This window comes from Watersipora subatra, chromosome 6 (genome assembly GCF_963576615.1).
Source record: "Watersipora subatra chromosome 6, tzWatSuba1.1, whole genome shotgun sequence".
In the NCBI taxonomy this organism is placed as follows: domain Eukaryota; kingdom Metazoa; phylum Bryozoa; class Gymnolaemata; order Cheilostomatida; family Watersiporidae; genus Watersipora; species Watersipora subatra.
This window is the reverse complement of record NC_088713.1, coordinates 29,909,735-29,981,823: the sequence shown is the minus strand read 5'-3', so window position 1 is coordinate 29,981,823 and position 72,089 is coordinate 29,909,735. Positions and strand designations below refer to the sequence as shown.

The following is a 72,089-nucleotide window of genomic DNA, read 5'->3' as shown; positions in this document are numbered from 1 at the left end:
TGGTCTGACAAGATGACAGTTGTGGGTTCAAATTTCTTATAATGCATTCTTTTTTCTCAATGTCCAACCATGGTTTTAGACAAACGAACACTGCTTTAATTACACGTATAGTAAAAATTATTAATAATATGTTCAGGGCAATCCCCAACATTTGAGTGTTTCTTTTGTTTTTGACAGGCCCTGCAGGTCATCCACATAGATATACTGTTTATAATTTAGTAGCCTTGTCATCACCAACAACTGCTTGCCTCATAACTGATCATCTCATGAGCATGCTTCCAAGCACCTGCAAACATCTGCCTTCAATATTTAAACAACATGGAATTTGGGCCATCAGGGAGGTTTACTAGCAAGGTGAGTAGTTTATCTTCATTCCTTTTGCATCACTCTTATTCATGCCCATCACATTTTTGTGAGTCATGCGACTATTCTCAATTCAAGACATGTCTTCAAAATGGAAAAAAATATTTAACTGAGAAGGTAGTTTGTATATTTTCATGCCACGACTTGACAATTGGTATAACATAATTTATCACCAATGATCTGCTGTAAATTATTACTATAATAGGATATGTATATGTTCGTGTATCAGTGTGTCCAAAACAAAGGTTAGAACTTGAAGAAAAAGATACTTTTGTACGGGTTTGGACACTAGACATTAAATTTGGCAGCTCGACATTCTAACATCTGCCCCAATAAACCACCTTAAAGAAAATCTGAATAATTATGCAAATAGTTATCCTCTGTACTTTATTGTTACACTTGACAATCTCTCACAATATACTATACACACTGTTTGCATAGACAACCATCAGAAAGATGGTTACAGACTCATGAGTCATTACAAATTTTTCTTGTTAAGGTTACGACTTGATATCAAAAATCTCAGTTGAAGTGGGAAAGAGAATTTGTTTGTGTCGACCCTTGATGATTCAGAGTTTATATATCTATGTTTATAGAAAATCTCACAAATGCTTCTCAGGTGCCCATTCTGATTGTCTCTAACTTCCCATAACAAATATGTTAAAAACACATGCAAGGTTGGTTGAGTATGGTAATGTCAACAATGTTCTGCTGATTTCATTTTGTAGGCCTCAGTAGTAGCTCACTGAATCACTCCATGAAATATCTTGATAGAAATTTATTATTTATATTGAGTTTATTATGGTTTATCATTTTCTTTATTTGGTGAAAATTGGATATTTTGACCTGGTTACTTCTGGAAGTGCAGACATTTAAGTATATTGTCTTTCATGGTTCTCCAATCACTACTCATGGTTGTTTACTGAGAACAGCAATTTCAATGTAATTTTCCAGAATGTATTGTATAGGACAACAACAACAACAACAACAACAACAACAACAACAACAACAACAACAACACCAACAACTTCTGCGTAATTCCTAAAAATGTATTCATTAGACACTCAGTCTATTTCCAGCAACTCATCAACAGCTTTTTTGTATACAAGGAGAGACTGGAGAGTATTAAAAAGTTCTTACTTGTCACCATGTTATGACTCAGGCTCATAACCAGAGCCATCTGTACTGATAGTACTCAACCTACTGTATGTTCTTCATGGCTTTTGTAAAATATGTCAGAGTAGATTCTTCGAATGATTTCCACCAGCTAGACCGTACTGGTTTATTTTGGGAAGACAGTAGTATCGACTGGAAAATTGTGAAATGTGTTTTTATTGTGAGATGTAAGTTTTTTGTACTTTAAGGCCATGTCTTTAAAAGCTAAAATAATAACATTTGTCACTAATTATCTGCCACAAATCGTTATTATAATAAAATATGCGTATGCCTAAAGTCAAGGTTAGAGCTTAGAATAAAATGTTGCTTTGTATGGTTTTTAACATGTGACAATATGCTTGGTGGCCTTCCATTCTAACATCTTCCCAAATCAACCACCTTAAAGTACATAACTGTATTTAATAATTATGTAAATAGCTATCCTATGTACTTTATTGTCACGCTTGATAATCACTCACAATATACTAGACTGTCAGGGTACTAGTAGTGATAAATATATAATAATATCTTATTTATTCATGAACTGCCTTTTGTTTATCATGATTTTTTATTAAATGCATTTGAATAATTGTACAAATAATTATCCTCTGTACTTTATTGTTACACTTGACAATCACTCATAACATACTAGATTGTTGGGGTACTAGTAGTGATAACGATATAATAATATTTTTTTTTATAATTCATGTACTACCTTTTGTTTATTATAGCTTTTTATTAAATAGCTGTAAGATAGTAACAAAATAGCTAAATATTCATATTTAGCGAGGCTATAACTCCAAAACAGTGAAGCAAATGGAAATACTTATCACGCAGAGAGTAGGTTGAGGTTTTCTTTTTGTATTAGTAATGATTCGAAGTTAAGTCTATTACTCTAATAAATGAAACGTGTAAATAGCAAAGATTATAACATTATACTATGTTATAAACCTTTGCCTACATCCCAACTATTTGTCTTGACACTATGCGCAGGTGCTTAAAAAGAGTCACTGATTGATTACTGAAGTTCTGAACCCTTCAATGTTTACAGCAGGAGGAATCATATATCACTAAGTCAGCTATAGACATCTATACCAGTGGTTCCCAACTGGTGGTTCATGGACCCCTAAGGAGTCCACCCCTAGGGGGTCCACAAGAAGTGTTGAGGGGGTCCACAGGCTGGTGCCGGTATTGATTTTTCTAGCTAGTTATTTACAGCTATTTCTGTCTTATAGTGGTTGGATCAATGATATAAAACCCTAAAATGATAGGCCATGTCTGTCATATGGGCAGGGTTTAATGATCGAGCTCTGTTGGAATTATGCTAGCCTGGGTTTCGGGGCTTCTGCAATTCCCGCTGGGTGGTCACGCTGTCTTGTTGGGTTTTTGGGTCTAGACTTTTATCACCTATGTGCATCAATTGCTGGATAGTACCTGATTTCCAGCTAGTAGTACAAAACAACAAAACCTGTAACCAGCATACACGTAATTCTCTCCCTCTTCAATTTCAACAATATACTAAGATCCATGGAAAATAAAACATTTCGACTTACAATGCATTGTTATAAACACCATATATTATGATGTTTATAAAAGGGTCCGTGACTTTTAAATAAAGAGCTCAGGGGGTCCATGGCTCAAAGGAAGTTGGGAATGACTGATCTAGACAAAAGGTAACCAAGACCGGCAGTACTGTCAGTCATGAAGAATTGGCACCGTGTATATCCACATGTGTAGTGGCACCGTGTATATCCACATGTGTAATGGCACCGTGTATATACACATGTGTAGTGGCACCACAAATATCCACATGTGTAGTGGCACCGTGTATACCCACATGTGTAGTGGCACCGTGTATACCCACATGTGTAGTGGCACCGTGTATATCCACATGTGTAGTGGCACCGTGTATATCCACATGTGTAGTGGCACCACATATATCCACATGTGTAGTGGCACCGTGTATATTCACATGTGTAGTGGCACCACATATATCCACATGTGTAGTGGCACCGTGTATATCCACATGTGTAGTGGCACCACATATATCCACATGTGTAGTGGCACCGTGTATATCCACATGTGTAGGCTATTATTAAATCTCAATGTTTGTCATTTGTCTGTTGGTCTGCCTGACATGTGTCTGAGTGACAAAGTTTTTGGAACAAAAAATTCACCTAACATTGGACTTAACTTTTGATTCTCAAGATCTGCAGACTGGTGCTGAATGAACAATAAATAATTATGCAGATACTTATACACCTGTCAATATTTAATAGCTTCACACCTTGCTATCACCATTTCACACTCAGAGATAGCGAATTCATGAGTGCTCATAGCTGCTTTTACCAAATGCTGGCCTAGTTTATAATAATGGCTCTTACTACAGTAAAGACTAAGTAAAGATAGATGCATGCAGTTAGGATACAGTAAAGCTTCTATGATAGTAAAGATACTAGCTTAAGTTACCCCAATTCATTGGATAAATTAGACCTTTAGAAACATTTCTATGCAAAACCTTTTTTATTACCCGAAAAATGTCGGGCACCTACCTAGTATGGTAAAACAATTACATGATTTGGCTCTATTGAAAAGTCACAAATCTTTTATTTTAGTTGGTGAATCCCCGAATCGCTGAGCCCATGGACTAGAACTAAAAAGGAAACAAAAAAAAAGAAATAACTTGAATATTAACTTTCATAATAATGACCAAAAATATTCAATTCCTCAGCTTTTGCATTAAGTACTGTATTTCTCCTTATTTGATGGTAACAGACACACAACATTTTCAAGGTAGTGCTGGCCTTGGACTCATGGGTTTAGCAAAAAGTTTTGTGCAAGTAAAACTTTGTGGAAATAAGTCTTATTTGAAGCTTATAGTGCGAAGGTTCCAGAAAGATAATGTATTTGAGTAATGTACAATGTGCATATAACAATCACAGGTAAAAACCGTGTCTGTCTGTGTACTCGCATGCAGTTCACAGACAGATTGTGTCATAACATTGATTTTAATAATAGACTTTGACGGCAGACGCAGGATGAGATTGTTTATTTTAGACATAGCTCTTAGCAAAGTATGTCAGCAATTACTGCCAATATAAATAGCTCCCTAAACATTGTATAACTTGTGTAAATGAGTGACTTTCCTGGAAATGTCATTGCAATTCAGAAATATTTATTGTCAATTAAAGACTGGATTGTGACAATCACTAGAACTGATATATTCAGTTAAACACCAATGAATCCTTTGGAATAAATTGCTCTTTTTTCTTGAAACATCTTAATAAATTACACCTTCCCTCTCTGAAAAAAAAGTATGAGCGGATGAGTCACAGGGAGATGGTTGAATATGGTTAAATGGCAATAATCCTGTTTCGAAATAAAAAGAAAAGGAAGAAAGAAATGTTATAAGAGTTACAGGTGCTCCTGTAATATCTTTCTAGCTCATGTTATGTCTGGTGCATTTTGTGTAATAACATCTTGTTTACTGTCTGCGTGTTTAATGAATATTGCAACAAGTTGGTGCGTACATATACTATACATGTGACACCATGTATAGTATATAGATGACACATTGCGATGACACATTGCTTGTGGTGCTTGTATGTGATGTTTTTGAGCTTTTTTAAGTTAAAATAATGCGCAGTAATCCTTGTAAACAAGTAAACATAAGAGTGAGTAGCTCCTAACTAGATGAAACATAAATCCACTGTTCAGGTTTTTAATTATTACCTACTGCAATATGAAAAAGGGTAACTTTGTTTTGTCCGAGATATAACAGTCAGATTCATCTAGAATTTTTTTCAAGTGGAAAATCAACGGAAAATCAATAACTTATCAATTAATATTAATATGACAGACTGGAAGATGGTCAGGTTAAGCCAATGTAAACAAAACTTGCCGCACCCATCTGCTGTTTAAATTAAGGCTGCTGTTTGTGTCCAAGCAAAAAAGTAACACGCACGGCTGTAAAGAAAATAAGCAACTTAACTGAAGTGCTGTACAGTTGCAATCATTGACAGTAAGGTAAGTCGTACTCTCTACTCTCTAGAACAGTGAAGTGTGCATTAGCTTCCACTGTCAACATTTGCCACTATCAGCAGACTACCATGGATGCGTGAAAACTAATTCATCCACACACAACATCAAGCCTTTTATCAACGTTTCAAAAAAAGAAAAAAAGGGGAGGGGGGGGGGGGCGAACCAGAGCTTACAGTTTACAGGTTGCTGTTTTTAAATTTCAATTTTGAATATTTACCAAATGAATAAAATTGTTGATTTTAGTTGCTTACTTTTTTTTAAATAAAGCAAAAAAAATATTGCTAAGGAACAGTATATACTCCCTTTACTCAGCTCCCTTTACTCTCCACAAGACAGTCAAGAAGTGAACACACCAAGTGTTAGCCACCAATATTTATATGCATTTGTACAATCTATATAAATATACTTGAATGTAAAAACCGTAAAAATGAGCTCTCAATCATTCAATCAGCTCGCACTTGCTAGGCAAGTGCGAGGCGGTTCATTGTGAGGCGAGTGCGAAAAGTACCTACAGTTGTCGTGAGACATTCGTCCTATGCATACATGTTGTTTTGCCGGTGTTTCTAAAATACTGTTACTCCCCTCCCGTGGGTAAGAAGTGTGCCCTACCATCTACAGTATGAGTACTGTAGGTGACAGGGCAAAGCGATCTTATTTGCCTCACAACATTAAAAAAACTAACCATAGGAGTGATAAGCAACGAAAAACATAATTTCCTATTCTTAATAACAAAAAATAGTTTGCCACGCGGTTTAGGCAAAGGTCAATTATCATTTCAAAGTCAATTGTTACTACCTTACAGTTTGTATTGTACCTTCCTTGGTCAGTGGGCTGTGATGGTTGGTCTAATAGTTTATGAAATAAAACTAAATCTTAAAATAGAAACTTCATACATTTCAAACATCAATTTGTGTGCCTCTGAAAAAATGGTTATTGCTAAAATATCAACAGTAACTATTAAATAAAATATTTATTCCACAAGTTTGTTGGTGTGGTGCTACCTAATACTTTATTTAAATAAATACTTTATTTAAATAAATACTTTATTTAAATAAATACTTTATTTAAATAAGTACTTTATTTAAATACACACATAAATGTTTTACCTAGCCTAACTTGACCTAAAAATTTGGAAAGTCCCTAGTAAAATAAAAAAGGTTCTAACGAAGTGATCATTTCTTTGCTATGTGCCAATCTACTTACAACAAAGGATCTATCCTAAAAACTTGGAAACTGAATTTTTATAGCATCAGAGTGAGGCACACTATCAATTTTTGCTATAAGAAAAGTCTGTGCAAATTAATTATGATAGTATTGAGCAAAAAATGGATAACAAAGATTCAGCTTAATAGTGAAGTATTGTTGAGAGTCAGGTGAGAGTCAGGTGAGAGTCAGGTGAGAGTCAGGTGAGAGTCAGGTGAGAGTCAGGTGAGAGTCAGGTGAGAGTCAGGTGAGAGTCAGGTGAGAGTCAGGTGAGAGTCAGGTGAGAGTCAGGTGAGAGTCAGGTGAGAGTCAGGTGAAAGTCAGGTGAGAGTCAGGTGAGAGTCAGGTGAGAGTCAGGTGAGAGTCAGGTGAGAGTCAGGTGAGAGTCAGGTGAGAGTCAGGTGAGAGTCAGGTGAGAGTCAGGTGAGAGTCAGGTGAGAGTCAGGTGAGAGTCAGGTGAGAGTCAGGTGAGAGTCAGGTGAGAGTCAGGTGAGAGTCAGGTGAGAGTCAGGTGAGAGTCAGGTGAGAGTCAGTGAGAGTCAGCTGAGAGTCAGGTGAGCCTGTGAGACAAGTCAATAGACATAGAAATGTATGGATGTATAAGTCAAGGTTGTTCATAAGTAGCGTTAGATTAAAAAGTCTAGCAAATTAATGTATAGCATGTGAAGTAACCTCAGCAATAAAGTAAGTTGATCAGTCATAAGGAATGTTAAGTTGATAACTGGTTAATAAAGCACATGCAAATATTTTATGGTACCTTCCATATCTGGTTGGGATATGTTAGCAGTAAGTCATAGTCATTAGTTAAATACCTAGCAATAGCCATAGGCACATAAAGTACCATTGAGATGTTTTTTTAGGATTTAAAAATGTTATAAGGTAATGTTTTTCCATTTTAATTGAACTGCATGTGGATGTCAGTCAAAAATTTGATTTTGTTTTTGGAGTTTTCATCTCGGAATCTTTTAATAAAACTGAGAAGGCAAGTCATAATATTAGTAAAAATTATCAAAAGATTGCATTCATGTTTGATAGTAGCATAATTATTTTTGGATTCTACAAGAATTAGGTCAAAAGGTTAGGTTTCTGTAGCAGTGGTAAGTTATTTTAATTAAGGTTTTATATTATTGAGCTTGAAAGTTAAATTTGTGAAAAGCTATGTAGAAAAGCAAATCATGGAAAGCAAGTAATAAAATCATTTAGAAATTTAAAGGTTTTAAGCATATTTACTGTAAAATACAGGAGAGGTGTATTTCAACAGTTAGACCTGTATAGCACTAACATGTATACACACAATCAATCTACACACACATACATACTAGTTAATGTAGTAAATTATACTAGCTTGTCATGTGTTAAGCTGACTCATTCTGATTCATTCCCTCAAAACTGTCTCTCATGATTAATCACTGTTTCATAGCAACACACTCAGAGTGTATAGAGAGCAATTGTTAGACTGGGTTAAGATTATGCCTAAGATTCATCCAGTCACTTACATACACTGCTTTGCATGCTTTTACACATGGATATACTTTCTCTCTCATACATGCGCATACTGCTCTGTTCTATTAAGCATAAATGAATTTATTACAGTGTTATTCCGTTCACTACAAATTATTAATCCTTTTGTTTGTATGAGTAGTTGGTACATTTTTCATTTAGTCTAGAGAGTTTCTTTTGCCTGATTGAGATGATTCTCTCAATCCTACATTACCTTCTAAAAACTCATTTTAAACTTTTTTCAAAAGTTTTATTAAATTGTAATAGTAGTTGGCAGCTTAATAATTTATGACTGGGTTTAAATTATCCATGATATTAATGTTAATTCTTTAATTAATTGTTTTTTAATCATTCGTGATTCTGAAAGCATCAAATAATGGTACAGAATTTTTTGCACTGTGCTGAGTTTAACTGAAAAATATTTGGCTACGGTTTCATCGCTTTAAAAGAAATACTTGATTGTTTTCTTAATTTTGAAAACACACCCAACTGCAATTTAAATGTTTCATTCAAAAGTTATCTATACGTATTAGTGGTACTACTATGTTTTATAACAATTTTTACGGCCTGGTGACAGGAATAATTGAAAAGTGAAAGACGAGACGACCATTGTAGGTAACGTTGACGATGACGATGACGTAGATGCCGATGATTGTGTAAGTAGGATTACTAACTGCCTTATTATCTGTCCATAAATCAAGACGATCAAATGAAACTTCACTAGTTTCGGTTTGAAGCATCTAGCCCAGCATTCATAGACTGACAGGTAAACAACTGTATGTAAACAACTGTGAAATGCCACAATAGACTGACAGTATATTTGTTTCTAAGTCTGACTGACAGCGATTATTGAAAAAACTCTTGGGTTACTTTCAGTACAGCATGTGTAGCCCTAAAAACCTAAGACGACTGTCACTTTTAGCAGAATAATCAGGAACGCTCTCAAAAATCGCTCATGAGTTTGTGAAGGTCACTAGTTTAGCCATGCTTTTGACAAGTCCAAGCTGAGCCAGTTTTAGGTTTTCAACGCAACCCAGGAACACCAGAATGGATATTTGTATTAACATAACGAATGTGAGGAGAAAGTTTTTACCTTTAGCAAAATTTTTTTAAATGATAAAAATTTTTGTTTTAGTATCTGACCAGTTAAAGGAAAAACAGTTTTTTAAATCAAAAAATCAAAGTATTTTTTGTTAAAAATTAAAAAGTAGTAGAACTGAATCAATCGAGAAGGTGTAACACCTTTCATTTGCTGCCAATTGGAAGCAAAACATTGAGACGAATAATAATCAAAACAGTGGTGACACTGTTTTACAGCAGCCATATCGTTACAAAAGTTACATAGAGCAGACTTACAATTCTTTGAGAAAGTATTATTTGTTATTAAATTAAAACAGTCTCATGTAAACAGACTTTCTGGGCAAATAACTTTTATGCCAACTAAAACTGCTACGCTTCACGAGTTAAAATTAATTAAAAAACTGAAAAATAGCAACAAGATCTATATAATATACAATACACAATTGGAAACAAACACTCTTTTTAAAAAATTGTTTTTTTTAACCTCAACTGAGTAACAAATATTTATTTATGGTTTTACAGAGTTATAAGTTAAATCTTTATGCAGTATTTTCGACCTACATGTAGCATTACGCACAGTATGTATCTATTAAAAACTGAAATCAAACTAACAGCGACGGCATGGCAAATCAACCATCCGGATTAAATGAATTGTCACAACAAGCTAGCATGACCTGAAGCTAACAGAAATGTTCAAGAGAATTCGTGTTTTCACCTTACTTATTTTCAACATATTTGACTCATCTATATACAATTTAGTAATCAACTTTGTTTTAAATGAATTTGTATTAGGAGTGTCTGGTTTATTATCAAGCAGTTAAATGAAACCTTAATTTTTTATTTTCAATTTCTAAGTAATGAAGCTGTTGCTATTAGACAAAAAGAACAAAAGATTGTTTTTTAATTACAAACTTTTATGAATCTTTTTATTTTAATCTTGAAAATGAAATATATTATTTTTTGGTCTCAAATAAAAAGTTGTCATGTCTCAAGTTTTAGAGCAAATGTGATTTAAATTCACAAAGTTTTCACTAATCGGAAGTAATTGGAACAATTAAGTTTTACTTTTAATCAAGAGTTTTACTTTTAATCAATGTTTTTTGCAAAATTTAACAAAGTTAATTGTTGGTATTTAAAGTAAACATACACTAAATTTATTGCTTTATCAACTGACCTAAAAATTACTTAAAACTTTATTTCAAACTTGAACTTCAGTTTTTTTAATTGCCACATTTTTAGGATTCTTATATTATTGAAAAAATATTACAAACTCTGTTTTAGACCAATCTGAATTTTAGGCACAATTTACCTGAGTCTTGCCAAGGATGAAAACAGCTAGTTCCGTTTAGAGTGACAAGAGGAACACATCCTTTTGAAACAGGCATTCAGCGTTATCTCGCTTACATGTACATACCGATGATTGCACAATAATATGTCATTCAAAATAGATGTATAGTAGAAACATCATTTTGTGTCTAACAGATATATGTTTACTGGACACTGAATACAACCATTTGTTACCATTATTAAGTACATAATGAATTAAATGCAGTTTTGTCAGCTCTGTAGTTTCCAGTTGGCCTTGCTGGGTACCAGAGCTATTTAATTTTTATGTTCATGCATGAAATGACAGTAATGCATTTCTCTGATCAAAATAAAACGGATGTAAGAGTAGATATGACAAGACCTGTTGAGTCTCAGAATTGCATAGATTTTTAGTAATCATGAGTTAAATTAGTGCAACCAAGTAAGGTGCTCAACGCTTGTGGGAGCTAAGTCCAGCATTGTATGAGGATGCTTCCAATATCTAGCTGAATCAAGCTTATAAATGACTGCCTTGTTGTTAATCCGATATGGAATTACTGTTTTGCGCAGTTTGTTGTATGCTAGCTATTGTTCAAAGACTGTAAAAGAACTTTTCGGTTGTTCATGTACGTGATGTACGGTTTATTAGAGGTCCGTCATTTTGCATTGTCTCAAATTAATCAATTTTTATATATTTTCACAAAAATAGGTATTCAAACTTATTTAGTTTTTTTTAAATATCAATCCTTTTATAGGTACTAAGGCTCTCATAAATAGGAAACTGCCATCAAGCCTCAGCTAGCATAGCATGATAAAATCCACCCATAAAGGTGTAAACACACTAAGCAATATTTAGAGCGATATCGTGCTGAGTAGTGCTAATCTGCGCTAGAATTCATTCAGCGAGCTCATGCAGAGCCGTTATTGTCTTAAAGAACATTTAGGTAATATCAGTCTGCCCAGTAAGTGAGATAAACAGCCTGAATTATAATAAACTTTTTATAGCATACAATGGTTGCTAGCACACGATGTATTGTTGGTAGATATTTTACCAAGTTTCATTTCAATGGCATTTTATAAAATTGCAAAGAAGGCTTATAAATTTCTTTCATTTAGTTTTGGTTGTAAGACTTAATTAATTTAAATTACCTCAATTATTAAAATTTGCTCAAATTGAAAGCAATATTCTAGAACTGGTTTTTGAAACACTTTTTTATATTTAATTTGCTGAACTGGACACTATTACCAAGTTGCGAATATTTTACCAAGATATAGAAGAAATTGACTAAGTCTGTGGTTTACTCAAACGTATAGATTTTTTATCCAATCAACCCTTAATAAGAATTTAATCTATGCGTTTTTATGCTATAATAGCAATGGTATGAGAGATTACCGTTTAGTGAGCGATAAGTATTTTGCGTGGTGCTCAACCAACTAAATAGAAATGAAAAGAATTGTTTGTTTTGCTGTTTCAAAAATTCTGCACAATAATATCTTAATTAAGGTCTAAAATAATTAGAGTATTTGTTATAAGTTTGACAGTCGCTTTACTTGTACTAAAATGTTTGTGGCTTTTTCCTTGTTAAGTGTCAGTTTCTTATCTATGAGCTCACAAATATGAGCTCAAGATGTAATCCTGATAAGATGAAAAGTAATTATGCACAAATGAATTGCTCAATACAAATATAGTATCTTTAAATGTATATGGAAGTCTAAGTCAATTTGTTTACTCAAATGAGAAGTGATCTAATCTACCTGCTGTGCAATATAGGTCATACGGGTGGTGTAGGATTGTAACTGTTTCTTTTTACAAAATACTAATTAAAGCTACTAGTGCACTTTTTCATGTGCGGTGGTACGCATAAAGAACTCGATCACTTTGGACTCTTCTAGCTAGCTATCTTCTGCCAAATAATTAATTCAAAACTTTTTGTTTCAATAAATAGCGGAGGGGAGGTGGGGAATGGGCAGAAATAAATTTCAATAACTGTCAATCAGTTGCAATAATAATGACACGTGTCCATTCCCATCTTTACAAAGAATCTTTGCGCAAATTCAAATTATCTATCAAGTATCCGTAAACGCTTTGCTAAAAAATTGTGTGAGATTAGTTCTAAAACCTGGCATCTGTCACCAGAAATGTTCTGTCGATTAATAATAACATTAGATAATCCCACCAATTAATCTTACAACTGTTAGGTAGTAGCTCAGGTTTATTATTGTACGCAGATGCACTGCTTAATTGTTAGTAAGCTACACTAATTTCTCAGATAAAGCCCAATCTTGATTGATGTTTAACCAATGACTGTTCATTAATGTAGTCAAGATTTTACAACTGACTTTCCTAGCTGTGACGATCTAGAACTCTAGTCTGAGAAAGAGAATCCATTAAGTATGAAATAATAAACTCTTTTTTCTCAATACCTTACGTTGATATAAGAACAAGAAAAATATATAAGTTACGCTCTAGACTAAATTATAAGAATACAAAGTAATTTCTAGAGACTTAAAATATAGTCATCCTCTTGTTCTCTTAGGAAGTGACTTTTTCATTTAATCCGCTGACAAGCCTACCTGCCATGATGAAACTATGTTATAAAAGTTAAGCGTATGAGTGACTATGCATCCTTTTACATTGGTAAAGAGTTAGCCTTGGTGTCCAGGAGTGAAACTATACGTGTTGTATCTGAGTCTTGTAATGTTGGGGGTTCTTGGCTACGTCCTGATGTTCTTCCATCAGTGAAGGTTTCATAATATTTAACCTTTAATTTTAATATCTGGTGTGGTGTAGATTGGTACCAGATGTAGACCTTCAAACATCGCATGACACAGGTTGTTATCGTCTAGATGTTGTCGCTGATCGAGTGTGAGGCACTGTTTTAGGAGTTTAATTTGAGTCCTAATTACTAGCTTTTAATAATTATCTGGAACCATCCTATGTTATGTTTTTAAATGTTCTAGTAGAGGAATGAGTGGGTTCTCATGTAATGGTGATAATCCCAAAGATGGGATTTGTAGATGTCATAATTCTGGGAATATATTATGTTAGCTGTATGGTGATGTAACTTGTTGTCTTCTTTAGGTCTATCTGTACATGGCTGATATCAGACATAACAGCGTGCATGTGTAGTCACCTCCTATGTCTTTTATAGTTTTTTTGTCTACTCTTTTGATTAATCCTAATGAAAAACTTGAGAAACTGGCAGCATTTCAAAGTTTCATATATTTAAACCAATATATTCATATTTAATTTTTCAGCAATGATATTAATATTAGAAAAACAAAAACCAGTTTTGTAGACAGAAACACTCAGAATGCAAGCCACACCCAGTAACATGAGCAAATACAGACTTATGAATTACTCTGTTAACACCGATTGCTCAACAAACAACAATTTTAAATTTTTATGTTTTCAGTACGATGATAGTAAATAGCACATGATGAGACAAAAAGAGAAATACCTAATTTGACCATGTGAGTTCTTAAGTACATCAGTTTATGCTAATCATTACATCTTTCTGACATTTTGCAAGAAAATTGTTAAAGACTCCGGAGTTGTCATACATTATCATTTTGCAGGTGAAGAATCAATGTAAAAGATGCTCAGTTGAAGCGGAAAAGGAACTTGTTCTTGTCGACACTTGATGATTCAGAGTTTATATAACCAAGCTTATTGAAATTCTCACAAAGGCCTCTCGAGTGCCCATTCTACTTGTCTCTAAGCATTTGATAACAAAGATGTCAAAGACACATACAAGGTTTATTGAGATCGGTAGATGTCAGTCATTTTCGACTGATTGTATTATGAAGATGTCAGTACTGCTAGTAATACTAGCTCTCTGAATGTCTGTGGAATATCCTGACAAAAGCTTATTACCCTTATATCAGCTTTGATATGGTTATCTTCTTTATTTGTTGAAATGTGGATATTATCACATAGTTACTTCTGGAAGTGTAGACATTTAAGCAGATTAACCTTTGTAGCTCTTCAATCACTACTTATAGTTGTTTATTGAGAACAAAGAGTTCTGTGTAATTTCTAACAATAATATTCCTCAGGCACTCAGGCTATTTTCAGCAAGTTAGAAACATTCTGTTTGTAAACAAAGAAGAGACTGGAAAGTATTAGAGAGTTCATACTAGTCATCATGTGCTGACTCAGGTCCATAGCCATAGCCAACTTTACTGATAGTATTCAACATATGTTCTCCATGGCTTTTATAAAGTATGTAAAGGTAGATCTTTTTGATGACATGTACCAGCTAGACCTGACTGAAAAATGGTGAAATGTGTTTTTTGGTAACACTAGTAGTTTGGCAGTCTAGCGTGCTGTGAGAGTCCCTTAGGCGAGCCAATAGAGCCCTGAGAATAAGTATGTCTACAATTATTCTAAAACGCTTGAAATTGGTTAAAAAGCGCAGTTGTTAAAGTGATGGGTTGTTAAGCTGAAAGACACAAACATGAACCTAGAATGAAGCAATGCTTCACCCCAACCTCTAACTATAACTTCAGCCAGATGGACATACACACACTTCATTGTAGTAAAGGTTAGTACCCATTCAGTCTAGTGTGATTTGACAAGTTGACAGGAGTGTCAAATAAAAGGGCAGAGATGAAGCATATGCACAATAATTCTAACACATGGAAGGCAAATGGTTTACGCAGTAATTGGTGACATGGTCTGGCAAGCTGGCATTCATGAGTTCCTTCATGATGCATTATTTTCTCTCAACATTCAACCATGACTTTTGGCAAGCTGATAATGCTCTAATGATAGGAAAAATTCTTTTTGACATGTTCAGTGTAATCTATCACAACTGAGTGCTTCTTCTGTCATTTGACAGGCTCTGCTGGTCATGTACCAGGATATACTGATTCTAATATAGAGGCCTTCTGCTCCGCCAACAACTGCTTGTCTCACTAACTACTCAATTCATGGGCTTGCCTTCAAGTACCTGCACATATCTGCTTTCAAGATTGCTTTTTTTTCAGCCCGTTGACATGAGAGTTGGATCACCAGAGAGGTTTGAGAGCAAATTGTGAAGCTTATGTTTATGTCTGTGCATCACTTTAATTTTTTACCATCACATTTACTGAGTCACTGCAAATCATGCAAATATTTTCTAGTCCGGGCATATTTTTATACAGGAAAAAAAATATTTAGCTGAGATGTAATTTATTTGTACTTTCAGGTACAACTTCAACAGCTGATATAATAGCATTTGTCACTAATTATCTGCCAAATTATTTATATAATAAAATATGCGTTCCTCCAAAGTCAAGGTTAGAGCTTAGTATAAAATATTGCTTTGTACGGGTTTTTCACATGAGATAAAAAGCTTGGTGTCCTTCCATTCTAACGTCTGCCCGATCAACCACCTTAAAGAAAACTTGAATAATTGTACAAATAGCTATACTCTGTACTTTATTGTCACACTTGACAATCAATCACAGCATACTAGACTGTCAGGGTACTGGTAGTGATAAAGATATAATAACCTCTTCTTTATTCATGCACTGCCTTTTATTTATTATGATTTTTTATTAAATAATTGTAAGATAGTAAAAAACAGCTATATATTCATATTTAGCGAGGCTATAACTCCAAAATAGTGAAGCAAATGGAAATAATTTCTGCGTAGAAAGTGAATTGAGGTTTTTTTTGTATTAGTAATGATTTGAAGTTGAGTCTATACTCTAATAGGTGAAACAGATAAATAGCAAAGCTTATATATAGAAGGCTATTATAGCCTTCTATATAATAAACCTTTGCCTACATCCTAACAACTTGTTTCGACACTCTCTGCAGGTGCTTCCAAAGGAGTCACTGATTGAAAACTGAAGTTCTGAGCCCTTCAATGTTTACAACAGGAGGAATCATATATTGATAAGTCAGCAATGGACATCTAGCCAGAAGTGCAAAGGAAGAGATGAGAACTTTTGGGAGCTTCAAGGAAATAAACATACTTTAATTTGTAATTTTTGTAATGTAAGGGCACTTTCTGATTTTTGTATTTGTACAACAATTACTATCATCAAAACTACATTCATCTCTTTCATTTGAAAAGCTTTAACATTACGAAATTAAAGGTTAAAGTTAAGTTAAAGGTTGAGAGAAACCAGAGATGATGAGTCCACAAGTTTACACTCGGTCATGTCTTTTGTTATTTTTCAGTCATGTCTTTTGGTCATGCACTTTCTGATATTTTATTTTTACAACAATTAGCATCATCGAAAAAGTACATTCACCCTATTCATTTGAAAATCTTGAAGAAAGAAATAGCTTAAATATTAACCTTCATAATAGCGACCTAAAATATTCAAATTCTCAGCTTTTGCTCCGAGTTTTGTGCTCTGAACTGTCACAACAATGTGAGGCTGTGCTGACATCACACTCTTGGACGCCACAAAGAATTTTGTGCAAATAAGACTTTGGCTTCGAACTTCAAGTAAAATAATATATTTGAGTGATGTACACTGAGCATATAACAATCACATGTAAAAAACTGACTATACACAGCTAAAAATGCTACTTTTATATAAAAGCTAGATTTGCATAATTGATGTCAAAACATAAGCATTTTCTAGCATGACTTGGCATATGAGACACAAAACATAAGTCCAACAAATATATTTTCTCTTTCTAACTTGAATGCAACTTGATTTCAATAATGTACCTTGACGGCAGGCGCAGGATGATATTATTTATTTTAGAAATAGTTCATAGCATTTCGTGGCAGCAATGACTGCCAATATAATAAATCCATAAACATTGCATAGCTTTTGTGAATTACTGGCTTTCCCCGGAAATGTTATTGCAACGATGAAATATTTATTGTCAAATAAATGTGGAGTTGTGACAATCACTAGGACTGACATATTCAGGTCATCACTGATGAATCATGTGGAATAAATCACTTTTCTTCCTTGAAATATGTTAATAAATTACACCTTCCCTCTTTGAGAAAGCATGAGTCACAGGGAAATGGTTAAATGTGGTTAAACGGCGAGAATGCTGTTTCAAGATGAGGAGAAAAGGAAAAAAAAAATATTGATAGTGTAGGTGCTCCCACTTATGATATCCTTCTAGCTCATGTGATGTCTGATACATTTTGTGTATTAATATCCGGTTTAGTGTCTGCGGGCCTAATGAATATCACAACATGTTGATGCGTCCATATACTAGATATGTTTTTGATGACACATTGCTTGTGATGCTCTTATGTGATGTCCTTGAGCTCTTTGAAAAGGTCATGCGCAGTAATCCTCTGAGATAAGTAAACATAGAAGTGGATACCTCTTAACTAAATGAAACCTTACTATACCATTCAGGTTTCCAATTATTTCTACGACAATATGATAAAAAGTATTTCTGTTTTGTTTGAGATGTAACGGTCTCCTTCATCTATATATTTTTCAAGTGGAAAATCGATAACTTATCAATAAATATTAATATGCCAGACTGGAATAATGTCAGGTTAAGCCAATGTAAACTAAACTTGCAGCACCCAACTGCGGTTTAAAATGAGGCTGCTGCGTATGTCCAATCAACGATGTAACACATGCAGCTGTAGAAAAACATAAGCAACTTAACTGAAGTGTTGTACAGTACTGACGACTTACAGTAAGATAAGTCACACTTTCTACTATCTAAAAGAGTGAAGCGCGCATGTCAACATTTGCGCTTCCACTGTCAACATTTGCCACTTTCAGCAGACTACCATGGATACATGAAAACTACTCCATTCACACACAACATCAAGCTTGTTATCAACGCCACAAGAAAAGGTGGGGAAAGAAACCAAAGTTTACAGTTTACAGGCCGCTGTTTTTAAATACCGATTTTGAATATTTACCATATGAATAAAATTTGTTGATTTTAATTGTTTCCTTCTTTTTAATAAAGCAAAGAAAAATATTGTTAAAAAACAGTATTTACTCCCTTTACACAGTTCATTTTACTCTCCACAGGACAGTCAAGCAGCGAACACGCTAAGTGTTAACTACCAATATTTATATGAATTTGTACAATATTTATATATATACAGGAATGTCAATGCCATAAAAAATAAGCATGCATGCAGAAAGTGTGTGTGCACTATGACTCTGCTGGAATGATCTAGGCTGGCTCCTTTTTTATGCTTCTCTTAATGGTAGCCTCCACCTCCTGCTCATCGTTTCCTCCATCTTCCTTTGTGATGCAACTTGTGTACGTGACTCGCTCTCTCCTATCTAAAAGATAATGTACCGCCAGGGTAACTGAGCTTAACAATTTTGTTTATTACAGCTTGATTCCGTTAGCCAGTTGGCTGTTGTACAATGCCACTACTTATGACTGGCCAGCAAACCACTTGGTGTTGGTTCCTAGCTGGCGGCCACTACAAAATGCTACACAAATCAAAAAAAAGAAATAGACTTGCATTACTATTTTCAGTGCTCCAAATGCAGTTAAAATAGTTAGTTTTATTGGGAGGAAAAATATTGTTTGGTTTGAATGTCATATCTGTGAGTATGTTTGCAAGATTCAGAAGCAGAAGATGTTTTGGTATCACCATCACTTAACTGAGTCGTAAGTCGGTGGTTGAAAGTCTTCAGTCAGTGGGACTTGTTCTTCATGACTGGTGTAGGCATGCCAAAAAGTATGTTGGTTGGACCAGGTAGGACAAGCAAGGAAGTCGGCTCCTCTTCAGCTATTGTAGGTGAGCTGGCATTCTTTTTTGACAATGGTATTACATACGATTTACTTGTTGAGTAGTCTAAGCAAAATGTTTCTATGTGTCTCAAATGGTCTATTTCTACTATCAAAAGGTAGTGGCATTCCAGTATAACCAATAGCTTGGCTCTAATTTGTTTGATAGCACTAATATTTGTATGTAAACTTCTCCTATACTACTGACCTAATGGCTCAAACTGTTCCTTTCATTTTACACATGCAGTAACCCAAAGACATCACAATGGGATTTCACAACAGCTGAAATTTGAGCTCCACTAGCGGTAAAAACATATTGTTTCACACAGGCTACCTCGGCGCTTATCGTTGATTCATATACACACATCACGCAAAGCTAGCTGTTTTGATTGAGAAGGTTAAGCAGAACAACTCTGACAACTACTTCCTTTAACCATTCCACATGTGAGCCCGATGGCCTGTCTGTATTATTTAGAAATATTGGGTTTGTTTGACTTACTGCTCTTTGCCTGTGGTGTCTACCTGCATGACTTTGTGAGGCTGATTGCAAAGTTCTGGGTTTTTTCGATTTCAGGGGAACGAATTAGAAATGGATCAGATAACTGAGAGTCAACAGTTTGCTTCTCTACACGCTTTTCCTCATTGTTCTCAATCACTGGTTCATGGTGAGTAGTTTTAGTCATGTTAAAGGCCTGATTTAGAGCGATAGAAATCTTTGTGTTTTCATAATCATTTCACATTGAATTTTTTCACCATTATCTGAAAAAAATTTTTTATTCTATGATGCATTTCGTTTAAAACGTTGCAAACCCACTTGTGCACATTGGCAAACACTTCCGGAACACTGTGCAAATAGCTATTATGCAACAAAAAATATCCAATTTTGTTTAAAGTGAAAATTGCCGTATCTAGGCAAGAAGTCATTTACTTCATTCACTATATTATTAGCCAATTGGTAAGCTCAGCTGCCCGTGTTAGTAGAGAAACCTGGAGAAACATCTAGGGGAAGGTGGGGCTAGTTGAGACAAGGGGCAAGTTGAGACAGTCCCATAATTTCTAGTTTGCTTCATATTCGAGAGTTGCCTTTTTTACTCAATAAAAGGCACTTCCTGTTGGTGTTATCTATGTTGGATACGGAGATATTGGATAACTCTACTTCAGGTAAGAATAAATTTTCAAATTTTGAGCAATTTTTCTAAATATTTCCATTAACAGATATTTTTGAATTCTGAGTTTAGTTCAACATTTTAGTTCTGGATGTTCACCATAAATCACCAAATTTATAGATTTAAATGAAAAAGCATTTTTAAATTGGAGCAATTTAGTCATCAAAAGAAGTGAGGGGGCTAGTTTAGACAGTGTCGGTGGGGCAAGTTGAGACACTGTCTCAACTTGCCCCTAATGCAATACCATGTATAATTAACTTGTTAGCGTAGTGCACCATTTGACTCCAATCATGTTCCATGTAGTATTATCTCTTTACTGTAATGTAAATGTTATGTAGGTGGGCCTACGTGTAGATGTCAAACATGTTCATTGCAGATCGGCAGAAAACATGGTGAGAAGCTACAAGAGGAAGACCGACAGAGGTAACGAAAATTCGAATGAGAAGCTTCAGTACGCTATTCACTTAATGACTGCAGACAATTTTAGCTTGAGAGAGGCAGCAAAAAATGCAGGTGTTAACAAATCCGCTTCGTCTAGATTTCATAAAAGAACAAAAATATAGGCTACGTTGCTCCACACCAGGTTTTTGACGCTGCGTCAGAGGCAAAGCTTGTCGAATATTTGATAACGTCTGCTCACATGAATCATGGATTGACGATGGAAGAAGCAAGGCGCCTTTCATATTCATTTGTATCTGCTAAAAATATCAGTGTCCCACAGTCTAGGAATGAAAAGAAAATTGTAGAAAAAGATTGGTTTTTGAAGTTTATGGAACGGAATCCGGCATTATCTCTCAGGAAACCGGAGGCAACTAACCTTGCCAGATCTACAGCATTTAACAAACATACAGTTGGCAAGCTTTTTGAAAATCTCAACGAAATCCATGGCAAGAACAATTTCCCTGCTAACAGTATCTACAAAATGGACAAAACTGGATTAACTGCAGTTCATGTACCGCCAAAGGTTATTGCCCTTAGAGCTATGAAGCAAGTAGGTCAGGTTACTTCTGGAGAAAGAGGCATCTTAGTCTCCCTTGTTGCATAAGCACTGATGGAAATTCAATTCCACCTACAATATCTGGCCACGCAAAACTGAGCGTAATCTGGAGTCATATAAAACCAGTTCTCCACCAGGCAGTCTAGGGCTAGTTCATGAGAGTGGCTGGATGACAGCTTCAAACTTCCATAAGTGGATGGCACATTCCATCAGCTTCAGCAAACGATTTAAGGAGTCACCAGTGTTGTTAATTTTGGATAACCACCAAAGCCATTTGTCCTATGAAGCAATTGAAATGGCGAAAGAAAACAACGTGGTGCTTCTCATATTTCCGCCGCATGTGACCAACCATCTTCAACCATTAGACGAATCTGTCTATGGACCTTTAAAAAAGCAGGTCTATTGAAACTAAAGTATATAACTATATTATAGAGCCAATATTTCTTGACGCTATCAGATTCAGTTATGATGCATTTTAGACACAATGTTGTCTTAATTGTAGGTATTACCCTTCCGCCCGCAATGGTTGGATGTTGGACAATGCCAGAAAGACAATCAGCCTATACCAAATAACTGGCTTTGCTGACAAAGCTCTACACCGATCCCAGACACCTAAAAGCATTATCTCTGGATTTAGAGCGACAGGAATCTTTCTTTATGACCCCGATAAATTCACAGAGGCTGATTTGATGCCAGCCACTGTCACCTATCGTCCAGCTCTAGTTGTGTATGAGGCTTGCACCTTTACACCTGCCAGTAAAAGTGTAGTCTTTCCACTTTACTACTTACTTCGGATCAGCCACTGCCAATATCTAAAGTAACACCTGAAATGATAAGGCCTTACTCCAAGGTAGCATCAAGCAAAGAGAAAGGAGAAGAGGTGAGACGTCGGTGCTGACAAATACACCGAAATAAGAGAGAATCCAACAAGAGAGTTTGGCTAAGGAGAAAAAGCGTCAAACAGTCACGCTAATAAAAAAGTGACAAAGAGTGGCTGTAAGCAGTTCCGAATCATCAGATGACGAGCAAGTCTTTCTCGATGATTCTTCATCATGTGCTTCTGAAGCTGAGGAAATGCAGGTAGAAAAAAACTTGATAACAGAGGGGGCTTATGTGGTTGCAGGATATCTGAACAGAAAAGTGAAAAAATACGATGTTGGAAAGATACTAAGCACTTCTACCCCCGAAGATGTGTCTGAAGTCACTTTTCTCAAAAGACTAGGTGTAGGATTCGTATGGCCAAAAGAGCAGGACATCGATGTCATGGACATTAGTGCCATTAAGCTCATATTGTCACCCCCCCCCCCCCCCCGACCTTGCCCGGGTACTTCTCGTTCTCGAGACAAACTTCTCTTTGAAGTAGATCTGGACATGGTTAAGAAGTAGACTGTTTATATGTATCACGCACAGAGATGTGACATTGCAACATTGCATTTGTATATTATTTGGGTGTAATATAAATAATATATCGGTTGTAATATTCTAGTTCCAAATATATGGTCAAATTTACTTGTTTTCTTCATAGTACTTTATATTGTCTCAACATGCCCCAGTGTCTGTCTCAACTTACCCCACTCCGGGGCAAGTTGAGACAGCTAGTAGTCCTCCACTAAAATGCCCACAGAAATTGAATTTTTTGATCATATACCAAATTGACCAATGAACAATTTGAGCAACATGTGGCATGTTATTTTGCACATATCTAATAATATTTATTCACAATGACCTAAAAGTTATTGCAAAAAAACTGACTTTTGTCTCAACTAGCCCTACCTTCCCACATTCCCACCTTCCTACATGTTTAAAAACATTCCTTCATTTAAAAACTGATTGATTAGTGCCGGTGATATTTGCAATTGAAGGCACTCCACTGATCATTGATCTGTAGCTATCGCTGAATAGTTTTTAATAGCTGTGCAAGGTTGTACCAACAATAATTTATGAGTCAAGTTGGCATGAAAGCAAATGTAATCGTGATTCAATAAGTGTCATACCTACGTAGGTTGTCATTCTAACGAGGTTTTTGCTAGCTGTGTTAGTGGTCGCACAGATTGACAGCTACTGCGAAATGAATTTCGGAATGAATGATTGTAATTTTTTGTGAATTCTCAACTCAAGCGCTTGCAATTTGCCATTCACTTTTGAATTGGTGACCATTCCCTTAGCATTCGATATGTACTACGGGTACGTCTCGAACTGTTAGCAACTTTAGCATGCGTTTCCTGACAACTCTACACTTCCCACTCACTATTCTGTTTAACTACTTTTTATCTATCAAACTCACACCGGTCAGCCATCTAACAACTGTTTTGGAATTTCTCATTAAAAGTCTGGTGTGGAAGGTACTTGCAGTCGTCCTTTGCATAGAGCTCTTATAATAGATCAGAACTGTCTCACAGGGTGCAGAAGCTTAAAAGGTAAGTACAATAACCCATTACACCAATGGTACTTTCTACCTTATTAGTATCACAATCCCTCTTAAATACCGTAGTCTCATACATGAAAGAATTGTAAGCAGTGAATTTGTAATCAGTGCAACATTTGAAACTAGTATGGTACACAGGGTCAGCTATGTTATCTGTTTAAAACAATAAACTAACAGAAGTGAGCTTTCCGTGCAGTGTCGCATGCCATTTCATCATACCGTAGCATATATCTTTAGACACGATTTGATCAATGAAATCGCATTTTCTTGTCTGACTTTTACCTAGGAAATCAGAATGTTTGGTGATTTTCATTTAAAAGATCTGGCAGTGGTATGTTGTACTTCATACTGTAACAATTAGGGGTTGTAAGGTCTGAGTGCAATAGCAGATGGCTTATGCACTGCAGTGATATGAGCTAGTGTTCATGATGGCAGTGACGGCAACAGAAACTTGGCAATCTTACAGCTTGTTTTGCAGACCATCGGTGCTTGAGCACTCACAGGTTCTATACAGCAAAGTGTGCCAAGTAAGTTTTTCATTGAACTAGCTTGATACGCATGAATGATTTATGATGACTAATTAATTGCTTATGGAATAAGAGCAAAAGGAATGCTCCAGTGCACATTGGTATAGCAACTCGTCTGTTAAAGTATGCACACGGTTGCCAGTTATTCACTATAAAAATATCAAACCTTACTGTCTTCGCAAGCTTTACATTGCTCTCATGGCTTAAAACTACAGGAAGTGATTTGGTTACCTCAAGCGTGTTGCTTAAAGGGGCTTCAGTATTGACAGTTTTTTATGAATAATAATCTCAACACTTTGCTTTGAGCTACTTAAAATGTGACTGTCTCAGTAGTATTAGCCTTCTCAACAGTTTTACAAAGGTCATCAAACTTGGGTAACTTCAGCATAGGTTTATCTTCAGCATTCACAAAACATGTTATTTCGTACTGAACTTTTGTTTCACCATTGCTATTTCTCAATCACAACGTTTGCAGAGAATGCAAAAATCAACTGGTTTGGTTTTATTTTAAGCAGAAACCTCGTCTTGATATTACTGCTGGAAGCAACAGAAAAGACTTGGTTAGTGGCTGGAAACTTTGCAGGCAGTTGTCCTTACCACCACGGAGGTGGCATCCAGACTTTTGCGGCTGTTGCTTTAGTGGCTCTCAAGATTGAGGTGAGTAGCTATTAGATTGGAAAGCACATCTTTGTAGGTTTTCCTCATTGCAAAAATTTCTATTTCCATTGAAACAATTTTTTGTATGTAGCCCTCAATTAGGGCATTGAAAAGAAAATTGGTTTTCATGTCCACATTCTAAACATTGTCTCTTTGTCTCTCTATGCTTCTCTAAGCGATTGTTCTTGGGTGGGAATTTCTTTAACCCTCTGTAGCTACTAAAACCTGAACTGTAGTTGACAGCAACATCAGCTGTCACTCATGTCACATTAATGTCCCTCATAAGCCCGTTTTCTACGCTAGTGCTGGCTTGCAAAAGTTTGAACATACATTTTCCTCCGAAATATATTACGCTTTTTTGGATTTTATTTTTTTGATTTTTTTGAAGTAAAATAACACGAGTTGGCTTTCCTCTGACTCTTCACTCTAGATTTTGACTTTTCTGAATCATTTGTAATGCTGTTTTACTGGTTTTCTCTTACCCTACTTAAATGAAACAATTTCTACAGTCACTTGATCTTTGCCCACTTTGCCCACTTTCAACAAACTTTTCAAGGTACTACATCTAACATATTTGCCTTTATCTCTTATAATTTTAAGCAATTTGTAGCAGCCAAATCCTTTAGATAAATTATCAAAATTACGATGCGCTCAACTTTGGGTACATCCTTTATTTAGTACACGACACCTTCCAAATTTTTCGATAGACATTTCAAAACCTTTGTCTACTGATTTGACTGTGAAAGACAAGCCAAATTTTACACATTTTCTTTTATTACTAGCAGGCATTGTAATATGGTTATAATTATCTTTAGTTTATTGGATCTTACAAAAAGAAGAGCTTATGTTGGCTGGATCCCTCTTGTCCTTATAACTATCTTTGAACCTAAATAGAAGGAAGCTTATTAAGTCTTATTACATATGGCTCCTTCTTGTTTTCAAAATTGTTCTAAACTCCACGAAGCAGAGAGCTTACAGTACTAGAGCTGGCTCTCTCCTGTCCATATTGTTAGTGTTGACTAATTGTCAGAACTCTAATATGCTCTCCAAGTGTATGGTCTGCTCATCTAATTGGCAATCTGCATGGTCTGCAATCACCCTATAGGTCTTATCTGCATGCAAGCGAACATATTCATGTATTTCTTTTAATTTCTCATTTTCCCCCTCACTCAGTGTCATCATGGTTTCTGTACCGAGCTCATGGATCTCTTTAGCTCCTAGCGGGTCATGGTCTGCCAGGCTTTCTCATTTTGTCTTTCATGACAACAAGCAGTGTTCCCTCAAATTCTTTCCACAGCCTCTGGCACCAGAATGTGAGTGGGTGTTGACCTCACACTTATGGTTTTGGCGTAAAGTCGCGTGCAATTACAACATTTGCTTTAAACTTCAAGTAACATAATATATTGGAGTAATGTACGCTGCACATATAGCAATCACATGTAGAATACTGACTTTATAGAGCTAAAAAATATTTTTGTGTAGAAACTTTATAATAAAATGTTTGACGTCAAAACCTAAAGACTGCTAAACACAATTTGGTATACGTGACATGCATCATTCGCCAAAGTGTACGTTTTAGCTTTAGACACAATTGACATGACCCATAGTTTGCAGGAAGCTTAATCGCAACTTTGGTTTTGAGAATAAACCTTGAAGGCAGACACAAGATGTGATCATTCATTTTAGACATAGTTCATAGTAATGCATGTCAGCAATGACTACCAATATAAATAAATCCCTAAACATTGTATAACTTGTGTAAATGAATGGTCTTCTTGGAAACTCAATCACAATGCTGCTATAACGAGATAAAGGCTGTCAAATAATTGTACGATAGTTGCAATCACTAGGACTGACATAATCAGATCAACAGCGATGAATCGTTCAGAATAAATCAGTTTTCTTCTTTGAGATATTTTGATATCTTACACAAAATGATGGCCATTCATACATCCCATATCTGAAATAAAAACTTATACTCTAAACACTAAGTTAATGTGCCTAAATGTATGATCTTGGGCTGTAAAAACTATGGAAAGACCGCATACTTTGTCATGTGTTTACCAGGCTATGAACAGAAAAAGTAATTGATGTTTGAGAATTTAAACTTTTAATGACAAAATTTCCAGTTGTAAGTATTTTTGTTAGCCATCATTACCCAGCTGTGTAGAAGAAAACATGTTAAATATTTGATACTACATAATTATGTTAGTCATACCATGCATTTCATGTTGCTGTGAAGTACAACACATACTAGTGGTAATAGCTATGGTAGTAACCATCTATTACAAACACAGATTAATCACATACCATTACTATGCTTATACTGTAGGCCACTCTTTAGCTATACATACCAGTTTGTTGAATTGGCTGTCTGTAAAGAATATACAGAACATGACAGTGAACTAGTCAATATGAGATTATGAAAAATAAAATACGATTAAAAGAGCACCAAGACTCACCAAACTAATAAACTACAAACACTGTTAGCTGAAGGAAAGCAAGACAAGCAAGGAAAGCAGTTAGTTGAAGGTGGAGCAAGTGCATGAGATGTATGATTGCTAGTAAAGGTCCGCTGTCTGTCTTCCATGGCCTTGTGTCTCTTGATTCTTTTGGTCTCTGTCTGAGTAGATGGTCTCTTTTAACTAAATACAGTAGAGACGAAACCAGTTTTTAATCATTTTTTTCTCAGTCTTAGTCGAAGTAACCTATGGCTCTACAAAATGTTTCTGTTAAATATTTATTATATGGATGCGGGTATGAGTTCCAATTTACCTTTTTGAGCTACAAAAATATATGTAGGCCTATAGATTCTTTTTTCTTAAACATATATTAAGATGAGTCATGGCATGGGCATGGGGGTGGTTAAGACTCTGTGTTTCTAATCTACTGTAACTGTTCTCCCAAGTCTGATTAAGTTCACGATTAAATTTTTCACGATTAAATTGTTTCTTTCATTAATTTGTCCTCTAGCCTAGACAATTAATTAACTGTCATCAGTATTTTAAGTAGCAAAACATGAGCAGAACTATTATTTTTATGAAATATAATTCACCTCGTAGAGTAGAACTTATTGCCTGGCTCTAAAAGTTTAGGAGCTATTGATTTGCTGCTAGTGTCTAGCTTGTTGACATCATGAACCCGTGTTCTTTTTAAGGAGTAATTTTGAAGAAACCTAAAAACTGAAACTTCTTTAGATTGGTTTGCTCCCTCAACTCCCAGAAGTTAATCATTTTTACATTCAGACCACAATCTCATTCACTAAACAAGTGATACAACTATCATTAGAAATATGTTCGCGCTTTTTCTTGGTTAGACTGATTTTAATCTCAATAAGAGTTATCGGAAAACAAATACACTAGAAAGTTAAATTATTTGTTTATTTGAGTAGGATTATGTGGGTCTAAGTTACTTTTTTTCCATAAATAAGTGAGATATTGAGAAAAACGTATAGGCATTCAATTAAACAAATACAGACTTTGTTTTAAAACTATCATATCTGTTTCTGGCTTTGATAAAACAGATCTTTTCTCCACAGCTTTACTAAACATGTAAACACTAGTATGCTTCTTTGTTCAAATACAGCAGCTGACTGGGTTTCACTCAAAGTTAGTGTTACAGAGACCTTTATATGCCTTCTATAACTCTTAATAACTACTGGTGATAAGCCAAAACGAGAACAATGTCAGAGGTGAATCAAGAATAAAGTTAGCTTGGATTGGTGTTGATGCCACAGTCACTAACCATGTAAAAATATTATCATCTGATGCTCTTAAAATGGACCTGACAGTAATTTATCTGTTTTCACTAGTCTTCATCAGTCTTGGATATTTTTAGAATGCAGAGATTTTCTTCAGATGTAATTGCTACTATAATCCAAATTCTACGGTGGTTGTCGGCTTGATGCTAAGGAATAAGAACCAATGACAATTATACACAGTCAAGCATGACAGTCAATCAGAAAGGCAAAGCTCTTAGCTTAGCGGAATTATATATGCCTTAATTGACAAGTTCTTGATCGTACTAACTTTAATTGCTACCTTTTCATAGATCATTTTTACATTCATAGATCATTCATAGATTTACAGCACAACGTTTTCTTTCTATCTCAACCGCTCTGCTTCTGTATGAAATAGGACTCATTTCAAGGTATTCACCTGGCTTTAGAAATACTTTAACTATCTTCTGTTGTACATCAAGTTGTTCTGACAATTCCGTTGGGAGTTTCAATGAATAACTACTAATATTAGTTACAGCAGGTATCTACCAATAGATGCACCTACTTTTCTTCAAGATATATGAATTTATACATGGATATGAAGAACTCGTGTCACGCAATGTAGGAGAAGCTTTCACTGACAGCTTCAAGTGTTTTCTTCTAATTAGCCATTCATGAGTTACTTGTTTTATTGCTGTCTGTGAAATAACGCTGCTGTCTGACTAGATGAATTCTACTTCTATGTTCAGGTCTACATGTTTTTCTTCTTTACTGCTTGGCTGATAAAAGTATAGACCATAAAGATTACTTTAACTATTTTTTTTGACATTTACTGTTCTTTTTTGCAGTCATCTGTTAATGAGTCATGAGTCAGCAATGCTAACTTCTGATTCTTCCATACTTCTTAATTCAAGGTACTAAACAACTAAAAACAGCTAAAACAACTAAGAGCCAGTGTTGAACCGCTAGTAAAATCTATTTGTAAATTACTTTTAGTCAGAAATTGTTTCATGCCATAAACTATTTCTTATTAAAACTGAAAAATTTAGGATTTTTTAATATACCAAGTAAATCCTTCTATTGTGACAGACTACCATGTACTTTTTATTCTGATTATCAGAAAGTCAAACTAAAACCCTGAATGAAGACATTCAACAGCTTCATTTGTTGGTTCAAAGTAAAATCTACAGAAATCTTAACTATGTTAAAAACTACATCAATCTGCCTAAATTCGCAGTTAGAGGTCAGGAGTGTGGTTAGAGGGTAGAGGTTAAAATGGTTGCAATAAACAAAGCCTGAACTCATGACATTAAACATTCTAGCATGTGGCTCCGACAGCTGGGCTAATCATACACCTTTTGTAAAATTAGAACAGTTTGGCTCCTTCTTACTCTTCATGTACTATGGGGCTCCTGCCGATCCTTCATGGCACATGAAACTGCCTGGGTAGCAAAAACAATGAATGTTAATCATACTTTTATTAGTTATCTTAGAGGCTGTCTAATTGCTTTAGTAGCTGAGTAGTTGTAGGCTTTATCAAACAAGTCAAGATGGTAGTAGTAATTTGATGAGCTCTCGAAACTAGTTTGACTTCGGGTCAAAGATAAGTCAGCACATTTATGTAGAGGCTCAAATGCTTATGCCATACCAGTTGAGATAAAGGCTATAACGCTTGAACCTCTATTGATAACTAGTTAGCTAGTTACTAAGTACACAGTAACAGTGGCAAGTCTTGATGTGTTAGTATTCTGGTGTTTTTCACATTCTCTAGACCTTCAGTATTTTTCTTACTAGTCCACAATATTCAAAAAAACTCTATGTATATAACAATGTAGGCATATTTAACTAATTTAAATCAACCAGTTTTATTTTCAAAATGGTTATTGAACAACAGAAGTATGATATTAAAGTATGGAACTACAGTACTCCTTCCTAATTTATAAGGTTATATTATAGAAACATTTTATTTCCTCAGTTATTTCTTTGTAACCATTTTACAGACAGAAAAATGTTATAGTTACTTTATGCAACTACACACAGTGGGCATAGCAACCATTTAGTTGTTAGAAAGGACATCTTTTTGGGAATGAAAAATACTATTGCGTTACAGCATGTGTTAGTTTGCACTTTTATCCAAATGAAAATTTCAATATCATAGCATTTGAAAAAATAATATATTAAAGTGTATCATTGCGTTAAATGCTCGATTTATCTGCTTACCTTTGTGTACATCTGACTAACTTTTACATCTTTCAAACAGATCTGCCATCTGGCATCAAGTTTTAATACAATTATTTTCAGTGCTAAAATATACCCAACTGAGAAAGAAAAATGTGTGCAGTTAGTAGTAAACAGGATAAAAGGAAAGCAGAATCTCAACCTGGTGTTCTCATGGTGGTATAAAACTCTGCAGGAGAGAATGCTTCTGAAAGAATTATTACTAATTACTAAAATTGGCACTAGCATGTCTTTATTTCTAAAATATATGTATCTGCATTAAAACAGGTCTATATAAATTAAAAACTTAATCAACATGAATAATCAGATTTGAAACTGCAATTTTTAATAAATTTTTTTTATCAGAAAGGAAGCTGAATTGGCTCAAAAACCTACCTGCAATAGGGGTGAGTATGAGCCACAATTTTAATGATTCAAAAAACTTTAACTACTTTCAAAATATATTCTTTCGTGTACATGTATCTAAACACATGTTCTTCTACAAGTGTCTTACTTGTTGATCCGGTGCAGGGCATTATATAGTAAAAAATTCATGTCAGGGTATAGAGACCATTGTAGATATACAATGCAAACATCTCCAGGTAAAAACCGTCAAAATTTTATAAAAATGTGTACATATTAAAAATTAGTAACAAAATAGTATTTTAACTTTAGTAACTATATTTACCCACAGTAACAGTTATTTAGTGTATTTAGTGTTTTGTACTGGTTAAGATCTGCAATAAAATGCAACATTATAATTTGTGTACCGAATTCAGTATGTCCGGTAAGAGGTTTTTACCTTCAAGATTGTTTCAAGAGTGCTTTATTTAATGGATTTCTTGTTTCAATAATAATTGCAATTGGTTACGACCATATTCCTTGGCAATATTAAGAATACAGGTGCCTTCTACCCATTTGTTTATGCTCTCCAAATAGGTTGTCTTGGAAATCATTTTTCCTTCGTCTTCTAACATCTGTATCGGTCTCAGATTTCATAGCTAACAAATTACATATAGATACTTGTAGTTATTTGCGTATGCAAAATAAAGGGTTATAGTAAAAAGAAATATTACGCTCAGAATGAATATTTGTTTTCGCTTGTGTCTTTTAATCACATTTTCCATGCGGAATGCTGATCTGAGGGATATCAGTCATCATGTCTTTTCTAAGCGTTGTGAAAATGTTTTCGGCAAACCACATTTCGGTGTCTTTGTTGTTTCGACTTTTTGTAACAAGCACACCGACTCCCAAATTGGAACTCAGGCAAAAATATTCTTGAATTTGTATGGTGAAATGTAATTTGTATGCTGAGGTAAAAATCTCACAATAATCAACTTTGTAAGATGAAAAAATTGTATACCAGAGTAATCGTATTCTGAGGGTGCACTGTATTTTATATTACAACCACTTTTACATGAGAGTTGTCTTTTCTTGAAGGTGCTCTGTATATTATAATTATAGCAGATTGGGAATACGTTAAGTCCTAAACAATGTTCATTTAACCTTATTTTTCTTGCAGGTGCTGAACAGTCTGTATTTAGTGCTGACATCATAAGCCAGAACTCAAATTCATCTGCACCATATCTGCATCAGCAACATCGTGTCTCAAGGTATGTACTGGATATAAACAATATTCATCCAATAAACCTTAATGGTTTTATATTTGAGATACAAGCTACTACTATGACCGTCATGATTGTTTCACTTATACATGTGGTTCTGTTTGTATGAAATAACCTATATATGATATAGCTGATTTCAAAGGCACTTTGAGCTGTCATGATAAACTGCCATATGTATGTTGTTAGCACAGTTGAATTATTAAGTTATTTTTTAGTTCAAACTTCTTACTGTAGAGCTATAGACGAGAGAGGCATGTCTTCTCTTTATGACTAACATTAGTATGTCTAAAATTTAAAATAGTTGAGAGAAAGCTGGTTGTTTAGAAAATCTTGTAAGCTTTGAACTTCTTGAGAAAAAATAGTTTAGTCATAAAAAATATTTTTTGTGATGAGTTTTTTTTCACTAGAACAATGAGGTCAGTGATACTTGAATAGCTCAGTGACAGGGTATTAATAAGCTAAGTAGACAGTTGATAGGGAGCGTTGTGTGAGACGCTAAAACAGCTTATAGGAGAGGGTAGATGTGCTGATAAAATAGTCTATGTAGCGAGTTGTCAAGTTGGTGAAATACGATTAACGTCGAACCTAAGATGACTTATCACATTGATGGAAACATGTTGCATACTTCAATGTAATATGATTGAAATTACATTCAATGCTCCAATGACAACCTGAATTACAGTTGCTCTAACATGCTTTTTTCAATCTCTTTGAAGATGTGAATGCGTGAAAAAGGACGATCAATCGAAATTAAGGTCAATAAAAGGCTAAAACATCAGCTACAAGTTGATGTCATTTTTGTCTTTGTAGACTAACCTTGTCCAGCGATAGAATCGTTTGAATGCGGCCATCTTTTAAAATGCTCAAATTCGGATGGGTGCTTCATTCGTGACGCAACAAGTGGTTCACGCGAAAGGACGGTTATATATATATCAGCAAAAAATATAAGATCTCTTCTTTAGCCAATCATCCGCACAAAATTTTTATGTAGGTCAAAATAAATGTTATCACTCGTACAACACGGTGTCTGTGATCTCAAATTTAGGGGTTTTACTCTATTATTAAAACGCATTGGCATCAATATTTACTAAATTAATAAACATAGGTAATTTATTTAATAACTCGCTCGACACATTTTATTGACGAACAACAAAAGTGTAATGGTGCTTGTAGTTACTGCGATAGCGACTCAGTAATTTTTTTGAGCATCAGGTTATTAAAGTCTGGGGTAACGGTGCATCTTAGGTCGGTAAAACATGCACACAACATGCAAACAACTCATGCCGCAATGCACATACACGGCATTAGAAAAGCACATATACAAGGCTCTAGCAACGCACAAACATTGCGGATACAACACGCATACACAAGCATTGCAACAACAAAAAACGCACTAAAGAGCTCAGGGTTGCCATAAACAAAAGAGTTTTAATTTTTTAGACCCGTTTTAAAACAGATGATAAATAGAATACTTTATGTAATGTTTTAGACCTATTTTACTAACAGACTATAATTATAACCATTTTGTTGTTAATGCGTTATTAATTACTTGTATCGGCGTTGTATCCACTTGTTTTGTATGCGTGTTGTTAGTGCCTTGTGCGTGCGTTGTATGCATGTTTTACCGACCTAAGATGCACCGTTACCAAGTCTGAGACAGACAGCTTATAGCTAGAGCTGACAGACGTTATGCTGCAGAGGAAGATAGGGGAATGGAGGTACACTTATCTTTTATTTTGAGTTTTCTATAGATATACTGTTGTGTTTCACTTCAGATAATATTTCCCTGTTTGAAACTATAATGTAATTGCCTGAGCAAGTGCGCGTGATACTGATGCACAGTGATTTCTTGACAGCTTCTTTTTAATCTATAGCATCTAGCAATACAATGGCTTAGATTTATGAACAAGTGTTGAATATACTAAAAGTAATTATTATAGTACTCATGAAAACATTTACTATTTAATAGAATTATAACTTTGGTATCGCCAATCATTGTTTCATAACTTTTTTTATTGTTTCACCTAGCTAAAATATTTGCTTCAATTTTTCTATTGCAGTTTTAGCCAGCAAATTAAATTAATGATTAGACTTTATGTTTACTTTTTACTTGAGAAAAGTGAGAAAAATTGATTGATCAATGATTTTTTTCAACTCCCAGAAACAAAGCTTCAAAATGTTGGCTTGGCGTACTTATGCTTTTTAGACATTAATTCATTTTTAAAATTACACTCGCAATCTAACTCCCAATTTGAAAGCTTTTAGTAGATATGCGTTAGAACAATATATCTATGAATGACATAAACTTATCGCATTTACTTTATTAATTACGGGTTGTTTATGTATTCCAAGCAGCTTTTTCAGCATGGAAACTGCCATAAATGGAAAGAGAGACATGAATGTGTGCTGCATAAACCATGATATGCTTTGTTTGAGTGTGCTGCAGTAGATCAATTGGTCCTATTATATGAGCTGAAACTATGTGGGTGGCCATGACTTCGATGCATGTTTTTAATAAAAGCTTTATGCCAAGATGAAATATTTTTGGCTTGTAATAATTATATAATAAAACAATATTGTTGAAGATAATGTAAAACATGATTTGCAGAACATTGAATACATCATAGCTCTGTTGCCACCTGTGCTAAAATCTTGTTTAATAGATGAATTTATGAAGTATAATCAGAGCTGTATTGACAAGTACTTTTGCATAACTCAACTCATTTTTAATGGACCAAATAAAAAAGCACAAAAATTGTTATGCTTTACACTTCTAAGCAAAAACAGGTGAGTCCACAAACTGCCAATAAGATGCAAAAGTGGCTTTATTAACCCTTAGCCAAAATCCGTGAGTTGATTCATTTCAAACAAATGGACGCTCTGTGTTCACTATTTTGTTCAACTTATTAAACCATTTGTTTAGTACTTCAATCAACTAATCGAGTGTGACCACTAATTTTCTTTCTACAAATTTATACCAATAATGACTCGATAACTTTGACTATATATGACTTTTTAGAATACAGTTTGTTTCGCCGTATAATCGAACATATTCTTTTCAAACCTGTAGCTGGCTTATTTTACTTAGTAACTAGTTTCCGGCGTAGGTAGCGATAGAACTGCGCCTATACAAAGACCTTATTGCTTGACTTAATTACCGTAGACCAATAGAATTGGTAGTCGGTACTCAGATTTTTACACAGCATTTAGAGGAAGCTAATATGAAACATTTCTATTTTCTTTTATACGAAGCGTTTGAGACATTTATAATAATGTATCTGTAGCTGGATTAAAAATTTATTCGAGCCAGCATTAGCAAACACCAAATAAAATATATGCCAATAAAGCCGCATAAGACTAGACTTTTATCGCAATAGCCGACGTAAATACAAAATATAGAAACAGGGTGTATCACTCAATACATCATTTTGGACAAGTCTTGACATGTCTTTTTTAGCGTTTTTACCGTGAACATTTTATGTTGATTTTAATCTTAAAATATCTTGACAATGAGGTCGCCTACCACAACAAACAAACTATCAACTAATAGACAAAAGTGTACTTTCTTTTAAAATCAACTAAAATTTGACGCAATCACATCTTTAATGAGCGGGAGATATTTCTTCCTATTCTATTTTTCTTTCTGAGTATGTTGCAGTCAATATGTACTGCTATATCTGTCATGGTATCCCTCTTGTCCACTTTGTCCACCACCATGATACTAGACTGTTCTCCTGAACATGCTTTTGTATTCTGTATGTAAAAGTGCCAGAGGAGCTTAGCACCTCATTCTCACTGACTTTCTTTTGATATTCCTACCGCTGTTGTAGTTTTAGAAGCAGTGCCCATTTTATAGACATCTATACGCTATAACTATGTTTCCACGACTCACGTGATGCACATTAAGAGTTGTGCGCAAGTTGAAATACCATGTAGAAAAGTGTTTGAATGAACAACTGTGTTATGCGATGCTGCACATTTAACGCCAGTTCTTTGCTTAAGTCATTCTGATTCTTTGCCATGTATGAGGAAAGTTTCACAAAATGTTGAGGCTGATGGCATTTATGTTGGTCTTTCCAAAGGAGAGTGCGAAATATAGGTGATATTAGCTTCACTTCATTTGTAAAACAGTTAAAATTATCTTCTCAACATTCTGGCGAGTTAGTCAAAAAATACAGCACCATTCTCTATTTGGCTGGTGCCCGTAATAAAACGCTACTACAAAAGCTGTAAAATAGAGTATCATGATGTTTAAATGAAGGTTTTATGGTATGCCAAATAGAGGTCACCAACTTCAGATATTTGCGAGTGGAAAGCTTCATAGAGAGGTTTGGTGTGCCAGTCAGGTTCCTCATCACTAGTTTGTAGTTATATTGTCTCAGCAAACGAATGGAATTCATTAAGTAGCTTCTCGAAGGTGACCATTAAGACTGCATCGGCTTGTGTGCTCTTTTCTTCTTTCATCATCTCTCACACACCTTTGAGCCTCTGTCTTCATTTCTTTGACTAAAATATAACCCATCAGTATCAGACTTCAGCCAGAGTGCTTTATACCTGATCAGCAGCTTGGGAGTTGTCATGTCCATTTGTAATGGCTTTCCCATTCTACTTTATTATACTGGCCTGCACCTTGATTATTAGTGCATAGGTTATTATTGTCAAGCTCGATTCCCCTCATTTAGCTGGTTTTGCATGAGCTATCAAATATTTTCATGTATTTAATACAGTAATGGCTTTGTGGTGCACTTTACTTTTACAGGTGATGTTGCTTGGCATTATTACAAAGTTCATCTACTCTTCCTTTGTAAAATAAAATAAACTAGTTTTATTCTTACAGCTATTGGAGTTATACTCACTCATCAAAGAAAAAACAACTGCTGTAGGAATAGTAAGTGTCAGCCTGCCTGCTACAATTTCGTCATTTGTGATATTACTAGTTTTTCAACTACAACTCAGCATCTTTTGGCTTCACTCAGCTATACACTGAATCCTCAACCCTACTCTAACAGAAGATGTGAAAGCACAACCCAAGCGTATAAAAGACAAGTAAAATGTATATGAGAAAGTGTAAAAAGTGTCCAGCATATGATGGACCAGCTAAAAAAGTAACAAAGTCTGGTTCATAGAGATAGTTGTTTGAATGTAAATAAAATATAAAACAGAAAAAACACGAATGTAAACAATGGGCCAACAGCTGTACATCAACCATTAGATGGTGTTGGAATATTTAGCTTCATTAATTTTCATATCAAGCTTGGTTAATGTAAACCTTGACAACATCAGGCATCATTTCTTTGGTAAGGTATTAATGTACAGTATGTGAGAAAATAGTACATACTGTACATATGACACAGGGAGAAATACTGAAAACAGTATTACCCGCAAGTAAGAGTATAGTAAGGAAGGTGCTGTCAAACGTCATCACAGGGCACTAATAAAACGGGAAGATGCCAGAAAATTTATGACACACTAAAACAGGACCTTAACGGGCTATATAATTAATAATATTAATAGTAACTAATCGTTTTTAATAGTCTGATTTGGTTGTTACACTATTTGCTCTTTTAGAACTTGTCTGCTTTTGTGAAAGTTTGTTAGGACAACTCTAAGTTTGCAAGAAGATCAACATCACCTTGGTAGAACCATCAAAAGTTTTATATTATCTTGGATATAAAATTTACTGTGAATATTTCACACATGAAAATGCAGAAAATCAAAAGTATACATGTATAATTATTGCTTGCTAGGTGGCTATTAGCTAATGTATTTTTGGTATTAAAACTGACCAAACAAGAAAGTGAAACTTGACATGCTGACAGGCATTCAGATTTTTATCAAGTGTCTAGCTGGGCCTGTTTTTGTTAGACAAAAGTTTTTCATAAACTTTAAAATATTTATTGCTTCGGCATTAGTAAGTATGCCGACTTATTGTTCCTCAACATACTAGCAGCAAAATGTTAGCTAAAACCTATTTGGAAATAATAACATAATACCTTTCAAGGCATAGAGAAAGTATTTGACATTAATGTGTATTATTTTGATGTAGGTTCTGCTGTTCCAAGGGTTAAGTATAGTTAGTGTCTATCTATATCATATTAACACCTTATTGTACTATTATTCCTGTCTGCAGGAGTAAGTAGCTTAGTAGATGGTTATTCAATATATGTTGCAGGGTAGACTCATCAACATGTGGACTACATAATGTCAGAGTTTCCATATGTAGAATGGCTAGCAAGAAACTATAAATCTAAAGGTGAAGAGTCTGGCTCCTGGAGAGACTATGTTCAGGTAACTCAACTTGATTAACAGATGAACATAGTACAGTTTAGTTTTATGTAGTGGCACTATCAATGAGTTTAAGCTGACATATATTATATATAATATATTATAGGTATTATTATCGTAATAGCTTGTATGCGTTGTGGAATAATTATGTTGTGGCTTTCTTGTAGCTAAGCTATACCTTACTGGAGTTAATAAATATATTAATGAACATTAATATAAAGTTACAACCATGGTACACATGCAATAAACGCATGTTCAGAAACAAACAAAAACTGAAAACATACATTCCATAGTGATATGATAACTCTAACTTGATAGGTAATAATGTAGTATTCACTTAAACTTTATATCAAACAAAAATATGCTGCTATATTTTTGAAATGATTGTATCCGCTACATTAGTAACAGGCCATGTAACCCTATGGTGACAAACTGTGTAAATACATTTAAGTTTAGTAATTGTCTTTTCTGCATATCAATGACAACTATAACTTTAGCTATGAAACTACTGCAGCCTGTGTACCTGTTGAAAAACTGAGCATATTATTAACTAGCTTAACTTATTTATCAAAACTGAGAAATAGTAACAATAAGGAACCTTGGAAATCAGGCTTCTCTTGAGTCATCTTAGTTTTCTTTGACTAATGAATGCTACTTATTTGTACTATCTGATAATTCTTCATATAAACTCTACTTTATCTACTACCTTTCTATACAATTTACAGGCTCATGGTTTAGCTAACTTCTGTGTAACAGAGGATCCACTACCTGAGAGACATAAGTTAGTCTATGAGATAGAAGAGAGTTGGTACAAAGGTAACCATCCACTCAGTTATGATGAGCATCAGGAACTGATTAGAAGCCATGAAAAACTTCTACATGAGTACCGAAAGAAGACAAATGAAGATTTTGAACTTTTAATTGGCTCAGTTAAAGAATTAGAAACTGATAACATCTTTAGTGAAAACAGCAAACAAAAATCTAGAATATTTTGTAAAAACGTGTTTGAAACAAGTGAGAAATGCACAGAGGGTCTAATCAAAGTTTCTAGAAGAATTTTAGAAACAAGTGTCACACTTCTAAAAAGATTAAATGAAGAATGTGATGATAAGTTTGTGGTCATAGCTCTTGGGTCAATTGCAAAGGGGGAGGCGACTCCGTATTCTGACCTAGAATATGGAATTATAGTTGAAAATAATTCTAACTACTTTGAAAGATTAGCCGTAGACAGCTACTTCCGTATAGGGAATCTCAAAGAGACACCACTGAAAGCTTTTGATATCCAGGAACTGATTGAGAATGACTACTTGGACCATCAGATCTCTACTGATAATATGTTTGTTGGCTACAGAATTGATGGAATTACACAAAGATCAGGTAACATACCAACAGGAAATGGAAAAGGAGGTTATAAGTTGACATTCACTGTCGACGAACTCATGACGCTCTACCAAAAGGAAGCTGAAAAACCATTTGATAGTTACGCTGCAGACAAGTCTGACATGCTCTCATCAACTGCTGTTATTTTAGCAAACGAGTCAATATCTGACCCTTGTGAACCATATCGATTGTTTCAGTCAGCTAAAAGAGTTTATGAGAATTCAGTGCCAGAAAAAAAGAATGTTTTGCAAAAACGTTTGCAATCATTTCAACAGGACATGAACAAGTACTCATTTCTTCCTGAGTTCACAAAATTTCAACCGCCAGAAAACAGGAGTGTAAAAGTTAAGGAGAAGTTATTCCGATATCCAACTTTGCTAGCAAACAATTTGAAAATGTGTTTGCAGTTTGATGCCGTGCATTGCTGGAAAGTTTTCTCAACTATGAGAGAAAAGGGCCTGTTGTCACATGACAATCATGACTACTTAAACATTCTGTTAGCTTCATCTATCTACATACGTACATCTGCTTACCTCAAACTGAAAGCTCAGGCCGAGTTTATTCATGTTGCTGATGAACAAACTGTAGCACAGAATGAGACCTACATTGCTCCCCCACAGTTAATCCTAACCATGGGATGCTTGCTCGCTCCAATCAAACAGTCTGTAAAAGCGAGCGTATCGGAAGCCGCTGACTCATTTGAATGCCTTGGCAACACTGCCATCTCGTCGATATGCGCAGAAGTTTCTGTAACAAAAAATGACCATTGGGTAAAATCTGAGGTTTTATACTTTATGGGCAAATACTCTGAGGCTAAAGAGGAGCTAGGAAATGCTATCGGTAAATCTCTAGAATCTTCTGGGCTTGACTTCTTCTTCAATAAAGTAAAGGAACACGCAGCGAGTATGCCTGATGGCGAATCCTTTGTGCGCAAGAATACTGAGCTTTGCGCATACGTACTGTACTATACTGGGAATTACTGCCGTGCTCTACAGTATTTCATGCACCTCATTGACAGCAATCAAGCATCTACTGAGTTATTCAGATTTCTAGCGGCGCACTGCTACAAAGAGATTGGTAACTGGAAAGATGCTAAAAAGATGCTGCCAAAGGTGAGTATCAACTGTTTCTGCTAAAAGTGAATTATGTTTTTGGTTTCTATATCATGGTGGATCTTACATTGATGCCTTGAAAATTTGCTAGAGAAAATTACTGTACAATAACAACAAATTTAAATAGAATGTAATTGGTATCAGATACCTCAAAATGTTCACTAGACTACAGGTTGTGTCAGATGATTCGTTGTCTAGGCTATCAAAACTTGGGACTCCGTTGTACGCTGACACTTACTGTTGAACACTTACTTACGCTATTGACACTCCGACTAGGTAAACCCAATTCAGTGCTTGTTTAATGTGCTTCTTAATGTTTTTTAAAATAAATTTTCAACTAAAGATCAACTTGTGCAAAAATGTTGTAGATTTTATCAGTACGTACTAGTTATCAGGTACTTTTGATCATTTGCAGTTGTTTTTGATGTTTGAGCTGATCTGACTGCCTGTACGTTTCAAGATTGAAATTAATAAAACTTGATCACAATTAAAATGCTCAAAAGAAACAACAATGTAACATGGCTTCACTAGATGTCATTGTTGCTACAGTTACTATTGGACATTGAATTCAAGTTGAAGTATTACGAGTCCCGAGTCTGTTGACCTTTTTGTATTATCAGGTTATATTGATTTTAATCTTCAAACATGTCAGCAATCAGATGACTTCAAACATTAAAAGCAATCACAAATGATAAAGAAATACCAACACTTTTTGAAAAAATTAACTAAAAACGTTTGCGCAATTTCATCTTCAAGTTACTACTGGCACTTTGATCTAATCACTTTACAATATTAAAGTTGAGATGCTTTTCAATGTTGCAAAACCCCAGCAAAAGGTATATTAATAGTAACAACTTGTACAAAACAACACAAAACAACACAAAAGTTAGTTAAATTTATAGATGAAACTATTTTTAATTTATTTTTAATTAACAAGTTTAATTATTGCTGTTAATCTAATCACTCTATAATCTTAAAGTTAAAACAATCTGATGAAAAACAAGAGTAAAAGGTAAATTAACAGTAATTTCAGCTAGATGGAAAATTTATAACACAGAATAACACTGAAGTTAGTTAGATTTATATGACTATTGGTACTGAATGGATCAACTCGCTAAGAATGTGTGTACTAATTTACAGCAAACCAATTATCTGTGTGTCCAGTGAGGATATAAAACTAGAACCGATATTACGTGTGATAAAAGGAATTTATATTACTTGCTGTCACTCATTTGCTTTCACTTTATTACTTTATAATTGTTATAATAAATTTGTGCTCATTGCTTGCACAATATTTAAGTTTTGATTTATTATTTTATCAAGTTATACTAAAATATTGTTAAAGGATTTCCTAATATATAGCTTGAATTCCCTCCATTCTAAACCTCTGCTATTGAAGCTGCACACGGATCATACTACTAATACAAATTACAGCTAAACAAGCAACTCTCTCTGATCAAGTTTCAGACTTTTGTTATTATACATGTATAATATCAAATGCATGCAATAAGCTGAACTTTATAGACCGTTATATACTAACTATGTGGGTGGTAAAAGCTGGTAGACAACACTATAGATGATAATTTATTTAAACCTTAAAATGATTGAGTAATATTTTAGGACAAAGAGGATATCACTGCATTAGCTGATTACAGAGATATATCTACAGCATATTTCAACATCGGACAGACATATTTATCATTAGGTGAGCATAGCTCAGCCTTAGAATTTCTGACTATGGCCTTGAATAAGCAGAAATCTGTGCACGGAGAAACTGCTACTCATTCTGATATTGCTCGCAGCTACCTAGGCATTGGTAATGCACATCATTTTATGGGTGACTATAAAACAGAATTGGAGTATTACACCAAGTCTTTGGATATGTGGAAAGCTGTGTATGGAGAAACTGCTACTCATTCTGGTATTGCTACCAGCTACCATAATGTTGGTATTGCATACCAATCGCTTGGCAACTATAGAGAAGCATTAAAGTACTACACAAAGTCATTAGATATGAAGAAAGCTGTGTATGGAGAAACTGCTCTTCATTCTGATATTGCTTGCAGCTACACAGGCCTTGGCAATGTAAATCAATATCTGGGTAACTATAAAAAAGCATTAGAATATTACACCAAGTCTTTGGATATGTGGAAAGCAGTGTATGGAGAAACTGCTACTCATTCTCATATTGCTAGCAGCTACCTAGGCATTGGTAATGCAAATCACTCCCTGGGCCACTCTGGAAAAGCATTAGAATATTACACCAAGTCTTTGGATATGTGGAAAGCTGTGCATGGAGAAACTGTTACTCACTATAATATTGCTTACAGCTACAGTTCCATTGGTACTGTATATCACTCACTGGGGTTTTATGGAGTAGCATTAGAATATTACACCAAGTCTTTGGATATGATGAAAGCTGTGCATGGAGAAACTGCTACTCATTCTGATATTGCTGGCAGCTACTACAATACTGGTAATGCATATTTCTATCTGAGTGACTATACAACAGCATTAAAATATTACACCAAGTCTTTGGATATGAGGAAAGCTGTGTATGGAGAAACTGCTACTCATGCTGATATTGCTGACAGCTACAACTGCATTGGTAAAGTAAATAACTCCCTGGGTGACTATAGAGCAGCATTAAAATATTACACCAAATCTTTAGAGATGATGAAGGCTGTGTATGGAGAAACAGCTACTCATTCTGATATTGCTCACAGCTACAATAATGTTGGTAATGCATATCACTCACTTGGTGAATATAGTTCAGCATTAGATTTTTATACCAAGTCTTTGGATATGATGAAAATTGTGTATAGAGAAAATTCTGCTCATTCTTACATACAACAAGTCAAGAGAGATATCGAAAGCTTGCCACAAAATATCTAGGTCAGATCGAGTACATTCATATAACTATATATAGACAATTGTAAAAGTTGTAACATGCAACACCTATAGCAAGATATATCTATTTTATGGTATTTTTAATTGTCTGTTAAATTCAGACATTGAATTTTTTATTAATCATATTCTGAAACCAGAATTTAATGATAAAAACTAAGGATAACAGTTAATATAGCACTCATAATTAATATGCTTTTAGATAACACTGGCACCATCCTGTTGGGTTATAATTAGATAAAACTAGAATAAACGTAAAATGTTGTTGTTTACATTTTTTAAACAATGATAGTACTACTCACTGCTTTATATTCATCATAAATTTCAGTATTAAGTGATATAGTAATAAATCAGTGTTGAACTTTGAACTCTCTCATCGTTTCTCTACAATTTGTTTGATATCAAATGTTTGGTAGAAATATCTCCCTGATAACTCCCTGATAGTTCTTACACTGGGTTCAAAATGTATGCAGAGTATGCATATAAGAAGGAGCTTAACCATTCAGAAAATATTAGCACACCATGTCAGAACTTGTTAGCTCAGTTGTGATCGATCTGCCTGCACTGTCCAAAATCTTGATTGTCATGATTGAGCTATGCACACTTTGGAACGTCTGGTTCAGTTGATGTGTGACCTCAGCTTAAGAGTCCAGAGCTAAATATAGACAGATAACAAGTGGTAGAGGTCACAAACTAGCAGCATCTATAACCTACACAGTCTTTTGTATGTAGTTCAGTACCAGAGGCAAATACTTCCTGGTTATAAAAATAAACGTTAGAGCATGCAGATTTTATTACAGTGCACCCTCAGGATACAACTTTGATTTGTTTCAGTTTTGGCATCATATGGTGAAGAGTTGTATGTAGGGGTATAGAAACCATAGTGATCATATAATGCCAACATGCCCTAGTATAATCCACGAAGCTTTATATAAGTGCTGAACATATTAAAAATTAGCAATAAAACAGTATGTTAGCCTTGTAGTATATGTTAGCCTAGTAGCTAAGTTTCCGATGGTAACTTTGCGTATTTAGTGAGTATGATATGCCATAAAATGAAACATTACAATGTACTATGTATATGTGCAGTAGCAGCAGTACAAACCATAGGAAGTTTTTATCTTCAAGACAGATGTATAACATAAACTTTGATTTCAAATAAATTTAGCTTACTACACACATACTTACATTCTTGCATTCTTACGACACAACAATTTGGTTTCAGAAAAAGCCGAGACACTAGCCAACTATTATTTGAGCTCACAAATAAAGTTTTATTGACAATGAACCATTTCAGAGCAGTATTAGGGATATTTCTTGATTTTAGTAAGGCTTTTGAAACTATTGACCACAATATACTTATTCACAAATTAAATATATGCACTTTTCATCGTTATCCACTCACAGGATAAAAAACTACTTAGAATATAGAAAACAGGTAACTTTTATAGAAAATTACAAATCTAGCTTTTTAAGTATAAATTGTGGTGTTCCTGAAAGCTCTATCCTGGGTCCAACCTTATTCTTAACATATATTAATGATCTTGTGTTTTCTACTAATCATTTAAAACCTATTCCATATGCTGATGAAATAAATTTATTTTTTTAGTCTAATAATTTGAATAATGACGCTGATAAAGTTAATAATAAACTTAAAATAATTGAACAATGGTGTAATACAAATAAATTAACTGTAAACAAGGACAAAATAATGTACATTGTAATAAGAAATCATCAAAAGAAAATTAAATTAAAAAACAATAAAATTATTTGATTCAGAGTTAAAAGAGACATTATCGATCAAATTCTTAGGAATTCATTTGAACAGTCACCTGATATGGGATACACACAAAATAAGCTGAATTAACAGATAGAATCTATATCAGACTTGATTAGTAGATGTTCTAAATGTTTACCCAGAAGTATTATGAAACTAATTATATTGTGTTTATTAACTCAAAAATTAGTTACTGTCTGGAGTCATGAAAAAATGCTCCATTTTGTTATTTAAAAAAATACTAATATCACAAAACGTCTAATGCGCATAATATTTAAAAACCACCACTAACTTTAGTTGTCTGTGTTGCCTGTTGATAAAATTTATCAGTATAGAATTTTCTCGATAGCTCATCAAAATTGTATTCAAGTGATGACGAAACCAATGAAGATTCACGCCATAACACGAGATTTTTAGAAACCAATCTACTTTTACCATTATTTAATACTGCTTCATGTCAGAAAGCAATCGAATACAGAGTTCCATCACAATGGAACAGTCTTCCAATAGAATTGCGCAAAACCTCTGCATTTATTAGTTTTAGGGCTAATGTTAACAGCCATGTGTTAAGCCTAGATTAATTCAGGCCTTCTGTTTGAGTTTGTCAATTTCTGTGAGCACAGCGCCTCAACTAGCTGCAGTGCTTCTGCGCATGTGGGCCTCATCATGCCTTAACTAGTAGGAACTAAACTTTCATTTATTTTGTTCAACTTGATCAATATTATAACTATATCTTCATTTTTGCTTAATGCTATATTTCTAATAATTAATGAAATGAAATATATACACACACGCACACACAAACTAGCATAAAGTGTGTAATTATAAAACATAAAATTAACTAGAAATTTCCCTGTCATACAGCCCACGCCCTGACATGACCTCTGAACATATCTTCTGTCTGGCATGACATTTTCTGACATGACTTCTAAACCCAAACTGGCCACCACGCGGAAGACGGAATATTGACCTTGTAGGATTAACCTGAGCAATGAGTAACCGTTCTATAAGCGTAAGAGAAGATAAAAGTTCAACAGATGGACCTGGGTCTATATTGTCGGCTGCACTGAACTTATTAACACTGACAGGTCTAGCTTGTTGGCATGTATGACATACAAATGTAGTTGTATTTGAGTATTGTATGTAGCCTAATGAAATGTTTCTCGTTACATCCAGTACATGTGAGGTAAGATATGTTGCTTTCAAGTTTGCCTAGAAAGTTGTTACGCAGTTCTTGAAAATCAGAACAATCTAAAGATAGAAAATGAGGAATGTGATAAAGGGGGTGAGGGCAGCGTTGGGAGGAGCAATATTGTTTTGGGCAATATTTTCATGGTCAATGATGTTCGTAAAATCATGATCATCATCTGGAAACAAAGGGACTGCCAAGTCCATGTCATTTACATCACCTACAACATCTACTAAAACATTCGCTGAATCATATGAGTTGTTGTTATTAATTTGAGTAGCGTGTTGTTGAACATTAGCATTTGATATTGATGGTTGCTGTGAGGACCTTCTATTTATCCTCCTATTGAGCAGTAATAATTGAGAGACACGTGGACGGCCACTGCATCGGACACAATGTGGTGTTCTGGGAAGTTGTATGTCCATGGTAGTTGTCAAGTTGTTTTTAAATTAGATTCAAAAAGTCAATTGTGCAAAACAAAAGGCTGTATAAAAATCACACCTAATCTACTACTATCTCAAACCTATGTTTTACAACAATAAAATAAATATTAATTAAAGCTGTAGGCCTAACCTACTGTACTGTATATAAATTAACAACAGCAATAATGAAATATGTTTATTATATCTCTAAAATGCAATATTAGAAGTAAAATGGCAATCTGCTGTGTAATATACACAGTTTGAAAGTTGGTTGTGTTAAATGTAGAATAGTTTTGATAGTGATTTTTAACAGAAAGCAAGTATGAGCTTTCATGTGTCTTAAAGGTTTTTGCAAACTGGAGCAAAATAGAAAAATTTTCTCGTCCTAAAAAGGCATTCTAGATCAGCCCTAGCTTGTACATAAAATGTAAAGAATTTTGGCTAACGTTTTAAATAATTTAATGAAACCTTCAGTAATTGGACAAAGAAAAAACATAGGCTGATAAACTGTGTACCACAATTTCGTACCTGTAAATTGGTCTACGCCTCAAACGGTCTACGTTTATTACAGAAACCTTTGGATAAATTCAAATAATTATTCTTATAATTATATCTTAAAATAATTTTAAAAAATCGAATAATTATTCTTATAATTCAATAATTTTGCAAGACATTAAAAATGGAAAATTATTAGAAACCTTGGGCAATTAAACAATGCCATAGACTGGTGAAAGGAGCACGTTTTTCTCAAAAAATGCGCAATGCTTAATAGTTCTACTATCTGTCGCACGACTTTATTGGCGTATTGTTGGCCGGTCTTAATTATGATTTAAAAAAGCTTTTCAATTGTTTTATTGCAATTTTAGGCAAAATTAATTTGTCTATTTATGTATAATATGATCAGATGAGTAAGGTTTAGGATATTGTCTACAAATAATAAAGACTTGTTAACATATTTAAATACATGTAGGTTTATATGCGTTTTGTATCGTTGTTATACTTAAACGACTCCATTGAAAAATAGTTAAATTTGTTGATTAGATTTAGGCACAAGGGTTTGCGACGATGTTGATGAATAATTTTTGTGAGTTGTGTGCACATATGCATTTATCATAAATCTCCCAAACAATCGCTTCGCTTGTGTTTGGTCATGGGACGAGTGTGTCACTGTTAGTCACTTACAACTGGTTTCTTAGAATACTATTAAAGGCTTGATTTACACAACGCTATTGAGTGTGATCAAGGTTTGAACTGGACAGCTGCCAAAATCAGACATCTGGTTAAATAACTTGTGACCGCAGATTTTTTTATAATTCAGGATTGATCATAAACACTTTTTAAACACAATACCAACAGGAAACTGATAGCTCTAGAGAGTAGACAATATCGTAATAGGCCTATGTCTGTCATATGTCCTGCATGTGGATAGTGATCATTCTGAACAACAAATTGATATAAATACAGATATCCTAAGTTTTATTGAGTCTCACAGTTGGGTACTCAAATAGCGATGCCTGCTCAGCTGTTGGCGGTGTCAGAAAGGCAGCAGTCGCAATCTAGGCTGTGTAGATTTAAGTTTTGGCTGCAAAGGAAAAGCATTAGATTCTGAGACATTACCTAGGCAAATTTGATGCTGTTATGAGTCAAGGTTAGTGCTTACACTAACTGTTAAAAGATAACCAGTAAGGGAAGCATAACTCACCATTAACATATAATTGTAATTGTCTCCTACTTTCAAGATAGTGAACTAGTCTCAAGTCTAATACTCAGAGATGTACCTATTAATACAACATGAATTATTTAATAGTAGTGACCTTTATATATATATACACACATAACTAGATAGTCAAATGTATAAATAATGAATACGGAAATATTTTTGTGTGAAATATTCATTGTTATTGACTCAAACATCCACACTATATCATACAAATACATTTATACCCATATAACATATACACACTTACACTTAATAAACATATATCATTTTACATGCCATACACATTTGTAATAACTATGCAATAACATATTATTGCCAATACCTGAAACTGTCATAAAAACATATATAATGTTTATATATTATACACATAAACAAGTAGCAATAATTTCAGTGTTTCTATAGATAATCTTGGTATGCGCATATAGGATTTAAAGGCAGTGTAAATGTTGATGATATGGTTTCATAATTCAACTGAAGTATAAAAGAGCCAAAAGAGTTAACAATAATATTTATTGATCCCATGATTCTCCTTCAATTTCTGTCAAGAAGGAATAGTCCTAGCTTTTTGGTTAAAGTAATATATTCCTCACCTCAATTATAACTGTACCATCAAAATGTGTAGTTGAAGTTGTAACTACATATCTCGGTTTTTGTCTATGCACTGTAGTAAAACTTTGACAGGGTACTTGCTTGTTCAAATGTTAGCCCAGATTCTCTCTACACAGCATAAGCATCTGACTACCAGGTATTACGACTCTCAGTAGCTCAAGTAAAAAACAGGCATTCAATAGCTGAACAGGCTGAACAATTTTGCTAATCAAACAGGTGAATGGGTTACTAATCAACTAAAATAAAGTCACTGAGTCAGCTCAAGTTGTCAACAATGACTCGGGTAAGATCTGAACTGCTGCCGACATCTCACAGCTGGCTGGCATCTTTGCATGCTCAGTACTGTACAACTTCCTGAATAACACAAGAAAATGATGACCCTGTAAATTATTGACCTCAACATCTAAATAGTTGTAGCTGCTGCTATGGTAGCTGCCAACAGTTTCATTAAAAGTTGACTTTCAACAAATTCACATTACAGTTATTTGGTATCAAAAGATTCACCTTGTCTTACTCGGTTGTGTTGTAGGTGCCAAATATGTGGAAATGTGATTAAAAGCTTTTAAACCTAGTCTCTCTGACCTAGTCATTACAGTTTGGTTATTGTCTTGTCAGGTGATGTTCTCACGTGAATTAGCACTATTTATGACAAACACTTCGAATTTTACCGAAGACCTCGTATCAAATATAGATGCTCGCTACTTTACAGTTTTGTTTCGGCATTATTTAATTGACAAGTCGTAATCTGATCATGTGACCCAATACTTCGCAAATAATTTCTGCAGCACTTTTCGATTATCACAGGTGACCAACAGGCCTGTCATGATTATCAGACAATGATACATGTATGTACTCCTTCGAGGTAAGATTAAAAAATTAAACAAAATTTACAGTAAGTTATTAAATATCACTGCTAAAAGTGGCAGCATTACAATGACGATAAAACAGACGCGTAAGAACAATAGACATGGTTTTATTGAATGCATTAAGTATATTTGTGACGATATTTCGACGAATAAGGTTACATGAAAGTGTAAACAGAAACCATCTACCACAACTACGTCACATTTGAGCCGTTTTGGAAAAAGAATCCAAACTACGGCGGTCTCATGCAGCTGTGATTAACTGTTCGTTTTTTTAGCTTTTAAGAGCTTGTGATCACATTTCCACATATTTTGCACCTGCAACATTACAGAGTAAGCCATGGTGAATTTTTTAGTATCAAATACCTGTAATGTGAACTTTGTTGCAAGTCAACCTTTAAGAGAGGCAAGCGTGCAATAAGCGGCTCACATGACCTTAAATTTAGACAGAGTTTTTTCATACCATGTAAAAGTAATGCATGGGGAGAATTCCCACCACCCCTCCTTGCTCTAGCATCAGAAACTTTGCATATCTATAGATTACCATCATGTAACCACAAATTATAAGGGATTTAACTATAAAACACACTCTAAGCTGAGACTTAAAAATAAATGAATTGAATAAAATTAATAAGTAAAATAACTTACATTTTTATTCAAGAAAATAGTAAAACTCTTATATATACGTGTATATATAAATTATGTTATAAAGCAATGTAAAATGTGCAAAAGGTATAACAAAATAAAATATAACTTGTGATGGTATAATATTTAGTCACTAAGTAAAAAACTCTGGCAGCAGAAAGTATCACAACTAGAGGATTCGTAGATGAACACAAACAGTAACAATTACTCTGTGAAGATGATATAAATATTGTTAGGACAATGGACAATCAATGCATTACATTGTGAATGAAATTTACTATGTCATTATAATATTGTACATAGCTTGTTATTTATGGATTAATTACATATTAAATTTACTTGCCTAATTTATAATTCAAGGATAATACATTTGCTATAACAACTCTTTATAAATATACTTGGGATGTCTTTTACCAATTCATTGTAAACTCAGTACTAGAATAAAGAACATTACAGTGAGAACACAACATATAATTGGCAACAAGGACACTCTTCAGCTGGACATTCTACACTTCAACTATACTCTAGATTTTCTCTACAATGTCTACTCAAACTGATCAACTGATTCAACTGCTGACTCAACAGATGACTCTTCAAAGAGAACAAATGGAGCAGCGGAAGGAGCAGCAAAAGGAGCAGCGGAAGGAGCAGATAGATCAATAGAGAAGACAGCGAGAGAGAGAGAGAGAGAGAGAGAGAGAGAGAGAGAGAGAGAGCAGTAGGAGCGGCAAATAGAGCAGCTGGAGCAACAGAAAGAAGAAAATAGACGGCTGATCGAACTTTTAACAGAAGACCAAAATAAAAGCAGGAGGAACTACTCCACTAATTTGACTGCTTTTAAAGAGCCAATTCTATTACTGAAGACAGAGTTCCACAGATATTTCTAACCACTCAATCAAAAGTTATTTACAAACAATAAACTGATTGGTCAGATCAACAAACTCCTAAAAAAGAAGTCAACAAACTGCCAATGGAAGATATTGAGGACTACATGATGACTCAATATAACCCTAGAACTGTCATCATTAGAGAAATATATCAATACTGAAGCAATATGAAAAGAAATCCATGAGACACAATTCAAGAGTTAACAGCAAGAACAAGACATGATGCTACAACTTGTGATTTTGCAAGTATTACCGATGCACAAGATGAAGCTTTACGTACAAGATTCATCTGCTCAGTCGAGAATGAAGCAATACTTAAAGCACTATTGAAATTGAAAGATGAAGACCTTATTTTTGCCCCAGCTATCAAAACTGCTATAGAAATGGAAAAAGCAGCAAAAGTGGCAAAGGAAACCGTCTATGGTGCAGCAAATCATGTTAAGGTAGTAAACAAGAAGACGACAACTTCAAAGCCATCAATGTCTGCAGATCAACAGATATGCTACCAGTGTGGAAAGTCTAACCACAAATCTACTAAATGCAGATATAAGAAATTTACCTTCAATTATTGTAGACTTACAGGACATCTAGAAGTCGTCTGCCGTAAAAAGCAAAAAGGTGCTAAGCCTTTGAACTTAGTAAAGGCCATCAAACCTTCCACACTAATTCACAGCTACATGTCAACCTTGATTCACAAGTGCACACGATGACCTTGGAAGTGGACACTGGAGCGGAAGAAAATTTCATATCCCTGGAAAACTAGAGGAAAATGGAAAGCCCTACACTGAAAACTTCAGAAGTTCATTATGAGTCCACAACAAAAGACAAGATCGACATACTAGGAGTCTCTCTCGTCAAAACAAAGCTAGATTCACATCAACACTAGAAGCAATTACAATTTGTCGTAAGCAGAATAACAATGTCAACCTTCTAGGAAGAAATGGTATTTGACAACTTAGAATCTTGGTTGATAGATTAATCAACCAATGCCAATCACCGGAGATCAAGCAAATCAAACCCGATGGAAATCTACGAGCCGCATGTGAAATATTTATTTCGGAGTTTCCTGATATTTTCTAGAAAAATTGGGATGCCTGAAGGATTTTGAATTGGATATATGCTTCAAAGAAGATGCACAATCCATATTCTGCAAAACCAGACAGTACCTTTTGCCATTGAAGAGAATCCAGCTCAAGCTTATGACACCGGAATTGCAAAAGGAATATGGGAACCAGTTTAATTCAACTCTGATGGAACACCAGTGGTACCAATGAGAAAAGCACTGCTGCCTGGACAAACCAAAAGAAAACTCCGAGTATGTGGAGACTAATCTGTAACAGTGAATCATCAGTTGGAGACACACAGACAACCTATTCCACTACCAAAAGATCTGATGACAAAACTTGGAAGAGGACATGGTTTCACTAAACTTGATTTGGCTGATGCGTATAATCAGATTACTCTGACACCTGAAAGTCAAAGGAGATTAGATCTCAGCAAGCAAAGAGAAGTTCTACTACAGAAGATATTGCCATTTGTGATTAGCTCTGCTCCAAGATACTTTCGACAAATCATGGAACAACTAACTCCGGATCTTCCAGGAGTTGCAGTTTATCTTGATGACACTCTAGTAAGCGGAGACACAGCTGACAATCACCTGAGGAACATTCATAGAATTCTACAAAGACATCAAGACAGAAGACTACGATGTAGACTGGAGAAATGCATATTTGCACAAGAAACTGTGGAATACCTGGGCCATCAACTTTCTAGCCAGAGAATAGCTAAGAGAGCTGGAGTAGAAGCTGTAAAGAAGATGCCAGTACCTACTGATGTGGCTAATCTCAAATCTTTCCTGGGATCGATTCAGTTTTACCACAAACTTCTACCAAATATATCTACAATTACAGTACCTCTCCAAAAGTTACTCAGAAAATGAGAACAATGGCAGTGGAATGCGAAACCGTAGACTGCATATTTGAAGCTGAAGTATATGATAGGCAACCACACGGTGTTGGAACACTTGACCCTTCTCTGGACATCGGGATTTCTTGTGATGCGTAATATGTTTAACTAGGAGTGGTACTTTTTCACCAATGCAAAGATGGCAGTGAAAGATCAATTTTTCATCCGAGCAAGACATTGACCGATGCTCAAAGAACATGCAATCAAATTCAAAAGGAAGCTCTATCTATCATCTATGCACTAAACAGTTTCACCAGTTAATCTAATGGAGGAACTTCATCTTGGTTACAGATCACAAACCTCTTCTAGCGCTGTTTGGACCAACTAAAGCAACACCGGCTATGGCAGCAAACAGACTGGCAAGATGGGCTCTTACTCTCAACCTATACCATTGAATATAGGAAAATGTCTGAACTTGGAAATGCAGATACACTCAGTTGCTTACCCATGGGACATGATGACAAGTTTGATGGGAAGGAAGAAAGCAAAGATATTGACACAGTCTGCACAATCAAACACATTGGAAATCAGCTGAATCCAACAGATCCTGGTATTCCGAAAAAAGAGACTGCTAAAGATCCTGTTCTCAGCACAGTGATGAGATATCTGAAAGATGGATGGTCTAAAGAGCATGACTTCAACCAAGCCGAAACCATGACTGAAGGCTTTTCTGTAAAAGACTTTAGAAAACTGGAGATGTCATTGTCAGCTGACAGCGGATGCTTTATGTATGGAACAAGAGTTGTCATTCCCCTATCTCTACAAAGGCAAGTTCTTCCGCTTTTACATCTTGGACACTTTGGCATGCAGAGAATGAAGCAACTTGCTAGAACTGCTTTTTACTGGCCCAGGATGAATCAAGACATCACAGATATTGCCCACCAATGTACTTCATGCAATGAGCATCAAAACAAGCCGAATCTTCTACCAAATCACCCTTGGATGATGCCAAAAAACCATGGAGCAGAGTACATACCGACCATGCAAATAACCTCATGGGAACTAACTGGTTGGTGTTAGTAGACGCCTACACAAAGTATCCATATATACATGCTACCAATTCAGTATCAACCAAAGTTACTCCAGATTTACTCGCGAAGGACTTTGCTCATTTTGGATATCCATATACCATAATGTCTGATAATGGAACTACACTCACTTCCAAGGAATTTCAAGAATGGCGCAAGAACCAGGGAGTCATTCACCTGACAGGAGCACCATACCATCTAGCCACCAATGGAGCTGCAGAAAGACTAATTCAATCATTCAACCAAGCACTCAAAAAGTCTGATCTCTCCTCCAGTATACTTTGCAAGAATTCTTGATAATGTATAGGAGAACGCCACTGTTTTATGGTTACTCACCCAGTGAACTGCTGAATGGGAGACAACTCAGAATAAAGTTTTATCCATTACTGCCATTACCAGCTTATTGAGCTCAAAGCAAACAGATGCAGGATAACCAATCGACTAAAACAGTTCATCATTGCACAGTGGGAACACCGTGCTATGCTTTATACTGCTTACCCAAAAGAGATACACAGCCTAAATTAGTGGAAGCTGTTGCTATCAAAGTATTTGGCAGCAGAACAGTCAATGTTAGAATACTACTCAGAGGACCAATCTGGAAGAGACATCTGGAACAGCTTTGTCCTAGACATGCTTCACCAGAAAATGCCGAATCACCTGCCGAAATATCAAACACTCCAAGCAGTCTTCCAAAATCACAACCATTGCCTGCAGCTACAGACTGTACTAAAGCCGAAAATATGAAATCCAAGATTAGTTGATGGCAATGGATACAACAGGAACAATCCCAGATGCTCAAGGAGACAATCTAATCGCTGAAGTCACCCATACAGCTTCAAGTTAGCAGGGAAGTGTTAGGACATTACAATGGACAATCAATGCGTTACATTGTGAATAAAATTTACTATGTCATTATTCCACGACCAAACGAGCTGTTGCGAAGTTTGGGAATTTTTACGATAAATGCATGTGCACACAACTTACGAAAATTATTCATCAACAATGAGACGAACCCTTGTAATAAAATTTCATCAACAAATTTAGGCATCGTTTTGTAGATTAGTTGAAGTATAATAATGATATAAAACACATATAGGCCTATCTAAATATGTTACCAAGTATTTGTATATTCTCGAAAATCTCTTAAAACTTACCCATCTGATCGGATTATAAACAAATAGATAGATTTATTAAGACAAAAATCGTCACAAAACGCTTGAAAAGCTTGGTTTAATAAAGGTTAAAATCGGAAATTGAAACGGCGGGCGACAGAGAATAGAACGATTAAGTCGTGCGCATTTTGTGAAAAAATAACGTGCACATTTCACCAGTCTATGGCATTGTTTACTTGTAATCGAATTTATTCGAAGGTTTCTGTAATAAACGTAGACCGTTTGAGGCGTTGACCAATTTATAGGTACGAAATTGTGGTACACAGTTTATCAGCCTATGTTTTTTTGTCCAATCATCGAAAGTTTCATTTTTTAAAACGTTAGCCAAAATTCTTTACAGCTTATGTACAAGCTAGGGCCGAACTACAATGCCCCTTTATGATGAGAACATTTTTTATTTTGCTGCAGTTTGCATGAAACTTTCAGACGTGTGAATGCTCATACTTACTTTCTGTTAAAGATCGCTATTAAAACCATTCTACATTCAACGCAACCAACTTTCAAACTGTGTATAGTACACAGTAGCTTGCCATTTTGCTTCTAATTTTGCATTTCAGAGTTATAATAAACATATTTCTTTATTGTTGTTGAACTACATACATTACAGTAGATTAGGCCTACAGCTTTATAACACTTTTATAACAGCTTTTATTTTGCCCACTTTGCAGAAATCTTCCAGACGCGTGAACGCTCATAGGTTTTCTATTATTGCTGTATTACTATATTAACAATATTGGTTATTCTAATAATATCAGTGCATTTTAATTCTAATATTGGCCAATATTGCATTTCTCCTATTGCAGGGGGAGAGATTATAATAGACATATAATATTTTCCTTTCATTATTGCTGTTTGTCATGACCAAACACTTTTTAAATAAATTTTCTAAAAATCTATATAAATACCACAACTTCTCGATATTGTTAGCTATGACGTTTTGAAATGTAAACAAAAATTGTGCATTGGTTTTTTATTATTACTATATTAATAATATTGGTTATTCTAATAATATCAGTGCATTTTACTTCTAATATTGCGTTTCTCCTATTGCAGGGGGAGAGATATAAACATATAATCTTTTCCTTTCATTATTGCTTATTGTTGTATATAATAACACCCACACCCAGTACATTACAGCTACCATTGCAGTTATCCTAATGTACTGCAGTGCCATTTGACTGCTAATATTGCATTTCTCAACCATCAGTACCCTTTCTTTTTTCCAATATCACTTTGGTCGTGGGTTGTAGTACAGGGGAGTTTTTAGTAATATTATACATAGCTGGTTATTTATAGAATAATTACATATTAAATTTACTTGCTTAATGGATAATTTAAGAATAACACTTTTGCTATAACAGCTCTCCATACATATATATATTTGGGATGTCTTTTACTAATTTATTGTAAACTCAGTGCTGGTATAAAGAACATTACAGTGAGAGCACAACCGATATAACTAGTAATAAACTGGTAATTAGGGGCACTTTCTGATTCCACACAAATACTTCAGCATAATCTTTATCAAAGGTGTAAACGACTCCATTGGGATGCTGCATTGTTGACGCAATGAAACCGTAATTCATTTATTTATGAATATTTTACCTCAAAAAGAGTACAGCTAGAGCCTGTTGTGCTGAGTCATTGCTTGAATACTATTAACTGATAGGAAAAACTAAAGTGGTGCAAGCTTATTTCTACCATTTTAGCTCCGAACAGTTTGGTTTCATTCACTGCTACATAATTTAATGGCTCCTAATTTAATTATTCTGTTATTGTGTTATTCTATTATTGTGTTCATATTGTCAACCTTGTCATATTTAGTTTCATTTTACCTGCAGACATTCAAAAACTAGCCCATATATTCTTTTAAAATATAAAGATTTTCAACAAAATGATTAAATGTCATTATTGATTGGACTAGCTACCATTTTCAAGATATTGAGTAATTCTGGAAACCTTGCCAACAAATGTTGTATATGAGCTGCATAGTTAGTCACTTAGACTCACACACGAAGATAACACCAACTAACTTGTTACCCTATTAATAACTAGTAATCTGGCAGTCTAGTAAGATATGAGAGATCGTCATGTGTGTCAATGAAGCACAGATAATTACTCTACCATCTGTACAATAATCTTAAACTACTGGAAGGTGAACAAGTGGCACAGACTGGGACGAAGCAGGGTATTGAGAGTTCAAAACCTGAATAGTGAAATTTTTTTTCAAACCTATATCCATGCTTTCATAAAAACGGACATGACTCCTAATACATGTATAGTAAATATTACCGGTACTGCTTATCATTAACATTGCTTTTGACAAATTTGATGGTACTTCATATATGTAGAAACCCTGGTTCAGTAGCAAGCACAGCTTATGTTGTACTAGCTGCATTACCCGCCTACCGGAGCGGATTCACGTGCAGCGTAAGATTTATTGAGAGTTGCCTTTCATACTGTAAAACAACTCCAAATTTGCAGTCTATTGAAATTGTTGTCTTGATCAGAGTACGTATGCACATATACATGTCAACGTTGAGGAGAACAATGGAAATCTGCAATGTGTCTTACAGCTAGATGCGTGTAAAATCTAGTAAATATTCTAGATTCATGTGTCTAGATTCATGCATGCGTTTCTACCTGTCTGTATTTGCAGTTGACGATCGCGCACTTCTGCCGCTGAGCCCCCACCTCGGCTGACCAGTCTTTACCTGCCGAGCAGTTGACAATCGCGCTTTTGCACTTGCCTCGCAATCAATCGGTTTGCACTTGCAATCAATCGCCTTGCAATCGATTGCCTTGCAATCAATCGCCTCGCACTCGCCAACTCATTCATCCGGAAAGCCGCGCCTAGAGACTCTCGCTGTACTCGGGCCTCAAGCCTAGCTGCGCTAGCGGCGTTGCCCAGATAGTAAAAAAAGTCTTTGCACACAAAATTGATTTGTATTTAACATATAACAACATTTGCCATTCTAACTTTCAAACTACATATCATGAAAGAAGTGTTTTGTGTAATTGAAATAAATTAAGAGAGAAAATAAAACAACTGTAAAGGTTTTCAAACTTTTTCAAACAACTACAACTTTCAAACTTCATATCATGAGGAAAAGGTTTTTGTGCGGGACAACTGATTTAAAAATAAATAAAACAACTGTAAAGGTTTTCAAACCAATGTAAATTTAAAATTTCGTAACTTTCAGCGGCCTATATCTTTTGATAACGTATAGTGGAACCTCAGTTCTCAAACATAATCAGCTCCAGAAGTTTGAGATCCGAAACAATTTTTCCCATTAAAATAAAATAATGTAAGTTTTAATCCGCTTCAAGGTGAGAAAACAACTTCGGTAAAGTATTTTTTCAACATTTTACACCATAATCTGTACTTGTACCCAGGTAATAAAAAAGTCTTTGCACAGAAAATCTATTTGTATTTAACATATATAACAACATTTGCTATTCTAACATTCAAACTACATAGGTAACATGAAAAAACATGATAGATAGCCTATCAGGAGAAAAGTGTTTTTTGTAGTTGAAATAATTTAAGAGAAAACAAAAACAACTGTAAAGTTTATCAAACTTTGTCAAACAACTGTAACTTTCAAACTTCATATCATGAGGAAAAGGTTTTCTGCCAGTCTCATAAATTAAAAAAAAATAAAACAATTGTAAAAGGGATTAGATGTAAATTTTAAATAATTAGCAAGTAATAGCTAAATTGAGTCTGTTTTGCTATGATTACAATATGAGATGATTCGGTAATGATACAATTAATATGAACTGAGAAAACAGAATAAAATTCGTGAATATGTTGAATTAATAATAACAATTTTTGCATAGAAGTGTGTGTATAAAAAAGTTACAGTTCCACCAACAGCTATCCATCAAAACTCTGAATATGATGATACTGGTACGACGAAATGTTATGTAAAAATAAAATATTGTAGTGTCTTTGTCTGATCAAAGGTAAGCGAATCTAGATGCTATTCCTACATGAGATAATACGATTGTCCGGGTGAAAAGTAGTTTTTAGGTTTATATTTATGGTTATGTATAATAGAGGGGTGTAATGCGTTAGAATAAAACGTATAAAGCGTATAAAGCCGTTAATGCGCCCTAGATACCTAGCAGCGGCTAATAGTCCGAAAAGTACGGTACTCCATAAGGTGGATACACAGACAGACAACGATTGCTGTTTATATAGTAGATGTGCAGTATAGTGCTTATGTTGTAAGCACTCACCTCTATTACAGCTTTGATTAATAAGGACTTGCTTCATTATTGTTTGCTATTTGTTATTTGCTGTTTGTTATTTATTGCTGCTTATCTTTGTCAGTGCTTAGAAAATCTACTTGCTTTGAAATAATTCCTACACAATGAGCATTGGATATCATGCACACCTACAGAATATTGACGTCCAACTGAATGTAGGGGTCAACATATTTTTACTGATTGCAGAACCAAGGGTAGGTGTATCGATTTGAAAAGTGCCCTAAGAAAGACATGAATAAATGTAAACTTGCAACTCACCATCTCTGGTGTCTCTCAAGCTATAACTAAGTATTGACAAGTATTAACAGATGTTGGTTTCTATGGCAGATTGTCAGTTATGAATTAAAATCTGTTTACTTCTTAGAAGTTCCCAAAAGTTCTCATCTCTTTTCCTACACTTCTGCCTAGATGTCTATAAAGGACTTAACAAGAAATGATCTATCCTGCTGTGAACTTTGGAGGGCTCAGGACTTCAGTTGTCGATCTATCTCAAGCACCTGCACAGAGTGTCAAGACAAGTTGTTAAGATATAGGCAGATGTTTATGATAAAATAGAAGGCTATAAGCTTTGCTATTTATCCGTTTCATTTAGTAGAACAAAAGATTCACCCTCAGACCATTACCAATAGGCCTACCAATTTTATTAATTTATTAATAATTAATTTTATGTAATTACCAATACCAATACAAAAAAAACCTCAACCCCCTTTTGTACACAAACAATTATTACTATTCGGTTTAATATTTTGCACTTGTAGCCTCAGTAAATATGAAAATGTAACTGTTTTGTTACTATCTTGAAAGCTTTTAATAAACAACCATCATAAACAAAATACATTCATGAATAAAGAATAAATTATTATTTCTTTATCACTGTCAGTACCCTGACAGTCTAGTATGTTGTGAGTGATTATCAAGTGTGACAATAAAGTACAGAGGATAGCTATTTGCATAATTATTTGAATATTCTTTAAAGTGGTTTGATTTGGGCAGATGTTAAAATGTCGAGCTGCCAAGCTTAATGTCTAGTGTCCAAACCCGTACAAAAGTATCTTTTTCTCCAAGTTCTAACTTTTGTTTTGGACACACTGATACACGAACATATACATATCCTATTATAGTAATAATTTACAGCAGATCATTGGTGATAAATTATATTATACCAATTGTCAAGTCGTGGCATGAAAATATACAAACTACCTTCTCAGTTAAATATTTTTTCCATTTTGAAGACATGTCTTGACTTGAGAATACTCGCATGACTCACAAAAATGTGATGGGCATGAATAAGAGTGATGCAAAAAGAATGAAGATAAACTACTCACCTTGCTAGTAAACCTCTCTGATGGCCCAAATTCCATGTTGTTTAAATATTGAAGGCAGATGTTTGCAGGTGCTTGGAAGCATGCTCATGAGATGATCAGTTATGAGGCAAGCAGTTGTTGGTGATGACAAGGCTACTAAATTATAAACAGTATATCTATGTGGATGACCTGCAGGGCCTGTCAAAAACAAAAGAAACACTCAAATGTTGGGGATTGCCCTGAACATATTATTAATAATTTTACTATATGCGTAATTAAAGCAGTGTTCGTTTGTCTCAAACCATGGTTGGACATTGAGAAAAAAGAATGCATTATAAGAAATTTGAACCCACGACTGTCATCTTATCAGACCATACGGCCAATTCCTGCATACACCATTTCACTTAAACACGTTGAAAATATTGTGCATGCCCTTACTCTCTGCCCTTTTATTTGGAACTCTTATCAACTTTTCACATCACATTAGATGGCCAAGGGACTACCTTTGCTATAATAGGAGTGTATATGTTAGGGTTAGAGGTCGGGTTAAAAGATTGCTTCATGCTGCATTCACACTCATGACATTCAGCTTAGCAACCACACATTCTAACGACCGCCCTAACCAGCCTTCTTCCAGCATTGTAGAATACTTCTGGACACACTCGTTTTGTTGCTTTATTTGCACGCCTGACAAACTCTCACAGCCTCCTAGACTGCAAAGCTACTAGTGTAAATAAAACACATTTTAGTATTTTCCAGTTCAGACTGCTTGCTCACCAAAATACATCACAGACAGGTCTAGCTTGTAGACATCATCAAATTAATCTACCCTGACCCACTTTATAAAAGCCATGGAAAACATCGGTTGAGTGCTATCAGTAAGGTTGGCTATGGCTATGTGCCTGAGGCAGCACATGATGACTAGTATGAACTCTGTAGTACCCTCCAGTTTTCTTTGCGTACAAACATGATGTTTCTGGCTAGCTAAAATAGACTGAGTGCTTAAATAATACATTTTTAGGAATTACACAGAAGTTTTTTGTTGTCAATAAACTTCCATGAATAGTGACTGGATAGTCACAAAAGATAATCTATTAAAATTTCTAAACTTCCAGAGGTAGCCAAGTGACGATATCCAACTTCCAACAAATAAAGAATATGATAAACCATGTTAAATTTGATATAAAGGTACTAAGTTTCTATCAATATATTTTATAGAGTGATTTAAAGAGTTAGTATCACTAGCAATACTGACACTAACATAATATAATCAGCAGAAAATAACAGACATCTACCACATTCAACCAACCTTGTTTCTGACGTATTTGCTATGGGGAGTATAGAGACAAGCAGAATGGGCACCTGAAAAGCACCTGTGAAGCATCCATAAACTGAAATATATAAACTCTGAATCATCAAGTGTCGACAAGAACAAGTTCCCCTTCCCACTTCAACTGAGCATCTTTGACATTGAGTCTTTACCAACAAAAGAACTATGTATGACAACTCCTGAGTTTTTAACAGCCTTCTACAAAATATCAGAAAGATGTACTCATTAGCATCAACTGGTGTACTAAAAACTCACCTGATCAAATTGCATGTAGGTATATATTTTTTGGGTCTTATCATATGCTATTTACTATCAGCGAACTAAACACATAGATATTGATAATTGCTGTTGGTTGAGCAATTGGTATTAACATCCGTAATTCATAAGTCTGTGTTTGTTCATGTCACAGCGTGCAGCTTGCATCCCGAGTGTTTCTGTCTCCAAAACTGGTTTTTGTTGTTTTGATATCAAAATCATTGCTGAAAAATGAGATATGAATACATTGGTATAAATACATGAAACTTTGAAATGCTGCTAATTAAACTTCAAACACTAACCCCAACAGCCTTGAGAATATAGCCTGAGCACTCATTGCTCATCATCAACATCATCCCACAGTTTAACAGAGACATCTATAAAACCAACAGGTCAACTGACTCTTTCCTTTAACTGTTAAAGCTCCTAGCTGTATGAGACTGAAGTACATGACAGAAAAACATATAAACAGAACATAAATGAAACTAAAATAAGTTGACAGATTCCACCCTGGTGTATCATAGGATGATACATCAGTATTATCATTTTCAACATATTTTTTTTCTAAAAGCACACATCAAAGTATAGGGACAATTTCACAACAGGTCTGAACCTCCTAATTTTTCATTTAGCAATACCAGTCATCTGTGTCAACTGGTGTCAACACACACCGATTTAAAGTAGTATCAATGGAGTATCAATGCACATCTGTCATTAGCCCTATACCATTATCCTGGTTTATGCATTCATGAACAATCATGTAAAGCCTTCTGTCAAGGGAGAACATTAACCTTATTTTTTAATGTTTGTCATATTTATATGGAATGTATTGTTTTTGTGTTTTCTTTTTTTGGTGAAAATACTAAATTGATCTATGTGTATTGATTAGCCTCTGAACCTTGAATTCGCTTTCTCCCAAGACAAATTTTGACTGACTGAAAACACAGTGGAACTTCTGCCTTCAAAATCAAGATCTTACAGCCTGCGTTAAAATTTGCTGAAACTATTCATTTTATATTTCATTCTAGATTAAAAGGCTTGTTTTAGGCATAGAACCGTGTTTAACAATGTTGCATTGAAACTTCTTGCACTTTCTTATATATTAACCACAGTTTCTAGCAAAAACTGGCTTTTTATGCGCAATCGAAAGGAGTTATTATTAGCATACATACATGTAGTAAGATCAGTTTATATACCTACACTGACGCTATGAAATAATATGATATAGACCTGCGAGTTGGTAATATAGTAATGTTTATGATATAGTTATATAATAGTAATAGTTTATCAAATTAAACAAATAAATATATATTCAAGATCGAGTGATATCAACCATATTTTTAATATAATGGGCATCAAAAATTATCATTTTGAAACAAGTATTAACATTCTCAAAACAAAAAAGGAGCATCGTTTGCTCGGCTAGTTGCGTTCTGATTGTTGGTTCAATTTGGAACTATTTTATATTTTTTCGGCAGTTCAAGACCTTTCACAGCGTTTTCTAATCTCAAACCTGTCTGCTCAATTTATAGGGAAGAAAGGATGGAATGCTTTCACCCGTGAGTGGCTAGTTATCAAAAGGAGCCATTTGGAAGCAAATGCGGGTGTATATTTGATGAACTTTTAGAGGTAAGCGATTATAATAACATTTTGCGGATCACAACCGCATCAATTTAAAATTTGTTTTTCAAATTGATTTTCACATTTTTCTCTTTGCAGATACTGAGATATGCTTTCATGACTAGATGTCCAGTCGGCAATTGGAATTGAAAGAAGTTGTTTCATCTCATCTCATGTCAGTCCACATATGCGGTGAGTCAATCAAATTGCTCGCTATGAGTCGTAAGTTATAAGATATTTTAAAATAACAACTATCCGGTATATTATTGTATAGCCTATGAGACTCAATGGAAAGCGAACATATATATCTGCTATTGAGGAAGTATATCGTTTGCATTGGATTATCCATTTTTCGGAAGGTAAATTGGTGTACGTAGACCAGCCATGCGCGATAAAGCAATCGAGCTTTTGAAAGAATTTGTTTGTTCTATTGCGTTTTCAAGCAAGGTATCGTAAAACCTTCACCTCAACGCCATGGCGGTTAAACATTAAAATGTTAAAGGTTGACTTTCAACAAAATTCACATTACAGTTATTTGGTATCAAAAGATTCACCATGTTTTACTCTGTTGTGTTGTAGGTGCAAAATATGTGGAAATGAGATTACAAGCTCTTAAAAGCTCAAAAACGCTGAGAACGTGAAAAAAACCCGTTATAAAAAGTGAGAATATCTTGTGACAAGACAATAACCAACCTGTAATGAATACGTCAGAGAAATAAGCGGATTCCAATCTACAGCCGCTTTTCGTTTTTGAGCTTTTAAGAGTTTGTACAATGACTTGTACAAGACAATGATATGTACTTATTCGAGGTAAGGTTTAAAAATTAAATTAATTTTTATGGTAAGTTATAAGATATCACTGCTAAAAGTGACAGCATTACAATGATGATAAAACAGACGCATAAGAACAATAGACATGGTTTTATTGAAAGCAGGAAGTATGTTTGTGAACATATTTCGATGAATAAGTTTGCATGAAAGTGTAAACAGAAACCATCTACCACAACTACATCCCATTTGACCATTTTGAAAAGATAATCCAAACTACGGCGGTCTTGGTGGCTGCGATTAACTGTTCATTTTTGAGGTTTAAGAGCTTGTAATCACATTTCCACATATTTGGCACCTACAACACAACAGAGTAAGATATGGTGAATCTTTTGATACCAAATAGCTGTAATGTGAATTTTGTTGCAAGTCAACTTTTAAACCCTTTCCTTAGAGTGGCGTTATTTTAAAAGTGACGCTCAAATAAAGAGTAACGTGATGTTTTTCAAATGCCTTGTCAGAATGTTTACAAGATAAATTTAACCCTTTCATGGGCAAATCCATTGTTGTCCATATTTTTGTATCTTTTGTATTTTTGTTTAAAGATCTTTAAACAGATCTTTAAACAGATCTTTAAACAGATCTTTAAACAGATCTTTAAACAGATATGCACGCAAAAGCTGCCACCTGTCCAAAGCCAATGTAAATATTTTACGGACAACTCGGAAATATAAATACATACTAAAAGTTGTAGTTTGCACTTTGGTTATTCCAAAGTGTTTTTGAAAAACCCAGCTGGTTTTTGGCAGCTTTGGGCTGTTTTTTGAAAATCTATGTTCAATGTTGGAGGTATTATTAAGGTTTTCAAAAGATTCCTTTTAGAGGTATGATTCACCATGTTTGCTTGTTTTACATTCATGCCATTCATCAGAGGTTTTAGATTAAAATATTTTGCCAAATGTGTAAACTGTGCCGAATGTAACTACAAATGTGTAGGAATGTAACTACAGCATATATCTATAGTGTAAACTGTCTATAACATAAATTCTACTCAAGTTAAACAATTCATATAAAGTTTTTGCTTTATATGATGTATAAATGTTCTTATAGCTTAAAGCTTCACACATCAAATTTGATTTTGAATTATAAGAATGTACTAGTCAAACTTGAAAATTTTGTGTTCTCCCTTGCTACCCTTGTGAGAAAAAATGGCCTGGAGGGTCCCTCTATTATATAAACTAGCTCTTCACAGTTTAGTCTGCAGTAAACGATCATCAGGTATGCTGATAAAACAAAGAGAATAAATAGCACACGAATATAAAGGAAGCGGGAATAGAAGAACATGGATAGACAACTCCTACTAAAAACATCCTTTTCTTAGCTTTATCAACAGTCTGATATAGTTTAGTTTATTTTTCTCACAATAATTGTTTGTAAGTATGTTACATTAAATTTTTTTAACCGTTTATAGTTGATAATAATAATCGTGTTATTAAAATTATTATTGCATTATTATTGTTACTGGCTAACTCTATTAGAAATAATAGCAGCAATAATAATAATACCTGTCGTGTAAGTGAATTATTAAACAGCAAATTATTCCTTTAAATGAGTGATAATACTAATAAGTAATATTCTATATGTTTGTGTGGTCAGCTCTTTCCTGTTGCTGAAACATTGCCGCTTTTGTTAGTATACTCACAACTAAAAACATCCACATTCTGACATGATTGTATGTAGGTATATATTTTTGGGGTCTTATCATGTGCTATTTACTATCAGCGAACTAAACACATAGATATTGATAATTGCTGTTGGTTGAGCAATTGGTATTAACATCCGTAATTCATAAGTCTGTGTTGGTTCATGTCACAGCGTGCAGCTTGCATCCCAAGTGTTTCTGTCGCCAAAACTGGTTTTTGTTGTTTTGATATCAAAATCATTGCTGAAAAATGAGATATGAATACATTGGTATAAATACATGAAACTTTGAAATGCTGCTAATTAAACTTCAGACACTAACCCCAACAGCCTTGAGAATATAGCTTGAGCACTCATTGCTCACTATCAACATCATCACACTGTTTAACAGAGACATCTATAAAACCAACAGGTCAGCTGACTCTTTCTTTTAACTGTTAAAGCTCCTAGCTGTATGAGACTAAAGTACATGACAGAAAAACATATAAACTGAACATAATTGAAACTAAAATGAATAGAAAGATTCCACCCTGATGCATCATTGAATGATACATCAGTATTAACATTTTCAACATATTCTTTTTCTAAAAGCACACATCAAAGTATAGGGACAATTTCACAACAGGTCTGAACCTCCTAATTTTTCATTTAGCAATACCAGTCATCTGTGTCAACTGGTGTCAACACACACCGATTTAAAGTATGGAGCATCAATGCACATCTGTCATTAGCCCTACCATTATCCTGGTCTATGCATTCATGAACAATCATGTGAAGCCTTCTGTCAAGGGAGAACATTAACCTTATTTTTTGATGTTTGTCACATTTATATGGAATGTATTGTTTTTGTGTTTTCTTTTTTTGGTGAAAATACTAAATTGATCTATGTGTATTGATTAGCCTCTGAACCTTGAATTCGCTTTCTCCCAAGAAAAATTTTGACTGATTGAAAACACAGTGGAACTTCTGCCTCACAAAAATCCAACAGTTGCTATAAAGCAAAATTCAGTCAACAAATCACTCAATGAAAATGGGCACTACTACAACTTTCCTTGAAATTTTTTTTACAGTATTGCACCATTGCCAATAATGAGCCCAAGTATTACTGCTCACACAAGTAGTGTTAGGATTGTGAGGTTTGCAACTGTCTAAAGGTAACTATTGCCTAATCGACAAAAACACACAAGTGGTTTTATTCCAAGTGTCTGTAAACTCTATTTTCTTTAAAAAATCAAAATCAAAATTGTTTTGTTAATATTCATTTGGCCAAGCAAAAAAAACAATATGCTTGTATACTTAGCCCTATTTGCTACGACCTTGCTAGGTTCAATGAGTGCGTGTCTAGAGCATGTAGTGATAGCTCTTTCTATTAGCGGTATAAATTCTCTTCTCTCAGGGCTTTATGGCTTCCTGGCTTGACACCTTTGGGTGAATCGTGTGTGTTGTGTATTTCATATTATATGTGTCAATTTTCAGCAAGCAGTTGGTTGTAGGATTTTTGGCTATCATGGCCTTCTGTTGGTCTTGCCTGCTGTGTGTGGTCACCCCTTCTCGCTAACGTATATGACACAAAAAATATTATCATTTTATGCCATTCTTTTCACAGCCATTTCGTCAATCTTTTTACATAAAATACAATATTTGAGCTCATGAACAATTATGCTATATTTTTTCTAATGCTATACAATACAACATTATCCAAAACAAAATTATGTCATCAGCTATATTTTAGTATACTTAATAAAGTGTTGTAAATGTTTGTCTCACTGATGACTAGTTGCTGATCTGGTGTATGCTGACTGCTACAATGCTGCAACGAGTCCTAAATTTGGCTGGCTCCTGTAATATTGGCGATATACCGCTGCTCGTGCCTGGCATTCTGTAGAGTTGTTAGCATTGCTGAGTATATGTTGGTAATTGTTGTAACCAGTTAGTCTCTTTCATATTAAGCGGTGTTGAAAAATAATAAACATGATTTAGTAACAATTTCATGCGGTTTATCATTCATAAGTTTTTCATTATATAGGTCAGACAGCAACCAATCCGACTGATGTCTGATATATTAACACCAGCTCTGATGGTTTGGAAACTCTCATGCTTGATATTTCTAGTCGCATAGAAATTGCCCTAAATTTTAATATTTGCTTGTTGAGGTATTGCGATGCTTCCTGCAATGTCTTTCGGCATTATTACATGATTCCATAATTATTATTTCTGTGGGCTTATTGGTCAGCTATCAATCCAAACCCTTCCACAACTCTCAGTTGCGCCCTGACTTTTGCCTTACATCTTTTGCTTGAATGCTGTTTTTTCTGGCTTTTTAATACAGAGTGCATCGTCTTCTGACCTAAAGTCTTTTCTCACATCACTCACTAGTCGATATGAGAGCCTAAACACTGTTTATAGTGAAGCCAAACGTAATGGCCAAGGCATTGTCAAATGTTATGCTGCAAATTTTAAAACAGCTGTATAATAACAACAATAATCTGTTGAAGAAATATATCTTAAAAACTAGACTTGAACAATGGTCATAAGACTGTACACGTAGAAACCAAAATATAAACTAAACAATTTTAAAAGTTGAGAAAAATCTCTACCAGTCGCTTACTATTGCTTGAATTTAACCTATGTAGAATGATCTTACAGCCTGCATTGAAATTTGCTAAAACCATTCATTTTATATTTCATTCTAGATTAGAAGGCCTATTTTAAGTATAGAACCATGTTTAACAGTGTTGCATTGAAGGTTCTTGCTCTCTCTTATATATTCACCACAGTTTTCAGCAAAAACTGGCTTTTTATGCGCAATCGAAAGGAGTTATTATTAGCATCGATACATAGTAAGATCAGTTTGTATACCTACAATGATGCTATGAAATAATATGGTATAGACCTGTGAGTTGGTAATATAGTAATGTTTATGATATAGTTATATAATAATAATAGTTTAACAAATTAAACAAATAAATATATATTCAAGATCGAGTGATACAAACCATATTTTTAATATAATGGGCATCAAAAATTATCATTTTGAAACAAGTATTAACATTCTCAAAAGACAAAAAAGGAGCATCGTTTGCTTGGCTAGTTGCGTTCTGATTGTTAGTTCAATTCGGAACTATTTTATATTTTTTCGGCAGTTCAAGACCTTTCACAACGTTTTCTAATCTCAAACCTGTCTGCTCAATTTATAGGGAAGAAAGGATGGAATGCTTTCACCCGTGAGTGGCTAGTTATCAAAAGGAGCCATTTGGAAGCAAATGCGGGTGTATATTTGATGAACTTTTAGAGGTAAGCGATTATAATAACATTTTGCGAATCACAACCGCATCAATTTAAAATTTGTTTTTCAAATTGATTTTCACATTTTTCTCTTTGCAGATACTGAGATATGCTTTCATGACTAGATGTCCAGTCGGCAATTGGAATTGAAAGAAGTTGTTTCATCTCATCTCATGTCAGTCCACATATGCGGTGAGTCAATCAAATTGCTCGCTATGAGTCGTAAGTTATAAGATATTTTAAAATAACAACTATCCGGTAATTTATTGTATAGCCTATGAGACTCAATGGAAAGCGAACATATATATCTGCTATTGAGGAGGTATATCGTTTGCATTGGATTACCCATTTTTCGGAAGGTAAATTGGTGTACATAGACCAGCCATGCGCGATAAAGCAATCGAGCTTTTGAAAGAATTTGTTTGTTCTATTGCGTTTTCAAGCACGGTACCGTAAAACCTTCATCTGAACGCCATGGCGGTTAAACATTAAAATGTTAAAGGTTGACTTTCAACAAAATTCACATTACAGTTATTTGGTATCAAAAGATTCACCATATCTTACTCTGTTGTGTTGTAGGTGCCAAATATGTGGAAATGAGATTACAAGCTCTTAAAAGCTGAGAACGTGAAAAAAACCGTTATAAAAAGTGAGAAAATCTTGTGACAAAACAATAACCAACCTGTAATGAATACGTCAGAGAAATAAGCGGATTCCAATCTACAGCCGCTTTTCATTTTTGAGCTTTTAAGAGTTTGTACAATGACTTGTACAAGACAATGATATGTACTTATTCGAGTTAAGGTTTAAAAATTAAATTAATTTTTACAGTAAGTTATAGGATGTCACTGCTAAAAGTGACAGCATTACAATGATGATAAAACAGACGCATAAGAACAATAGACATGATTTTATTGAAAGC

At 34.6% G+C, this 72,089-nt stretch overlaps 2 protein-coding genes and 1 long non-coding RNA gene across 3 annotated transcripts; all 3 read left to right on the top strand.

The window, feature by feature from the left end:
- Nucleotides 1–24,595: 24,595 nt before the first annotated feature.
- LOC137398706 (uncharacterized) lies at nt 24,596–29,900 on the top strand. Its single transcript, XR_010978997.1, has 3 exons — nt 24,596–24,826; nt 24,964–25,108; nt 28,946–29,900. It is a non-coding gene; the product is annotated as an uncharacterized lncRNA (long non-coding RNA).
- Nucleotides 29,901–40,697: 10,797 nt separating this feature from the next.
- Nucleotides 40,698–44,344, top strand: LOC137398661 (tetratricopeptide repeat protein 28-like). The gene is made up of 2 exons (XM_068084845.1): nt 40,698–41,445; nt 43,066–44,344. The coding sequence occupies exons 1-2, from the start codon at nt 40,729–40,731 to the stop codon at nt 44,338–44,340; spliced, it is 1,992 nt and encodes a 663-aa protein (XP_067940946.1). The 5' UTR covers nt 40,698–40,728; the 3' UTR covers nt 44,341–44,344.
- An 11,218-nt stretch (nt 44,345–55,562) lies between these two features.
- On the top strand, nt 55,563–56,218 carry LOC137398199 (uncharacterized). The gene is made up of 2 exons (XM_068084306.1): nt 55,563–55,731; nt 55,923–56,218. The coding sequence occupies exons 1-2, from the start codon at nt 55,563–55,565 to the stop codon at nt 56,216–56,218; spliced, it is 465 nt and encodes a 154-aa protein (XP_067940407.1).
- Nucleotides 56,219–72,089: the final 15,871 nt, after the last annotated feature.

Coding starts and splice junctions, on each gene's coding strand:
- LOC137398661 (XM_068084845.1), top strand. CDS start 40,729: ATGTGTTTGCAGTTTGATGCCGTGCATTGCTGGAAAGTTTTCTCAACT. Junction 41,446..43,065: donor CTAAAAAGATGCTGCCAAAG/GTGAGTATCAAC, acceptor GTAATATTTTAG/GACAAAGAGGATATCACTGC.
- LOC137398199 (XM_068084306.1), top strand. CDS start 55,563: ATGTCTGATAATGGAACTACACTCACTTCCAAGGAATTTCAAGAATGG. Junction 55,732..55,922: donor AAAGTCTGATCTCTCCTCCA/GTATACTTTGCA, acceptor ATCATTGCACAG/TGGGAACACCGTGCTATGCT.